Below are 56,389 nucleotides of genomic sequence, written 5' to 3' on the forward strand. Positions count from 1 at the left end.
CCCAAAGCCAAGCGGGATCCTGGCTCTGCGGGGATGTTCCCGATGTTGGATTTTCGCTGGAATTTGGGAGTGAAAGGCTCGGCGGGGATCCTTGGGAAGGGAGGGGGGGATGAGGAGAGAGAGCAATTCCCGCATTCCAGGGGACATCGTGGGGGGTTTGTCCCTTGCTGTGTCCCCTGAGGGTGGCCTTGGTGTCGCCTGGATTTTCCCAGGGGGGTTGGCGGTCGGGAGCAAAGGGAGGGTGCGGAATTTTGGCTCCTGTGTCGCTGTGACAGGGACAGGGACACCCTGAAGTCCCCTCAGTTGCACATTCCCCTCCTGGGATGAGCTCTGGGTCAGCCCCAGCATTCCCTCAGCCCCTGGAACAAAACTGGAATTCTTTGGGAATTGGTTTGAAGTGACCGGACCCGGCCAGGCTCGGAGCCGTAGGGGGACAATGATGTCCCCTGGTGTCACACTGATGTCCCCCGGTGTCACACTGATGTCCCCCGGTGTCACCTGCCTTGTCTCCGCTCCTGAGCACGGGTTTGCTTGGAGAATTTGGGCACCTGGGCAGCTCCCAGCACTGTTTGGGTGTGAGGGTGGTTTCTGGAAGGGGCTTGACCATCCCAAAATGAGTGGGCACGAAGGTGGCAGGGCCAGGGATGGGGACAGCAGCGTCCGTGTCACCATGGACGGTGACTCTGAGCCACCAAGCGTGCTGGAATCCCCCTGCCGGTGGCAGAGATCGGATCTGACTGATTTTTTTTCCCTCAGACCACTCCAGAACCCCCCAATTTCCCCATAATTCTACACCCAACTCTCATCCCCGCAGCACCACACGAGTTAAACCGCGCTGCTCAGCAGCTCCCCCAGCTCTCCCCACCCCTTCTCCCACCCCCGGCAGCTCGGCAGGGAATGGGTTAAGGCCGGGCAGGGCTCGCTGGGTGCCGGGCAGGGCTCGCTGGGTGCCGGGCAGGGCTCGCTGGGTGCCGGGGCAGGGCCAGTGCGGCACTGCAGCCTCCGGGAGGAGCATCCCGCTCTTCCGCTGCGCTAATGGCCCGCCCGGGGGGATCCGCAGCGCTCCGAGGGGCTCCCACCCTGCCGGCTGCGGCTCTCCCCGCTCCCCCTCCTCCCCTCGCCCCTTTTTTGTGCCAGCGCTTTCTCGGCCGATTTTCCACGCTCCGCTGATCGCCGCGACCCCAAAGCGCGAGCTTTTTGCTGCTTCATGAAGATTTATGGGACTGCAGTAATAAACTGTGTTTGAGAGGCTCCTGTGGATGATCAAAACCCCTCCGAGCCGCTGGCAAAGGGGGGGATCCCAGCCGGATCCCAGCTGGATCCCGCAGTCGGATCCTGCAGCAGATCCCGCAGCCAATTTTTCGGGATTTTTTTTGGGAGCTTTTCCCTGCCCTCACTCTCAGCAGCTCCCCAAGAGCTCCAGCGCCGTTCCTGAATATTTTCAGCTCCATCTGCGCCGCCGTTTTGCCGGGAAGGACACGATGGCCGTGCCCTGCTAGCAGCCCGGGGCTCCGGCCCCGGCACGGGTGACACCTCTGCTGCCAGGTGGGGACGATGGGTGGATGAATCGGCAAAGAGAACCGCGTTCCCTCAACCTCCCTCTGCTCGGAGAGGGGCTGGCCAGGATCTACCGAGGCATCCTGGCCGTGGTGGGAGCTCTGCGGCCACCCAAGGAGCCGCCAGCAGCCCCCGCAGAGCGGAGCGCTGCCCCCTCCGCGCCCCCCGCGCCCCTGCCCGGCCGCCGTGGGAGCCGCGCTGCGCCCGCGGGTAAGAGAGGGGACTGTCCCCAAATTGGGGACAGGGATGTCCCGCTGGGTTGGGCAGCTCGGGAAGGCTCCGGCCAGCGGGTTTGGCACCTCAGTGACCCACTTGGAAGCAGCTTTAGGGAAGCGCTTTCCAGGGATCTGCTGGGTGCCGCTGCGTTCCTGAACTGCCGGAGGAAAAAAAAAAAACAAAGAAAGAAAAAAGTTTGTGGGGGATTTGAGGTGGATTTATCGCCGGGAGGGAAGGATTGGCGCCCTTTCCTTCAGCCTGGCGGATCCCAAAGGGTTTTCCCCAAATCCCACACACCGCAGCTCTGGGTTGATCCTTGCTGGACCGGTACTGCCCGCTGCGGTGGCACCTCCGGAGGGCAGGGTGGCTAGCAGGAGGGATGGGGTGGCTAGCAGGACAGGGGTGGCCCACAGGAGAGCAGGGATGGCTCATAGGAGGACAGGGGTGGTTCACAGCAGGACAGGGTGGCTATCAGGAGGACAGGGGTGGCTCACAGAAGGGCAGGGGTGGCTCACAGGAGAGCGGAGGTGGCTATCAAGGGGGCAAGGTGGCTAGCAGGAGGGCAGGGATGGCTATCAGGAGGATGGGGTGGCTCACAGGAGGACAGGGGTGGCTCACAGACGGACAGGGGTGGCTCACAGGAGAGCAGAGGTGGCTATCAGGACAGGGGTGGCTAGCAGGAGGACAAGGATGGCTGACAGGAGGACAGAGGTAGTTCACAGCAGGGCAGGGGTGGCTCACAGGAAGACAAGGGTGGCTAGCAGGAGGTCAGGGGTGGCTCACAAGAGGAGAGGGGTGGCTATCAGGACAGGGATGGCCCACAGAAGGCCAGGGGTGGCTCACAGGAGAGCAGAGGTGGCTTCCAGGGGGGCAAGGTGGCTATTAGGAGGGCAGGGATGGCTATCAGGACAAGGGTGGCTCACCAGAGGACAGGGTGGCTAAAAGGACAGGGTGGCTGAAAGGACAGCGGAGGCTCTGGTGGCCTTGCCTCGCCTCGCAGGGATTCAGCATCACAACATTTGCGATGTTTTGGGGCCGCTCATCCTGCCGGGGATGGATGGAGCCGGCAGCGGATGCGGCACAGCCGGGGGTGGGGGCAGGCAAAGCCCCTGAGCGGATCCGGTTCCTCCCGGCCCTGCTCCAATTGTCCCCCGGAGCCGGCGCGTTCCGGTCCCGGTGACATTCCCGAGCGGGAGCTGCTGAGCACCGAGCGGGGGGGCGGGAAGGAGCCGCGAACGGGCACCGGGAGGGTCACGATGGCACCGGGAGGGTCACGGTGGCACTAGAGAGGGTCACGGTGGCACCGAGTGATGGTGGCACCGGGAGGGTCACGGTGTCACTGGGAAAGTCACGGTGTCACTGGGGAGGCCATAGTGGCACTGGGGAAGTCACAGTGGCACCAAGTGATGGTGGCACCGGCAGGGTCACAATGGCACTGAGAGGGTCACGGTGGCACTGGGGAGGTCATGGTGGCACTGGGGAGGTGACTGTCCCAGTGTCATTGCAACCCTCACAGTGCCACCATGACCCTCCTGGTGCCACCATCACTTCCCCAGTGCTGCCGTGACTCTCCTGGCTTCACTGTCACCTCCCTGGTGCCACCATTACCTCCCCAGTGCCACCGTGACTCTCCTGATATCACCATGACCCTCCTGGTGTCACCATGACCCTCCTGGTGCCACCGTGATCTACCTGGTGCCATGATGATGCTCCTGGTCCCTCTGTGACCTTCCCAGTGTCACCATGACCCTCCTGGTGCCACTCTGACCCTCCTGATGCCACCGTGACCTGCCAGTGCCACCATGACTGTCCCAGTGCCACCATGACTCTCCTGGTTCCACTGTCACCTCCCCAGTGCTACTGTGACCTTCCTGGTGCCACCGTGACTGTCTCAGTGCCACCACCACATCCCCAGTGTCACCGTGACCCTCCTGGTGTCACCATGACCCTCCTGGTGCCACTGTGACCCTGCCAGTGCCACCGTGACCCTCCTGGTTTCACTGTCACCTCCCCAGTGCCACTGTGATCTCCCTGGTGCTACTGTGACCCTCCCGGTGCCACCATGACCCTCCCAGTGCCACTATGATCTCTCTGGCGCCACCATGACCCTCCTGGTTTCACTGTCACCTCCCTGGTACCACCATGACCCTCCCGGTGTCACCATGATTCTCCTGGTCCTGCTGTGACCTTCCCAGTGCCACCATGACCCTGCCAGTGCCACCATGACCCTCCTGGTGTCACCATGACCCTCCTGGTGTCACCATGACCCTCCTGGTGTCACTGTCACCTCCCTGGTGCCACCGTGACCCTCCCGGTGCCACGGGGACCCGGCAGAGCGCGGCAGGGACAGAATTTCAGCTCCCTCCACGTTCCAATTCCGTTTTCTGGGAAAAGGAGGTGACACCCGGCCAAGGTCACACCCGGTGCCGGAACCGTGCGGGACTGGAGCTGCTCCCGTGGTTTTTTAGGAGGATTTGGAGGATTTTGGAGGATTTTTGGAAGGTTTGGGATGTCCCCGTGGCGTTGTCCCATGATGTCCCCTCTGGGTGAAGCCGCTTGTGCGACCTTGAGCGGAGCAATCGCTCCCGTGGCCCCCGCCGATAACGTTTGATATCAATTTGATATCAATTTCATATCAAACCCATCTTCTGGGCTGATAAATAATTGAGGGAAAAAGGAAAAAAAACCCCAAAATTATCCACGCTGTGATTTGTTTGGGGGGAAAAGCAGGAGGTGAATTATGGATCAAGGTTAAAAAGGGAGCAGGAAGGGGGGGGAAACCTGATGGAAAATTCATCAGCGGTGGCCAAGCCAGCCCCGTGGGCACGGGCCAGGCTGGCACCAGCCCGAGGATGGGCGACAGCGGCTGGCATGTCCCCAAAGTGGCTTTTTGGGGTGACACTCGGCGTCCTGGGGCTGGGCGAGGGTCGGGGGTTGCGGGATGGCCTCGAGCCGTGGCCACCGAGGCGGTGCCAGGAGCTCCAGGCATCCACGGGCTCTTCCAGATTCCCTGGAAATCAAATCCCGGAGTTATGAGCGCAAGGACAAGTCCCTGTCACCTCTTTGCCTGTCCCCGTGTCCCCTCCCCTGCCTGGCCGGGCTGGGATGGGGCAAAGAATCCCGGAGATTTCGGGTTTGGTGCCTCGGGGCTCGGCTGAGCTCCAGGAGGGGATTTGAATGGGACAAAACATCCCGGAGATCCCGGGTTCGGTGCCCGAGGGCACCGGGAAGGGGATGGGATAAGGGAAATTATCCCGGGTTTGGTGCCCCGGGGCTGGGCTGAGCTGCAGGAAGGGCTGGGATGAGGCAGAGAATTCCGGAGATTCCGGATTTGGTGCCTCGGGGCTCGGTTGAGCTCCTGGAGGGAATTTGAATGGGACAAAACATCCCGGAGATTTCGGATTTGGTGCCCGCGGGCACCGGGAGGGGGCTGAGATGGGGCAGAGAATCGCGGAGATTTCGAGTTTGGTGCCCGAGGGCACCGGGAAGGGGCTGGGATGAGGGAAATTATCCCGGGTTTGGTGCCCCGGGGCTGGGCTGAGCTCCAGGAAGGGCTGGGATGAGGCAGAGAATTCCGGAGATTCCGGGTTTTGGTGCCTCGGGGCTCGGCTGAGCTCCAGGAGGGAATTTGAATGGGACAAAACATCCTGGAAATCCCGGGTTCGATGCCCCAGGGCACTGGAAAGGGTTTGAGATGGGGTAGAGAATCGCGGAGATTTCGGGTTTGGTGCCCCAGGGCATTGGAAGGGGCTGGGATAAGGGAAATTATCCCGGGTTCGGTGCCCCGGGGCTGAGCTGAGCTCTAGGAAGAGCTGGAATAGCGCAGATCCCAGATTTGGTATCTCTGAGCTGATCTAAGCCCCTGGAAGGGGTTGGGATGAGGCAGAGAATCCCGGGAATCCCGAGTTTGGTGCTCGACGGCATTGGAAAGGGACTTGAACGAGGCCGAGCATCTCCGCGATGCCGGATTTGGTGCCTCGGGGCTCGGCTGAGCTCCAGGAGGGAATTTGGATGGGACAAAACATCCTGGAGATCCCGGGTTTGGTGCTCGAGGGCACCGGGAAGGGGCTGGGATGGGGCAGAGAATCCCGGGTTTGGTGCCCGAGGGCACCGGGAAGGGGCTGGGACGGGACAGAACATCCCCGGGGTGCCGGATTTGGTGCCCAAGAGCATCGGGAAGGGGCTGGGATGGGGCAGAACATCCCCGGGATCCCGGATTTGGTGCCCCGGGCTGGGCTGGCCCTGCGAGCAATGACAGCAGGATGGGGACTGAGCCCCTCCCTGGGGTCTCTGGGGGGCTGAACCCCTCCCTGGGGTCTCTGGGGGGACTGAGCCCCTCCCTGGGGTCTCTGACAGGACATGGGGACCTGTCCCCCTCCCCCAGCACAGAGCACTCACGACCCTCCCCCCACCCTGCCTGATTTCATTTTCTTTTCGCTCTGTCTGTGTCCGTGTCCCTCGTGCCCCCCGTGTGCCCGGTGTGTCCCCGGTGTGTCCCCGGTGTGTCCCCCGTGTCCCCCGTGTCCCCCGTGTCTCGTCCGTGCTGTTTTCAGTCACCCAGCGCTGTTTTGTTCCCGTTTCGCTCCGATCATCGCGGGTTCGGTGGGATCGCAGCTCCTGCACCCCCCGCTCCATCCCCGCTGTCCTCTCATGTCCCCCGGGAGAGGGGACAGCGCTGTCACCGCGGGGGGATGAACGCGGCAGCCACCCCATTCCTGTCACTCCACTGAGGGATGATCCCACTCCTGTCACCCCATTGAGGGGTGACCCCGCTCCTGTCACCTCACTGAGGGGTGACCCCGCTCCTGTCACTCCACTGAGGGATGATTCCGTTCCTGTCACCCCATCGAGGGGTGACCCCGCTCCTGTCACCTCACTGAGGGATGATCCCACTCCTGTCACCCCATCGAGGGGTGATCCCGCTCCTGTCACCCCATTCCTGTCACCCCACTGAGGGTGATCCCGCTCCTGTCACCCCATTCCTGTCACCCCACTGAGGGGTGATCCCGCTCCTGTCACCCCACTGAGGGATGATCCCACTCCCAGCAAGGCTCTGCCATCGCTCCTTACTGAAATCCCCAAATCCCAGCCCCAAACCCCAGCCCTCAACCTCTGCCCCATGGCCGGGGACCGTCCCCCATCTCTGTTCCAGGGCCGAGGACTGTCCCCATTTCTGCCCCATGTCCGGAAGCTGTCCCCAGTCCCCATTTCTGCGCCACGTCCGGGGACTGTCCCCTCTCTCTGTCCCACGTCCGGGGACCCTTCCCTGACCTCGCTACTCTCCCGCTGCCCGCGCAGATCCCGACAGGACGAGTCCTCATTTCTCCCCCACGCCCGGGACTGTCAGGGGACTGTCCCCTCTCTCTGTCCCATGTCCGGGGACTGTCCCCTCTCTGCCCCATGCCCAGGGACTGTCCCCTCTCTGCCCCACGTCCGGGGACTGTCAGGGGGCTGTCCCCTCTCTCTGCCCCACGTCCGGGCACTGTCGGGGGGCTGTCCCCTCTCTCTGCCACATGGTTGGGGACACTGCCCCACGTCCGGGGACCCTGCCCCACGTCCGGGCACTGTCAGGGGACTGTCCCCTCTCTGCCCCACGTCCGGGCACTGTCAGGGGACTGTCCCCTCTCTGCCCCACGTCCGGGGACTGTCAGGGGGCTGTCCCCTCTCTCTGCCACATGGCAGGGGACTCTGCCCCACGTCCGGGCACTGTCAGGGGACTGTCCCTTCCCTCTGCCCCATGGTTGGGGACCCTGCCCCACGTCCGGGCACTGTCAGGGGACTGTCCCCTCTCTGCCCCACGTCCGGGGACTGTCCCCTGACCTCTCTACTCTCCCGCTGCCCGCGCAGATCCCGACAGGACGAGCTCGCACATGATCTCCGCGGACGATGCCGAGTACCCGCGCGAGTACCGCACCCTGGGCAACGGCACCCGGCGCTTCTCCAACGTGGGGCTGGTGCACACCTCGGAGCGCCGGCACACCGTGATCGCCGCGCAGAGCCTGGAGGCGCTCACCGGCCTCCAGAAGACGGAGATGGAGCGCAAGAGGGACGCGTTCATGGATCACCTCAAGAGCAAATACCCGCAGCACGCCCTGGCGCTGCGCGGGCAGCAGGAGCGCCTGCGGGACCAGGTAAGGGGAGATTTTATGGATTGAGGGGGGTTGGGAGCGTGTCTGGATGGGTGGGGGTGGCTGGAGGAGAAAAGGGGTGAGGGGGTGTTGGATGTGCGGGAATTAGGGGGGTGGGTGCGGCAGAGCCGGGGGAGCGTCCTGCAGGGGTGAGGGAAATTATTCAGGGGTAAGAAAAATTACTCAGGGGTGAGGGAAATTATCCAGGGGTGAGGAAGAGAATCCTTCAGGGGTGAGAAAAATTACTCAGGGGTGAGGAAGAGAATCCTTCAGGGGTGAGGGAAATTATCCAGGGGTGAGGAAGAGAATCCTTCAGGGGTGAGGGAAATTATCCAGGGGTGAGGAAGAGAATCCTTCAGGGGTGAGGAAAATTATCCAGGGGTGAGGAAGAGAATCCTCAAGGGTGAGGAAAATTATCCAGGGGTGAGGAAGAGAATCCTTCAGGGGTGAGGAAAATTATCCAGGGGTGAGGAAAATTACCCAGGGATGAGGAAGAGAATCCTTCAGGGGTGAGAAAAATTACTCAGGGGTGAGGAAAATTACTCAGGGGTGAGGGAAATTACTCAAGAGTGAGGAAAATTATCCAGGGGTGAGGAAGAGAATCCTTCAGGGTTGAGGGAAATTATCCAGGGGTGAGGAAGAGAATTCTTCAAGAGTGAGGAAAATTATCCAGGGGTGAGGAAGAGAATCCTTCAAGGGTGAGGAAAATTATCCAGGGGTGAGGAAGAGAATTCTTCAAGGGTGAGGAAAATTATCCAGGGGTGAGGAAGAGAATCCTTCAGGGGTGAGGAAAATTATCCAGGGGTGAGGAAGAGAATCCTCAAGGGTGAGGAAAATTATCCAGGGGTGAGGAAGAGAATCCTTCAGGGGTGAGGAAAATTATCCAGGGGTGAGGAAAATTACCCAGGGATGAGGAAGAGAATCCTTCAGGGGTGAGAAAAATTACTCAGGGGTGAGGAAAATTACTCAGGGGTGAGGGAAATTACTCAAGAGTGAGGAAAATTATCCAGGGGTGAGGAAGAGAATCCTTCAGGGTTGAGGGAAATTATCCAGGGGTGAGGAAGAGAATTCTTCAAGAGTGAGGAAAATTATCCAGGGGTGAGGAAGAGAATCCTTCAAGGGTGAGGAAAATTATCCAGGGGTGAGGAAGAGAATTCTTCAAGGGTGAGGAAAATTATCCAGGGGTGAGGAAGAGAATCCTTCAGGGGTGAGGAAAATTACTCAGGGGTGAGGAAGAGAACTTTCCAGAGGTGAGGAAGGGAATTCTTCAGGTGTGAAGAAGAGAATCCAACACATTTGAGGAAGAGAATCTTCCAGATGTGAGGAAGAAAAAGTTCCTGGGGTGAGGGAGACAATTCTCCAGGTGTGAGGAAGGGAATTCTCCAGGTGTGAGGAAAAGCCCCAAAAATCCCCGGGGGACAAAGGTGACAATTCTCAGAACTGTGCTGGAAGGAAATCCGGCAGCATCGGAGTTGCTACCCCCACAAAAATGCCCCCAAACCCCCAAATTTTGGTGAGGGGACAATAATTGTTGGTGGCTTTGGAGGTGGAGCAGGGGCATTTTCAGGTTGCTTCCCGGTAAATAAATAGGATTTTTTTCCTGTATTATTACAGGGATTTAAATAATTTCCTTTTTTTCAAATGAGCAGCTGCTCTTACAAAAAAAAAATAATAAAAAAAAAAATCCAGCTCAGGTTGGCTCAGGTCTGCTAAGCTGCTGAGGATTTTTAGAGGTGAAGGAAAGATTATCTGGATTTGGGAATTATCTCCTTTATTCCCGAAAAATGGGAACCTGGAGGGTGTCTGGGAGTTTCTTGGCTCCAACCTGGATTTTTGGGTTTGGTTACAGCTCAGTCCTCACCCCAAAATCCTACAAAATCTCATTTTTTTTCCTTTTCCTCCCTGTTTTTTGATTCAGTTTTGCCTCAGGCAGTAAATAATAACAGGAATCCAGAAATCCTGGAAAATTCAACCTTTAAATGACTTTGGGATCCAGCTCTGCCTGGAATGTTTGAAACTCAATTTGATATTCCAGAGGAGCCTGGAAGGGATTTGAGAATCCCAGGTTTTGCTGTTTTAGTGGGATTTATTATTAAAAAAAAAAGGAAATCGGAGGGAGTTTGGAACACCAGGGGTGAAAAGGAACTTTCCATAAAAGTCAGCATCCCTTCCAGCCTGGGAAAAATCCGTTGGATTTTTGAGAATGGGAACGGGAAAAGGAGGGAAAAAAATGTCCAGGGGAAAATTGCAGGGATAATTCAAAATCCAGGTGGGAGGAGGCGTTAAATGGGAATGGAATGGGAATGGGAATGGGAATGGGAATGGGAATGGGAATGGGAATGGAGATGGGAATGGGGAATGGAATTGGGAACAGGAATAGGAACAGGAATGGGGAAATGGGGATGGCAATAAGAATGGGAATAAGAACGGGATAGGAATAGGAATAGGAATAGGAATAGGAATAGGAATAGGAATAGGAATAGGAATAGGAATAGGAATAGGAATAGGTAATGGGGAATGGGGAATGGGGAATGGGGAATGGGGAATGGGGAATGGGGAATGGGGAATGGGAACAGGAATGGGGTTAGGATTGGGATTGGGAATGGGAATAGGAATGGGGAATGAAAATGGGGAACGAAAATGGGGAATGGGAATGGGAATAGGAATAGGAATGGGACTGGGAACAGGAACAGGAACAGGATTGGGATTGGGAACAGGAATAGGAATGGGGTTAGGAATGGGATTGGGAACAGGAATGGGAATGGGAATGGGGAAATGGGATGGCAAGGAGAATGGGAATAGGAATAGGGAATGGGGATTGGAATGGGAAAGGGATTAGGAACGGGATTGGAAATGAGGAATGGGGAATGGAAATAGGATTGGGAACAGGAATAGGAACGGGAATGGGGTTAGGAATGGGATAGGGAACAGGAATGGGGAATGGGGAATGGGATTGGGAACAGGAATGGGAATGAGAACAGGAACAGGATTGGGAACAGGAATAGGAATAGGAATAGGAATAGGAATAGGAATAGGAATAGGAATAGGAATAGGAATAGGAATAGGAATAGGAATAGGAATAGGAATAGGAATAGGAATAGGAATAGGAATGGGATAGGAAATGGGAATGGGGAATGGGGAATGGGATTTGGAACAGGAATGGGAATGAGAACAGGAACAGGAATGGGAACAGGAACAGGAACAGGATTGGGATTGGGAACAGGAATAGGAATGGGAATGGGGTTAGAAATGGGATAGGGAACAGGAATGGGGAATGGGGAATGGGATTGGGAACAGGAATGGGAATGGGACTGGGAATAGGAATAGGGAATGGGAATAGGATTAGGAAGTGGACTGGAAATGAGGAATGGGGAATGGAAATGGGATTGGGAACAGGAACAGGAACGGGAACGGGAATGGGAATGGGAATGGGGTGGGAATGGGAATAATGGAAATGGAAATGGAAATGGAAATGGAAATGGAAATGGAAATGGAAATGGAAATGGAAATGGAAATGGGATGAGAGGCCACTGGAAATGTTTGCTGTAGGATTTGGGGGTAAATCCTGCTCTGGGAGGGGAAATTCCATCAGGAGATGATTTTTAAGCTGCTTTCCAACCCGAATTGTTCCGTGATTCCGTGAATTTTGTGACTCATGAGTGGTGATTTGGGAATGGGATTGGGATGGAGCCGCTCTCAGAGCCTGGTGCTGAGGACATGGAAATTTGGGAACTGTGGGGAAAATGAGGAATAGCTGGAAAAATATGGAATGGTTGGGGAAAAAAGGAAAATTGAGGGAAATAATTCCGTGGTTTAAGGAGTCACTCCACCCCCATCCCTGGTTTCAGATGGGCCAGGAAAGCGTGGATTAATGGATCCTAAATCCTAGGGAAAAAAAAGGGATTATGGACCCATTTCTCACCCATAACCAGGGAAAAGCTGCGTTGTGGTTTAACCCCTTCCTATCCCGGCCTTGCCTTGTGGGGTTGAGGCTCCCCCAAAAAAATGAAGTGTCCAAAATTTTGGGTTTTGTCCTGTTCTGCAGCAAGGAAATAAAAAATAAAAAGCAGGAAGAGGCTGGGGCTGAGTGCTCCGTGCCTGACAGCAGCAGATTTGATTTGCAGCTGCCTGGGATAAATCCGGCTCGGGAATAAATCAATGGCAGAGGGGGCGGGGCAGAACCCGGAGATACAGCGGGGACAGAGGGACGGAGGGACAGAGGGACAGAGGGGACACAGGTGACACCGAGCTCGGGTGGCACTGGGGTCACACAGAGGGGTTGGGGTTGTGCTGGTGGGGCTGGTGGAGGTGTGTGAATCCAGGTGTGATTCCAGCTGTGAATCCAGCTGTGTGCCCATTCCCTGCGGGTATCCACGTGTGTTTCCATGAGTGTACATCCTTGTGTTATCCAGGTGTGTATCCCTGTATTTCCCTGTCCACATCCCTGTATTTCCTCTATTTCCATATCTCTGTATTTCCTGTATTTCCATGCCCATATCCCTGTATTTCCTGTATTTCCATATCCTTGTATTTCCTTATCCCTGTATTTCCATATCCCTGTATTTCTTGTATTTCCTGTATATCCCGGTGTTATCCCGTTGTTATCCCAGTGTTATCCCTATATTCCGTGTATATCCCTGTACATCCTGGTGTTATCCCTGTATTTCCTCTATTCCCTGTACATCCCGGTGCTATCCCTGTATTCCCTGTCTATCCGTGTTATCCACGCCCATATCCCTGTACTTCCATGCCCATAACCATGCCCATATCCCTGTATTCCCTGTATTTCCTGTATATCCCTGTGTTATCCTGGTGTTATCCCTGTATTCCCTGTACATCCCGGTGTTATCCATGCCCATATCCCCGAATTCCCTATATTTCCTGTATTTCCTGTACATCCCGGTGCTATCCCTGTATTCCCTGTACATCCCAGTGTTATCCCGGTGTTATCCCGGTGTTATCCATGTCCATATCCCTGTATTTCCTGTATTCCCTGTGTTATTCCTCTATTCCCTGTACATCCCGATGTTATCCATGCCCATATCCCTGTATTCCCTGTATATCCCTGTACATCCCGGTGTTATCCATGCCCATATCCATGCCCATATCCCTGTATTCCCTGCATTCCCTGTACATCCCGCTGTTATTTCCCCATTTTTCCCCTCATTTCCTCCCCTCCCCCCCACAGGCCCCGCCCCCCGCGCTCTCAGCGCCCCCTACCGGCAGCACGAGGGGGCGGGGCGGACCCGCCGTTGCCATGGTGACGGCGCCGCGGGCGGGGCGGGCGGCGGGAGGTGGCAATCGGAGCCGAGCAGGGCCGAGCGGGGCCGAACCGACCCGAGCGGGGCCGAGCGGGGCCGAGCGCGGCCGAGCGGGGCCGAGCGGGGCCGAGCGGGGCCGAGCGCCGCTGCGGATCCCGACGCGCGACGCTCACCTGCCGCAGGTACCGGGCGGGAATGTGCGGGATGGCTCGGGATGGCTCGGGATGACTCGGGATAGCTCGGGATGGCTCAGGATGGCACGGGATAGCTCGGGATGGCACGGGATGGAGCGGGATGGAGCGGGGCTCGTCCCCCCGGGTGGTTCCGGAGCCGGTGTCCGCCCCCCGCTGCTGCGGTTGCCCCGCCGATCTCCCCTTCCCCAGCTGTCCCGGTGTCGCTCGTACCCAGCCCAGCATCCCCCACCCCAAAATTCCCACCCTGAGGTCCCCGGTCCCCTCTCCCACCCCCGTCAGCACCCGGAGGTTTCATTACCCCCACCCCAGACTGGGGACCCCCTCCAGTTTCCCCTTTCCTTCATCCCCCCCTTTCCTTTAGCCCCCCCTTTCTCCCCTTCCCCGGGGTCCCCCCCTGTCCCCAATGTCGCGGCTGGAGGGGGTGGCACTTTGTGGGTGCCATCGTCCCTGCGCTGCCCTCTGCTGCAGCAGCCGAGGGGGGGCTCACCTTGTCCCCACAGGGGGGTCGCGCAAAGCCCTGGCGGTGCCCGTGCCACCCCCTCCTGTCCCAGGGCAGCTCCGCGTTGTCACCCGGCAGGTGACACCGATCCTGTGCCCCCCCCACCACCCGGGCAGCGGAGAGGGGCAGATGGCGACCTGGGCACGCCGCGTCCCTGTGCCCTGCGGGTCACCTCCAGCTCACCTGGCCCTGTGTCCTTCCCGCGGGGGTGTCCCCAAACCGGTGACGAGCTGGGGTGCCACCCCCGGCTGGGCTGGGAGTGCCGGGCACGGGCGGGTTTGGGGGTACCTGGGGGTGTCTGGGGACGGTGAGACCGGCTGAGGGGACAGCGCGGTGGCACAGGGGACGCGCGGTCCCTCGGGGCTGTTCCCGGCGGTGTCATCTTGGTCTCGGGAGGTGCAGAGTGGCGGGAGGGAAGCGCTGAAATGGTGGAGCGTGGCTGCCGCGGGGAACGCGAGCGCTGTGTGCGTGTCCCTGGGACTGCAGCCGGGGCCGACCCGATCGATTCCCTCATTTCCCCCCCGCCGGCAGCGATTCCTGCCGCGTTCCAGCACACCCGGCTGGAAATGGTGGGGGTTGGAATTCCGGGAGTCACCCCACTTCTCCTCGCTTGGGGTTTTTTGGGGAAGCGTGTCTTGAAGTGGCCAAGTGGGTGAAAAGCAGGGTGGGGACAGCGGGGACAGCGCCGGGGAGGACAGGGATGAGTTCATGGATCCAGCAGGGATGAGTTCAGGATCCAGCAGGGATGAGCTCGTGGGGGTCCAGCAGGGATGAATTTGTGGGGGTCCAGCAGGGATGAGTTCGTGGGGATCCAGCAGGGATGAGTTCAGGATCCAGCAGGGATGAGCTCGTGGGGATCCAGCAGGGATGAGTTCAGGATCCAGCAGGGATGAGTTCATGGGGATCCAGCAGGGATGAGTTCATGGATCCAGCAGGGATGAGTTTGTGGGGATCCAGCAGGGATGAGTTCATGGATCCAGCAGGGATGAGTTCATGGATCCAGCAGGGATGAGTTCATGGGGATCCAGCAGGGATGAGTTCATGGATCCAGCAGGGATGAGTTCATGGATCCAGCAGGGATGAGTTCAGGATCCAGCAGGGATGAGTTCTGGGTCCAGCAGGGATGAGTTCAGGATCCAGCAGGGATGAGTTCATGGATCCAGCAGGGATGAGTTCATGGGGATCCAGCAGGGATGAGTTCATGGATCCAGCAGGGATGAGATCGTGGGGATCCAGCAGGGATGAGTTCATGGGGATCCAGCAGGGATGAGCTCGTGGGGATCCAGCAGGGATGAGTTCAGGATCCAGCAGGGATGAGTTTGTGGGGATCCAGCAGGGATGAGGGTGCCCAGCAGGGATGGGAGGTGGATGTTCTCCTTGGCACCAAGGGCTGTGGGCACTCCTGCTCTCCCTGGCACACACGGGCAAGGTGAATGTGTCCATCTGTCCATCCATCCATCCATCCATCCATCCATCCATCCATCCATCCATCCATCCCTCCTTTTATCCATTCATTCCTCCTTCCCTCCTTCCATCCGTCATCCATCATCCGTCCCTCTGTCTGTCCATCCCTCCCTGCCCTGAACTTTCCCTCTGTCCCAACCCAACTTTCCCTGCTGCCTCCCGTCACCGTGGCGAGCCAATCCCGGCCGTGGCGAGCGTGGCTTGCAGGGGAGGGGACACCAAAGCCCTGCAGCAGCCGGAGCGGCGGCTCCGCTGTCCCTGCGGCGAGGGAGGGGACAGAGGAAGGGCAGCCGGAGTCTTCCTCATCCCATCTCGGTCAGGAACGGGGGTTCACCATCCCCTCACAGTGCCAGAGCCTTCCTCATCCCATCTCGGTCAGGAACGGGGCTTCACCATCCCCCCATGGGGAGTCTTCTTCATCTCATCTTGGCCAAGAACAGGGGTTCACCATCCCCTCACAGTGCCGGAGTCTTCCTCATCCCATCTCGGTCAGGAAAGGGGATTCACCATCCCCTCACAGTGCCAGAGCCTTCCTCACCCCCATTTCCACCAGGAACAGGGGTTCACCATCCCCCCACGGTGCCAGAGTCTTCCTCACCCCCATCCCCTCACAGTGCCGGAGTCTTCCTCACCCCCATCCCCACCAGGAACGGGGGTTCACCCTCCCCCCCTGTACTGCACCCCCCCCCCACCCCAGGGGCTGCTGTGACCCCTCCCAGGGGACCCCCAACTCTTCCCCTTTGCTTTTCTCCCGGATTTATCCCCTTTGCCGGGTTTGGGGGTGCCGGCTGGATCCGGGTGGGGTCACCCCGGGGCTGAGCGGGGCGGGGAGCGCCTCTCGCCGCCGCTTTTCCACCTTGCCCGTCCCCATTGTGCTCGGTCCATCTCCGCCGTGCCGTTGCCATGGCCACCGTGCCATCCGATCTGGCCAACTCCTGCCAGCTCGCCCTGCCCTGGCCCAGCCTGAGGCACTGAGGGACACCTTGACCCCTCCCCGAGCGAGGTTTTGGGGCGCTGATCGCACCCATCAGAGACCCCCCCAATGCTCGTGAGCCGCAAAACGCTCCAAGGATGCTGAGCCCGACCTTGACCGGGGTTGCTGCAAAAAAAAAGGAGATTTTGGAGCCCCAGCATGGCCGCTCCTCATCAGAGCACGTCCTGCTGCATCCGTGGCTCCGAGCAGGCGCTGCGGATTCGCCTCGCACCGGGAGAGGAGGCTGGAGCCAGCGCCAGGCGTGCAAAGCCACCGCGGTGTCACCTGCCAGGCTCTGGTGGCACCAGCGCTGTAATTAGCGCTGATGAGTTTGGAGAGGAGGAGGAGGAGGCTGGAGGGGCCTGGAGGGGAAATTCGGAGGGTTGAGCCGCCGCGACAGGAGGATGTGGCATCTCTGATGTCACCTCGGTGCCTCTAAGGGTCCGAGAGAGGAGCAGCAAAAGCTCCGGGTGGGCTCTGGGAGCCTCCTGAGCAGCCCTGAGTGATCCCCAAACCTCCCGCACCCCACCCTGTCCCCGCTGTCCCCTCCCCTGGTGGCGTTCGAGAGGTTCCTGAGATAATTGCGAGACGTCAGGTGACAAAAATCTGCAAAAATCTCTGTCTGGTCACTGTTTGCATTCTTCTCCCTGTCTTGTCATGCTGTTATTTCCACTTTAATTCACTTTCACTGGCGCTGAAAAGCATTAAAAAAAAAAACACAACACCAAAACAACAAAAAAACTTTAATAAGGAGAAACAGATTAAATTCACTTCACTGCTATTTTTCAAGGAGAATTTTGTTTGTCAAGACGCGGTGCCCGCGGGTGGGGGGGACTCGATCGGAAGCTGGGAGTCCTGGAAATGAGTTAATTAAAAAGCCGATGAAGCCGCCTCTGTCCTCCCTCGGAGCGCAACGTGCCGGGGTGGTGGCGACAGGGACACGGTCGTGCCTCGTTAATCACCAACAGATTTGGGATTTAATTGCCAGCCAGGGGAAGTCCCCCTCGGTCAAGGCGCTGACTCACTTGGATTTCATTTCATTTACCTCCCGTCATCTCCTGGGACAGCCACAACCAACATTCCATTTTTTCCCCTTTTATTTCCTCCATTCCATTCCATTCCATTCCATTCCATTCCATTCCATTCCATTCCATTCCATTCCATTCCATTCCATTCCATTCCATTCCATTCCATTCCTTTTTCCTTTTTCCCTCCTTTCCCTTTTTCCCCTTTTTCCTTTTCCCTTTTCCCCTGTTCCCTTTTCCCTTTTTCCCTCCTTTCCCTTTTCCCCCTCCTTTCCCCCTTTTCCCTTTTTCCCTCCTTTCCCTTTTTCCTTTTCCCTCCTTTCCCTTTTTCCCTTTTCCCATTTTTCCCCTTTTCCCCTTTTTCCCCTTTTCCCTCATTTTCCCTTTTCCCCTTTTTCCCTTTTCCCCTTTTCCCTCATTTTCCCTTTTCCCCTTTTTCCCTTTTCCCCTTTTCTCCTTTTCCCCTTCCCCCCCTTTTCCCTTCCCCTCTTTTCCCTCCTTTCCCCTTTTTCCCTTTTCCCTTTCTCCCCCCTTTTCCCTTTTTCCTCTTTTCCCCTTTTCCCTCCTTTCCCCTTTTCCCCTTTTCCCTCCTTTCCCCTTTTCCCCTTTTCCTTTTCCCCTCCTTTCCCTTTTCCCCCTCCTTTCCCACTCATTCCCTTCATTCATTTCCCTCCACTTACTCCTCCCATTTATTTCCTTAATTCCATTTTTTCCCTTCATTTCCCCTCCAAACTTAACTCCCAAAACATTCCCGATTACATCACCCCATCCTCGCGTCCATTCCTTTCCCTGCCCTCACCCCCCGCATTTTGGGGACCCCCAGCAGCAGGGACACGAGTGTCACTGTCATTAAACCGGTGTCATTCCCCTCATCTCGCTGTGTTTTATGGCTCGGAACGAGGCTGTCGCTTCCCATCCTCTCCCGGTTCTTTATCTCCCTTGGATGTTTTTGAAGAGCCAGCGAAATGTTAATTCTGGAGCGGGGCCTCTCCCCTGCGCTCCCTCCTCGGGCAAATCCGGCTGGGAAGGGGCTACGAGGGACGGGGACACCGCGCTGGGGTTGTCCTCGCTGTGTCCCCAAATTTGGGGGGTGCTGAGAGGATGTGACAGTCCCTGGTCCACACCTGGAGGTGTTTTTGGGATATCCCAGCTTTGTTCCCCGAATTTTGGGGATGCTTTTGGGATGTGACAGGCCCTGATCCACACCTGGAGGTGTTTTTGGGATGTCCCTGCTGTGTCCCCAAATTCTGGGGGGTGCTGAGAGGATGTGACAGTGCCTGATCAATACCCAGGGGTGTTTTTGGCATGTCCCCGCTGTGTCCCCAAATTTTGGGGGGTCCTGCAGGGATGTGACAGTCCCTGATCCATCCCTGATCAATACCCGGGGGTGTTTCTGGGATGCCCCCAAATTTTGGGGGGTGCTGAGAGGATGTGACGGCTCCTGGTCCATCCCTGATCCACACCCGGAGGTGTTTTTGGGATGTACCCGAATTTTGGGGATGCTGCAAGGATGTGACAGTCCCTGATCCATCCCTGATCGATACCCAGGGGTGTTTTTGGGATGTCCCAGCTTTGTCCCCAAATTCTGGGGGTGCTGAGAGGATGTGGCTGTGCCTGATCCATCCCTGACCCACACCCGGGGGTGTTTTTGGGATGTCCCCAAATTTTGGGGGGTGCTGCGAGGACGTGACAGTCCCTGATCCATCCCTGACCCACACCCGGGGATGTTTTTGGGATGCCCCCGAATTTTTGGGGCTTCTTTTGGGATGTGGCAGTCCCTGATCCATCCCTGATCAATATCCAGGGGTGTTTTTGGGATGTCCCTGAATTTTGGGGCTGCTTTTGGGATGTGGCAGTCCCTGATCCATCCCTGATCAATACCTGGGGGTGTTTTTGGGATGTCCCAGCTTTGTCCCCGAATTTTGAGGGTGCTGAGAGGATGTGACAGTCCCTGATCCATCCCTGACCCACACCCGGGGGTGTTTTTGGGATGTCCCCGAATTTGGGGAGTGTTGCAGGGATGTGGCAGTCCCTGACCAATCCCTGATCCACACCCGGGGGTGTTTTTGGTATGTCCCCGAATTTTTGGGGCTTCTTTTGGGATGTGACAGTCCTTAATCCATCCCTGACCCACACCTGGAGGTGTTTTTGGGATGTCCCAGCTTTGTCCCCGAATTTTGGGGGCTGTTTTTGGGATGTCACAGTCCTTAATCCATCCCTGACCCACACCCGGAGGTGTTTTTGGGATGTCCCAGCTTTGTCCCCCAAATTTTGGGGCTTCTTTTGGGATGTGACAGTCCCTGATCCATCCCTGATCGATACCCGGGGGTGTTTTTGGGATGTCCCAGCTTTGTCCCCCAAATTTTGGGGGCTGCTTTCGGGATGTGACAGTCCCTGATCCATCCCCGATCCACACTCAGGGCTGTTTTTGGGATGTCACAGTCCCTGATCCATCCCCGATCCACACTCAGAGCTGCTTTTGGTGCTTTTGGGACGGCGCCGGCGGTGGCAGCAGTGCCAGCGGGGACAGATGGAGGTGACAAAAGAGCCGCGTGCTGCTGGCCACCACAACCAGCGCCAGATTGGCGACCCCGGGGTGGCTCCTGGCCACCGGCAGGGGACCAGCAGCGTGTCCCTGTCCCACAGGGCACTGGGAATTTTGGAATTTTGGGAAATAGGGACGTGTCCCTGGTGATGGTGGCCAGCCCCAGATCGCTGCTGGAAGGTTCTGGATCCGCGCCGGCGGTGGGGATGTGATTTATGGGCTCGGGAATGAGCTTGTCCAGTCATCCCAAAATAATAAATAAAATGGGAGCTGATAGGATCAGCAATATCGGAGCGGGGAAATTGTTGAGGTTGTTCAGGGGTGAAATGGAGAGAGGGGAAAGGGAGAAAGGGAAAGGAGGGAAAAAGGGAAAAGAGAAAAGAGGGGAAAGGGAGAAAGGGAAACAAGGGAAAGGGGGGGAAAGGGAAAGGAAGGGAAAAAGAAAAAGGGGGAAAGGGAAAAAGGGGAAAAAAGGGAAAAAAGGAAAAAAGGGGAAAAGGAAAAAAAAGGGAAAGGGGTAAAAGGGGAAGGAGGGAAAAAAGGAAAAAGGGAAAGGAGGGAAAGAAGGGGAAAAGGGGAAAAGGGGAAAAGTGGGAAAGGAAAAGGAGGCAAAACGGGGAAAAGGGAAAAAGAGAAAGGAGGGGGAAAGGAAAAAGGGGAAATGGAAAAATGGGGAAAGGGAGAGGAGGGGAAAGAGGAAAGCATCACTTGTCCAGCATCACTTGCCCACCTCCAGAATCACTTGCCCTGCACCCAGACCCACTTGCCCCATGTCCAGAATCACTTGCCCCGTGTCCAGAATCATTTGCCCACCTCCAGATCCCTTGGAATCCCCTCGGGAAGGGGCAGCCCCGGGGCTGGGAGCGCTGCCAGCTCCCGTCACCGCCGGTGCCACATTGCAGTGACAGCGGTGACAGCCCCTCACGGGGAGGGGGTGGCAAAATCCCGTGGAAAATGAAAATTGTTGTGACTTCCAGCGCCGGGACGGGCTGGTGACACTGGTGGCTGCTGTGCCACCCCCTTTTCCTGCATTTTTCACCCCAATTTCCGTCAATCCTCACCCCCCCAAAATTCCAGCAACCCTTTGGGAAGGGACAGGAACCAGAGCAGGTTTAAATCAAATTCTCAAAGGGAAAACAAAAGTAAAATCAAGAATCTTAATGGTATTTTTTTTGTTTCTTTGTTGTTGGTTTTTTTTTTTTGTTTTGACTTTTTTGGGGTTTTTTTGTGTGTGTTGTTTTATTTTTTTTTTTTTTCTGTCGTTAGCAACCCAACTACTGGAGCTTTAAGGTCAGTATTTCGGATTTTTCCTGCTTTCTCTTTGAAATGCATGTGCTTGGCCCCCTCTGGAGGTTTTGTGGTTTTTTTGGGATGAGGATTTTTGAGCTGAGGTGGTTTGGTCTGGGCTCAGCTGAAGGGAATTTTTGAATTTTTGGGTTTGGGGTGAGCTGTGAGTTGTTCTGTGTGTTCCCACCCCACAGCCAAATCCTGCTGCTCCTCCTCCCTTTCCGGGCTCCTCATTCCCCAAAATAATCCCAGATGATGAGGAAATGATGGGAGATAATGGGGAGAGGAGCGTGGGGGGCTCGGGATGGGAGAGGCTGTGCCAGGCCCTGGAAGGGGAGGAGGAGCAGAAGGATTTCCAGGAGTTTGTTCGGTGCTGGGAGGATTCTGGGACAGAGGGAAAAGGATTGGGATTCCCAAAGTGGAATTTGATAGTGGGAGATTCTTGATTCAGAGTGAACAGGAATGGGATTCCCAAACTGGAATTTGGTGTCAGATTTCTGATTCAGAGGGAAGAGGATTTGGATTCCCAGACTGGAATTTGATGCTGGGAGATTCTCGATTCAGAGTGGACAGGAATGGGATTCCCAAACTGGAATTTGGTGTTGGGAAATTCCTGAATCAGAGGGAAGAAGATTTGGATTCCCAAACTGGAATTTGGTACTGGGAGGTTTCTGAATCAGAGGGAAGAGGATTTGGATTCCCAAACTGGAATTTGGTTCAGATTCCTGAATCAGAGGGGAGAGGAATCCAATTCCCAAACTGGAATTTGGTTCAGATTTCTGGTTCAGAGGGAAGAACAATGGGATTCCCAAACTGGAATTTGGAGTTGGGAGATTTTAAGACCAGAATGAAGAGGATTGGGATTCCCAAACTAGAATGTGATGTTGGGAAATTCCTGATTCAGAGGGAAGAGGAATGGGATTCCCAACCCGGAATTTGGCTCAGATTCCTGATTCTGAGCGAACAGGAATGGGATTCCCAACCTAGAATTAGGTGTTGGGAGATTCCTGATTCAGAGGGAAGAGGATTTGAATTCCCAAAGTGGAATTTGGTGTCAAATTCCTGAATCAGAGAAAAGAGGATTTGGATTCCCAAACTGGAATTCGGTGCTGAGGGAATCCCCAGGCCAGAAAACAAAGTGTCCAGGAGGGGAAGGAATCTCATCCCCATCCCCCGCCTCTCCCTCCTCCTCCTCCTCCTGCTGGCAGCGCCTCAAGGTCGCTCGCCTCGCCGGGTGACCTTGGCGCGTTGTCCCCGGTGGGTTCACTCTTCCCGTGCTTAAACAAAAAACGAAAATAGCAATGCTCCTCCAAGGGGGCAAATTCCCTCAGGGAATTTCTGTGAGAGGTTTGTGGGGGCTCGCAGAATTTTTTTGGGGGACATCCAAGGGGGGAAATTCCCTCAGGGAATTTTTTTTCGAGGTTTGGGGGTCCCGCGGTGCTGATGCCGGGGGTGTGGCGGCTCCTGGTGGGATGAGACAGGAACGGGAAGATCCAAAAGCTCGGGATCCTTTGGAGCCGGGACTTTAAAGGAACATCAAAAACCAACCAAGAAAAAAGATCCAGGCGGGGCGAAAACTGCGGGGGATGAGGACACAAGGACAGGTTTGGTGTGTGAAATAAATCTCTGCAGCGGCTTCATCCACACCGGGAAATCCGGGAATGCAGGAAATTCAGGATATATAGCAATACAGGAAATTCAGGAATGCAGGAAATTCAGGAAATGCAGGAAATTCAGGAATACAGAAATACAGGAAACATAGGAAATTCAGGAATACAGGAATTCAGGAAATACGGGGATGCAGAAAACACAGGGAATACAGGAAATTCAGGAATACAGAAATACATGAACACAGGAATACAGGAAATTCAGGAAATTCAGGAAATTCAGGAAATTCAGGAATACAGGAGTACAGGAAATTCAGGAATACAGAAATACATGAACACAGGAACACGGGGAATACAGGGAATACAGGAAATTCAGGAAATTCAGGAATACAGGAGTACAGGAAATTCAGGAATACAGAAATACAGGAAACATAGGAAATTCAGGAATACAGGAATTCAGGAAATTCAGGAAACTCAGGGATACAGGGATACAGGAAATTCAGGAATACAGAATTACAGGAACATAGGAAATACAGAAACACAGGAAATTCAGGAATACAGAAATATATGAATACGGGGATACAGGAAATTCAGGCATACAGAAATACAGGAATACAGGAAATTCAGGAAATATAGGAATGCAGAAATACATGAACACAGGAATACAGGAATACAGAAATACATGAATACAGGAATACAGGAACACAGGGAATACAGGAAATACAGAAATACAGGAATACAGGAACACAGGGAATACAGGAAATACAGAAATACAGGAAATTCAGCAATTCAGGAAATTCAACCTGGCCGGGCCATGATCCATCCCAAGGAAACCTCGATCCGAGATCCGCGCTTTTAAATTTAAATTAAATTAAATTGAAATTTAATCTTAATTTTTTAAAAAACTAGATTTGCTTCTAGCTGGTAGCAGGAAAATCAAGGAGAGGGGACGAGCAGCCCCCGTGTCCCCTCTCTGGGTTTGGGGACACCTCACGCGGGTTTTGTCACCTGCAGAGGGGTCGGGATGGGGATGAGGGTCGGGAATAATCCCGGGCGAGTCCCGCTCACATCTGGATGCCGCGCACATCTGGATGCCGCCCCGCTTCCTTTGGTCGAGGGGTCCGGTTTAAAAAACCCCCTAATCCGATTTGAACGCTAATCCTGTTAACATTGAGATCGGGATTAATTCTGGGTTAATCGGGATAATCCTGACAAAACCGAGCTTTAGACGTGGGATGAGTTATTGCTGCCGGCAGCGAGAACGATTTTAATTTGGTGGCGAGACGGGGATGGGGAGAGAGGGGAGGGAGCTGGGGAGGAGCCGAGGGAGAGGCCACGACCCCTGGGATGGGGAAAACTCCTGGAAAATCCCTTTGGGATTTCTCATTTCTTCCATTTCTGCCCAAATTTCCTCCTGTTTTTCCCCTCAATTTATTCCCAACCGGGCATCTCCCGGCTCCTGCAGCTCCAGGGATGGTGAAATTCCTTCCTGCGTGGAATTCATGGATGAGCTGAGGGAAAACACAGAGCAGGGAGGGTTCGGTTTCATCCCAGCCAAGATCAGATGTCTGAGCAGGGAACGGGCGGCGCTGGGATGCTCTGGGATGGAACTGGAACCTGAGGGAGGCTCCAGGCTCGAGAGAAGATTTCTGGGTACGGAGGGTGATGGATTCCAGTTGGGAATGATGGGTTTTGGTCAGGGATGGTGGTTACTGGTCAGGGATTCTGGATTTTGGTCAGGGATGGTGTGTTCCACTTGGGAATGCTGGGTTTTGGGTCAGGGATGTTCTGTTCCAGTTGGGAATGCTGAATTTTGGTCAGGAATGCTGGATTTTGATCAGGGATGTTCTATTGCCATTGGGAATTCTGGTTTTGTGTCAGGGATGATGTGTTCCAGTTGGGAATGCTGGTTACCGGTCAAGGATGGTGTGTTCCAGTTGGGAATGCTGGTTTTGGGTCAGGAATGTTCTGTTCCATTTGGGAATGCTGGGTTTTGATCAGGGATGGTGTGTTCCAGTTGGGAATTATGGATTGTGGTCAGGAATGTTGGGTTCTGATCAGAAATGCTGTGTTTTGGTCAGTGATGTTCCATTCCAGCTGGGAATGCTGGGTTTTGGTCAGGGATGATGTATTCCAGTTGGGAATGCTGGTTACTGGTCAGGAATGGTGGTTTTTGTTCAGGAATGTTCTATTGCCATTGGGAATTCTGGGTTCTGGTCAGGGATGCTGGTTTTTGGTCAAGGATGGTGTGTTCTAGCTAAGAATGTTGGTTAATGGTTGAGGTAGCTGCATCCCAGCTGGGATTCCTCCATTCCCATTCCCATTCCCATCCCCATTCCCATTCCCATCTCCATTCCCATCCCCATTCCCATTCCCATTCCCATTCCATGAAGGGAGGGATCAATGAATGGCACAGACAGCCGGGAGTGGAGCTGGGCAGACTGGGGAGGGAAAACTGCTCAAAGAGATCCCATGGATCCCATCCCATGGATCCCATCCCATGGATCCCATCCCATTGATCCCATGGATCCCATCCCATGATCCCATCCCATGGATCCCATCCCACTGATCCCATGGATCCCATTGAATCCCATGGATCCCATCCCATCCCATTTCCCCATTTCCCCATTTCCCCATTTCCCCATTTCCCCACCCATGGATTCCCCACATCCCACCCCAAGGGCTCAGCACCAGATGGGTTCTAGGCCAGGATTAAGCACTGAGCTGGGATTAGTGGGGATTAATCCCGATCCCAGTGTCCAGGCAGGGCTCTGGCTCCATCCTGCTGTGCCAGCTGTGCCAGCTGTTCCAGGATTTCAGGGCTCCTTCCCTTTATCCCAATGTGTGGAGGAGCTGCAGAGGGGATGGCACTGCCAGGACCCACCAGGGCCCACCAGGACCTGCCAGGACCTGCCAGAACCTGACAGGACCTGCCAGAACCTGACAGGACCTTCCAGGACTTTCCAGAACCTGACAGGACCCGAAAGGACCTGCCAGGACCTATCAGGACCTGCCAGGACCTTGCAGGACCTTCCAGGCCCCACCAGGACCTGCCAGGACCTGCTGTGACCTGCCAGGACCTACCAGAGCTCTCCACAGCCCCCTCAGTGCCCATGGGGTGTGATTTTGGGGTTTCTGGGGGTTCCTGGAGGGCACAGCCCCCACCCCGGCTCTGTTTTGGGGTTTGACCATCCTGGATTTGTTTTGGGGTTTGTCCAATGGGCAGGACCCATTTCTAATTTGGAATGGGATCAGGCAGAACCTGGGTTTTTTATGGGATGGGATCAGGCAGGACCCGTTTATTCCTTAGGATTGGGTCGGGCAGGACCCGTTTTTAATTTGGGATGAGCTCGACCAGGACCCGTTTTTAATTTGGGATGGGCTCAGGCTGGACCCGTTTTTTGGGGGATGGGCTCGACCAGGACCCATTTTCCTTTGGGATGGGGTTGGGCAGGACCCGGTTTTAATTTGGGATGGGCACAGGCAGGACCTGTTTTTAATTTGGGATGGAATCGAGCAGGACCCGGGGTTTTTTTGGGATGGGATCAGGCAGGACCCGTTTATTCCTTAGGATGGAATCGGACAGGACCCGTTTTTCTTTGAGTTGGGCTCAACCAGGACCTGTTTTTAAATTGGAATGGGATCAGACAGGAGCCGTTTTTTTTAGGATTGGGTCGGGCAGGACCCATTTTCCTATGGGATGGGGTCGGACAGGACCCGTTTTGCTTTGAGTTGGGCTCAACCAGGACCCATTTTTAATTTGGGATGGGCTCAGGCTGGACCTGTTTGTAATTTGGGATGGGGTCGGGCAGGACCCGTTTATTCCTTAGGATGGAATTGGACAGGACCTGTTTTTCTTTGAGTTGGACTCAACCAGGACCAGTTTTTAATTTGGGATGGGATCAGACAGGACCCGTTTTTTTTAGGTTTGGGTCGGACACGACCCGTTTTTGTTCTGTGCCCATTTGAGAGGTCCTTTGCCCATATTTAAGGATCCTGTGCCCATCTGGGGGGTTCTGTGCCCATCTGGGGAGTTCTGTGCCCGTATTTAGGGGTTCTGTGCCCATATTTTGGGGGTTCTGTCCCCGTCTGGGTTCAGTTCCGTGCCCACAGCGCTGCCCTGTTTTAGGGAAGGGGGGGCTGGGGTGGCTCTGCCCCAGTTCTGGTGACATTTCTGAGGTTGGGGACAGCTCATTGTGAGAGCATCGGGGCAGAACGGTCCCTCCCGGGCTAAAATCCCATTAACTGCCATCCTGCCCGCGGGGTTTGGGGTTTTTACTTTGTGGTTTTTTGTGGTTTGAGCGATTGCGTGAATTATCCACAGCGGGTGAGCGTCGGTACCGGGGGGGGTGTGGGGCAGGGACAGGGGGGCTGGGATCACCCCAAAATCCACCTTGTGCACGCCAAATATTACCTTGTGCACCTCAAAATCCTCCTTGTGTCCCCCAAAATTCACCTCGTGCACCCCAAAATCACCTTGTGCACCTCAAAATCCTGCTTCTGCACCCCCAAATCCACCTCGTGCACCCCAAAATCCGCCTTGTGTCCCCCAAAATCCACCTCGTGCACCCCAAAATCCTCCTTATGCACCCCAAAATCGATCTCGCTCACCCCAAAATCCTCCTTGTCCACCTCAAAATCCACCTCGTGCACCCCAAAATCACCTTGTGCACCTCAAAATCCTCCTTATGCACCCCAAAATCGATCTTGCTCACCCCAAAATCCTCCTTGTCCACCTCAAAATCCACCTCGTGCACCCCAAAATCACAGTGTGTACCTCAAAATCGAACTCGTGCACCCCAAAATCGATCTCGTTCACCCCAAAATCCTCCTCTTGCCCTCCCAAATCCGCCTTGAACACCCCAAAATCCTCCTGTGCACCCCAAAATCACCTTGTGCACCTCAAAATCCCCCTTCTGCACCCCCAAATACACCTTGTGTCCCCCAAAATCACCTTGTGCCCATCGAATCCACAACGTGCACCCCAAAATTTACCTCGTGCAACCCAAAATCCATCTTGTGAATCTCAAAATCCACCCTGTGCCCCCCGAAACCCAGCCTGTGCACCCCAAAACCGCCTTGAGCACCCCAAAACCACCTTGTACGCCTCAAAATCCTCCTTCTGCACCCCAAAATCCACCCTGTGCACCCCAAATCCGACCTCGTGCACCCCAAAATCCATCTTGTGCCCCCCAAAATCCATCTTGTGCCCCCCAAAACCCTCCATAAACGTTCGGGTCCCCCCTCCCTCTCCGGGTCCGGGGCTCTGCCAGGGCTCTTTGTGCTCCCACCACAACAACCACCCCAGCCGTCAATTTTCCAGCAATTAACATTTCAGCATTAATTAAACCTTCCAATTAACGTCTCATTGAAACGGCGATGACGGCTGTTATCATTTCATATTGATTTCTTTCTTTTTTCTTTTTTTTTTCCTTTTCTTTTTGGTTTAAAATGGAGCTGTTGTTCCTTTTCCGCACCCAGGGAGTTTTTTTTTGTTCCCTCTGCTGCGTTTGCCAGCCTTGAATGAGGGGTGGAAAATCCAGGCTGGGATTTTTGGGGTGCACGAGGTGGATTTTGGGGTGCACGAGGTGGATTTTGGGGTGCACGAGGTGGATTTTGAGGTGCACAAAGTGGATTTTGGGGTGCACAGGGTAGATTTGATGGGCACGAGGTGGTTTTGGGGTGCACGAAGTGAATTTGGGGGTGTACAGTGTGGATTTTGGGGGTCACAAGATAGATTTGGGGGTGCACAAAGTGGATTTGATGGGCACAAGGTGATTTTTGGCTGCACAGGGAGGATTTTGGGGGGCACAAGGTGGATTTTGAGGTGCACGAGGTGGTTTTGGGGGTCATGAGGTGGATTTTGGGGTGCACAAAGTAGACTTTGGGGTGCACAGGGTGGATTTGATGGGCACAAGGTGATTTTTGGATGCACAGGGAGGATTTTGGGGGGCACAAGGTGGATTTTGAGGGGCACAGGGTGGATTTTGAGGTGCACGAGGTGGTTTTGGGGGTCATGAGGTGGATTTTTGGATGCACAAGCAGGATTTTGGGGTGCTCAAGGAGGATTTTGAGGGGCACAAACAGGATTTTGGGGGGCACGAGGAGGATTTTGGGAGTCACAAGATGGATTTTGGGGTGCACAGGGTGGATTTTGGGATGCACGAGGTGGATTTTTTGGGGTGCTGGAACATCCATCCCTGTCCCCATCCCTGTCCCCATCCCTGTCCCTGTCCCCTCACTGTCCTGTCCCGCTCCAGGCCCGCAGCTCTCGGCACTCCCAGGGCTCCCAGCCGGGTCTGGCGGACCAAGCCAAGCTTTCCTTCGCCTCGGCCGAGTCCCTGGAGACGATGTCGGAGGCGGAGCTGCCCTTGGGCTTCAGCAGGATGAACCGGTTCCGCCAGAGCCTGCCCCTGGCGCGCTCGGCCAGCCAGAGCAAGCTGCGCTCCCCAGGTACCCCCTGCCCCAAAATCCGCCCCCAAAAAAACCCACAGGAACCCCCTGCCCCAAAATCCCCCCCCAAAAATATCCCCAGGTACCCCCTGCCCCAAAATCCCCCCCCAAAAAAAACCCCAGGTACCCCCTGCCCCAAAATCCCCCCCAAAAAATCCCCAGGTACTCCCAAACCCCAAAATCCCCTCAAAAAAAATCCCCAGGTACCCCCTGCCCCAAACCCCTAGGGATGGGGAACCCCCCAAAAAAACCCAAAAAAGACCCCTGCAACCCCAAAAACCCCGGGAGGAGCCACAGGGGGATGAGAGGTCTGCAGCAGGGAGAGGTTGGGTGGTCACAGATTCCCCAAATCTTTTTTTTGGGATGCCCCAGAACTTTCCATCATCACCAGGGTGAATTTGGGTGTCCAGACATCCCCCAAATCTTCCTTTTGGGATACACCAGAGCCTTCCACCATTACCAGAGCAATGTTGGGTGACCCAAGACCCTCCAAATCTTTTTTTTGGGTGCCCAAAATCCTTCCACCATCACCAGGGTGAACTTGGGTGTCCAGACATTCCCCAAATCTTTTTTTTTGGGATACCCCAGAACCTTCCGCCATCATCAGGGCAATGTTGGGTGACCCAAGATCCCCCAAATCTTTTTTTTTTGAGATGCTCCAGAACCTGCCATCATCACCAGGGTGAACTTGGGTTTCCAGACATCCCCCAAATCTTTCTTTTTTGGGTGCCCGCAACTCAACCACCTTCAACATGGTGAAGTTGGGCGTCCAGAGCTCCCCCAAATTTCTTTGTTTTGGGATACACCAGAACCTTCCACCATCACCAGGTTGAATTTGGGTGTCCAGACATCCCCTAAATCTTTTTTTTGGGGGCGCCCAAAACCTTCTACCAACAGCAGGGCAAGATTTGGTGGCCAGACATTCCCCAACTCCATTTTTTGGGATACACCAGAACCTTCCACCATCACTGGGACAAAGTTGGGTGGCCCAAGATCCTCCAAATCTTCTTTTTTTGGGTGCCCCCAACTCATCCACCTTCACCAGGACAAATCTGGGTGCTCAGACACCCCTCAAATCTTCTTTTGTGGGATACCCCAGAACCTTCCACCATCATCAGATTGAAGTTGGGTGTCCAAACATCCCCTAATTCTTTTTTTTTTGGGGTGCCCAAAACCTCCTACCAACAGCAGGGCATGATTTGGTGGCCAGACATTCCCCAACTCCATTTTTTGGAATACTCCAGAACCTTCCACCATCACCAGGGTGAACTTGGGTGTCCAGACATCCCACAACCCCTTTTTTTGGGACACCCCAGAAACTTCCAACATCATCAGGGCAAATCTGGGTGTCCAGACATCCCCCAACTCCTTTTTTTGGGTGCCCCAGAACCTTCCACCATCACCAGGGTGAGATTGGGCAGCCAGAGCTCTCCAACCCCATTGTTTTTTGGGATACCCCAGAACCTTCCACCATCATCAGGGCAATGTTGGGTGACCCAAGATCTACCGAATCTTTTCCTTTTGGGTGCCCAAAATCCTTCCACCATCACCAGGGTGAACTTGGGTGTCCAGACATCCCCCAGATCTTCTTTTTCGGGATACCCCAAAGATTTCTACCATCACCAGGGTGATGTTGGGTGACCCAAGATCCCTCAAATCTTTTTTTTTGGGATACCCCAGAACCTTCCACCATCATCAGGGTGATGTTGGGTGACCCAAGATCTACCGAATCTTTTTTTTGGGTGCCCCAAATCCTTCCACCATCACCAGGGTGAGATTGGGCAGCCAGAGCTCTCCAACCCCGTTGTTTTTTGGGATACCCCAGAACCTTCCACCATCATCAGGGCAATGTTGCGTGACCCAAGATGCCCCAGATCTTTTGTTTTGAGATGTTCCAGAACCTTCCACCATCACCAGGGTGAACTTGGGTGTCCAGACATCTCCCAAATCTTTTTTTTTTGAGTACCCCCAACTCAACCACCTTCAGCATGGTGAAGTTGGGTGTCCAGAGCTCCCCCAAATTTCTTTGTTTTGGGATACCCCAAAGATTTCTACCATCACCAGGGTGATGTTGGGTGACCCAAGACCCTCCAAATCTTTTTTTTGGGTGCCCAAAATCCTTCCACCATCACCAGGGTGAGATTGGGCAGCCAGAACTCTCCAACCCCATTGTTTTTTGGGATACCCCAGAACCTTCCACCATCACCAGGGTGAATCTGGGTATCCAAACCTACCCCAATTTTATTTTTTTTTGGGGTGCCCTGCCCCATGTGTGACCGCTCCCCGTGCTCCCAGGGGTGCTGTTCCTGCAGTTTGGGGACGAGACGAGGCGGGTGCACATCACGCACGAGATCAGCAGCCTGGACACCCTGCACGCCCTCATCGTGCACATGTTCCCGCAGAAGCTCACCATGGGCATGCTCAAGTCGCCCAACACCGCCATCCTCATCAAGGACGAGGCCAGGAACGTTTTCTACGAGCTGGAGGATGTCAGGTGAGCAGGGAGGGGATGTGGGAGTGTGGGGGGTGAAAGGGAAAATTGGTTTGTTTGGTTTTTTTTAAATTGGGTTTTTCAGAAAAAAATTAGGGGTTTTTTTAATTGATGTTTGTGAAAGAAATGGAGGTTTTAAAATAAAATAAATTGGGTTTTTAAAAAAATAAATTGGGATTTTAAAATAAAAAATTGGGGGTTTTTAAATTATTTTTTTTTAAATGGGTTTTTACAAAAATACATTGAGATTTTTTTAAAAATTGGTTTTTAAAAAAAAATTTGGGGTTTTTTAAAATAAAACTGGGTTTTTTAAAAAATTGGGGGTTTTTAAAAAACAAATTGGGGTTTTCACAAAAAATTGGTGGGTTTTTTTTTAATAGGGTGTTTTTAAAAATAAATTGGGTATTTATAATAAAAAACTGGGTTTAAAAAATGGGGTTTTTAAAAAAATTTGGTTTTTAAATCCAGGAGTCTGTGGGGTCAAGGGAAAAACTGTTTGTGTTTTTTTTTTTTAAGTGGGATTTTAAATCCAGAAATCTATGGGATGAAGGGATAAAATAGGTTTTTTTTTTTTAATATATATTGGGGGTTTTTTTATTATTGGGTTTTTAAATCCAGGAATCTGTGGGATGAAGGAAAAATGGAGTTTTTAAAAAAATTTTTTTTTAACATTATTGGATTTTTAAATGCAGGAATCTGTTGGATGAAGGGAAAAATTGGGGGTTTGCTAAATTTTTTTTATATTTTTAATTTTGAGTTTTTAAATACAGGAATGTGTGGGCTGCAAGGAAATTTGGGGTTTTGTTTTTGTGCTCGCAGGGACATCCAGGACCGGAGCATCATTAAAATTTACCGCAAGGAGCCGCTCTACGGAGCGTTCCCGACATCGCACATCGGCAACGGCGAGCTCCGAGTGAGGGCTGGGGACACTCCGGGGGTTGGGGACAGTCCCGGGGGTTGGGGACAGTGCTGGGAGGTTTATTATGAATTTATTTATTTATTTGTTTGTTTATTTATTATTTATTTATTATTTATTATATATAATTATAGATTATTTATATATTATATTTTATATAAACAACATATTATATTATTTATATGTCACTTCTATTATTTATTCTTATTTCTTATTTGTGTATGATTTCTTTATTATATTTTTAATATTTATTTATTTATTTAGTTTATTTTTATTTACTCATTATTTATTTATATATAATATAAAATTATGCATTTTATATATATTGTATATTATGCTATTTAAATATTATATACTAGTTCTATTATTTATTATTATCTATTATTTATATATTATTTACTTATTATATTTATTTCTATTTTTAGTATTATTATTAAATTATTATTTTATTTTCTTTTGTTTTGTTTTGCTTTATTTTATTTTATTGTATTCTATTTTGGTTTATTAAATTACTATTTTATTTTATTTTATTTTATTTTATTTTATTTTATTGTATTGTATTTTATTGTATTTTATTGTATTGTATTTTATTTTATTGTATTTTATTTTGTTTTATTTTGCTTTATTTTGCTTTATTTTGCTTTATTTTTATTATTTCTTTACTCACACCATCCAATAAAACCAAACCCCACTCCCCTTCCCCACACCCCCCAACCCCACCCTTCCTCCCCACCCCTCCACCCCTTCCCCATCCCTCCAACATCCCACAAACACTTTTAACCCTTCCCCACCCGCAGCGTGACATCGTCTACACCTCCCGCGAATCGTCCCCCACTCGCCGCCTCAACAACATCTCCCCGGCCTCGCACCTCGCCTCGTCCTCGCCGCCTCCCGCGCTCCAATCCTCGTCGCCGTCGCGTTCCCGCCTGTCCTACAGCGCCGCTCGCCCTCCCTCGTACGCCGGCAGCCCCGTGCACCACGAGCGCCTCTCCAGCTTGCCCCCCGCGCCCGGCGTGTCGCCCAGCCCCAGCGCCATCCTGGAACGCCGCGACGTCAAACCCGACGAGGACCTGGCGGGCAAGAACGTGGTGTTGGTGAAGAACGAAGGGCTCTACGCCGATCCCTACGGGATGGTGCACGAGGGGAGGCTCAGCATCACCTCCACGCAGTCGTTGGCGGGTGTGGGAGACCCTTTTGGCTACTCAGGGGGGCTCTACAAGAGGGGCTCAGTGAGGTCGCTCAGCACTTACTCGGCGGCCGCGCTGCAGACGGAGTTGGAGGATTCTTTGTACAAAGCCAACGCGCCCATCTACAGCGACACGTACGGGCCGGGTTTGGGTTTCCGGATGGCGCCGTCGTCGCCCCAAAAGATGGTGGAGGCCGGGCAGAGCCCTCACAGCCCTTACTCGGGACCGCCCAGCCGCTCGTCGCCCGTCCGGCAGTCCTTCCGCAAGGATTCCTGCTCGTCGGTGTTCATGGAGAGCCCTGTGGGCAAAACGCGCAACCCCAGCGCGTCCGGCCCACCAGAGATGTTCCCCCCGCCCGGAGAGCGGCCGCTGTCGGGGTTTGGGTCGGCCGGTCCGGCCAAGGACACGGAGACCAGGTGAGAGGAGGAGGAGGAGGAGAGGGATGAAGGAGGAGAAGGAGAAAGAGGGGAAGGATGAAAGAGGAGGAAGAGGAGAGGGATGAAGGAGAAAATGAGAGGGATGAAGGAGGAGGAAGAAGAGAAGGAGGAAGAGGGGAAGGATGAAAGAGGAGAGAGAGGGATGAAGGAGGAGGAAGAGTAGAGGGGGAGGAGAAAAGGAGAACAATGAAGGAGAAAAGGGATGAAGGAGGAGGAAGGGGGAGGAGGAAGAGGAGGAAGAGGAGAGGGATGAAGGAGGAGAAAGAGGAGGAAAGGAGAGGAGGAAGAGGAGAGCAGGAGGAGAAAGGAGAAAGAGGCGAGGGAGGAAGGTGAAGGAGAAGGAGGAGAAGGAGAAGGAGAAGGAGAAGGAGAAGGAGAAGGAGAAGGAGAAGGAGAAGGAGAAGGAGAAGGAGAAGGAGAAGGAGAAGGAGAAGGAGAAGGAGAAGGAGAAGGAGAAGGAGAAGGAGAAGGAGAAGGAGAAGGAGAAGGAGAAGGAGAAGGAGAAGGAGAAGGAGAAGGAGAGGATGAGGAGAGGATGAGGAGGAGGAGAGGAAGGCGCTGTCCCATCCCCACCGCGGGATTGAGGGCACAGAGAGGGAACGCGGGTGACAGCTGTGTCCCCAACACCGGGGGTGGCCCGGCTGGGGTGGGGGGTGCCCGTGGTGACAAACCCTGCCGGTGACACGTCCCCTGTCCCTTTCCCGCGCAGGGAGCGGATGGAGGCCATGGAGAAGCAAATCGCCAGCCTGACCGGGTTGGTGCAGAGCGCGCTGCTCCGCGGCTCCGAGGCTGAGACCCCCAGGTGAGCCCCCGGGGACATTCCACAACCTGGGATGACTCTGCAGGGACATTCAATAATCTGGGATGGCCCTTCAGGGACATTTCACAACCCCATAACCCCAAAGAGCCTCTAAAGGAGAAAAAATTTGGATCAACCACTCTTAGGGATGGTGGGACACCCATCCCTGTCCTGTCCCATCCCTGTCCCTCTGTCCCCACCCCTATCCCCATCCCTGTCCCTCTGTCCCCATCCCTGTCCCCAATCCCTGTCCCTCCATCCCTGTCCCTCCATCCCTGTCCCTCCATCCCTGTCCCCAATTCCTGTCCCCAATCCCTGTCCCCATCCCTGTCCCTCTGTCCCCACCCCTGTCCCCATCCCTGTCCCCCCACACTCAGCCCCCTCCTCTCTTTATTTTCAGTGAAAAAACCGAAGCAACCAACGGCGGGACCCCTCCGTCAGCGTGTGAGTGACCCCCTCTGTCCCAGACAGAATTCATTTTAAAAAATTGGATATTTATAGATTTATATTTATTTATATTTATTTATTTTTATTTTATTTTATATATTTTTCTTTTTCTTTTTCTATTTTTATAGAATTATTTTGGGAATTTGGGGAATTTGGGGAATTTTAGAAATTTTAGGAACTTTGAGAACTTTGGGAACTTTGGAAACTTTGTGAACTTTGGGAACATTTGGAATTTTGGGGAATTTCGAAGGACGGAGCTGAGAAAGGACAGCAAGGAGCACCCAAAGGTGCCCGGGCTGGGTGTGGGTGCCACCCCCGCTCGCCCTCTCTTCCAGCCACGAGCCGCAGTGGCCTGGGGACCCCGGTGCCGGTGCCACCCCCGCCCTCGGCCACCAACACCCCCGCGGGACAAACCACGGCCGTGTCACGGCTGCAGCTGCAGCTGCACCTGCACGAGCTGCAGCAGAACGCCAGCGAGCTCCGCAGCCAGCTGCAGCAGCTCCGGAAAATGCAGGTGGGGACACCGGGATTGGGGACACCGGGACTGGGGACACCGGAATTGGGGACACCGGGACTGGGGACACTGGGATTGGGGACTCGATGGGAACCCCGGGATTGGGGACACTGGGATTGGGGACACCAGGATTGGGGACACCGGGATTGGGGACATCGGGATTGGGGACCCAGGGACTGGGGACACCGGGACTGGGGACACCGGGACTGGGGACTCGATGGGAACCCTGGGATTGGGGACATTGGGATTGGGGACCCCGGGATTTGGGACACTGGGATTGGGGACACCGGGATTGGGGACCCCAAATCTGGGGAATTTCCTGAGATGGAGCGTGGGGATTGTTCCCAAATCTGAGCTCAGGGATCCTTCCCAAAACTGATCTTGGGGATCCTTCCTGAACCTGATCTCAGGATCCTTCCCAAATCTGAGCTCAGGGATCCTTCCCAAATCTGAGTTTAGGGATCTTTCCCAAATCTGAGCTCAGGGATACTTCCCAAATCTGAGTTTAGGGATCCTTCCTGAAGCTGAGCTTGGGGATCTCTCCTGAAACCAAACTCAGGGATCCTTCCCAAATCCAAGCTCGCAGATCCTTCCTGAATTTGAGCTCAAGGATCCTTCCTGAATCCTAAACCAGGGCTTCTTCCTGAATCCAAACTCAGGGATCCCTCTTGAAACTGAGCTCCGGGATTCTTCTTGAATCCAAGCTCAGGGATCCTTCCCAAATCCGAGCTCAGGGATCTTTCCTGAATTTGAGCTCAAGGATCCTTCCTGAATCCAAGCTCAGGGTTCCCTCCTGAATCCAAGCTCAGGGATTCTTCCCAAATCCGAGCTCAGGGATCTTTCCTGAATTTGAGCTCAAGGATCCCTCTTGAATCCAAGCTCAGGGATCCTTCCCAAATCTAATCTTAGGGATTCTTCTTAAATCCTAACTCAGGGATCCCTCCTGAATCTGAGCTCAGGGATCCCTACAAATCCAATCTCAGGGATCCTTCCCAAATCCTAAATCAGGGATCCTTCCTGAATCCAAGCTCAGGGATCCCTCCTGAATCTGAGCTCAGGGATCCCTACAAATCCAATCTCAGGGATCCTTCCCAAATCCTAAATCAGGGATCCTTCCTGAATCCAAACTCAGGGATCCTTCTTGAATCCAAGCTTGGGGAGCCTTCCTGAATCCAAGCTCAGGGATCCCTCCTGAATCTGAACTCAAGGATCCTTCCTGAATCCTAAATCAGGGATCCCTCCTGAATCTGAGCTCAAGGATCCTTCCTGAATCCAAGCTCAAGGATCCTTCCTGAATCTGAGCTCAGGGATCCCTCCTGAATCCAAACTCAGAGATCCCTCCCAAATCCAGGCTCAGGAATCCTTCCCAACTCTAAGCTTAGGGATCCCGCCTGAATCCAAGCTCAAGGATCCTTCCTGAATCCTAAATCAGGGATCCCTCCTGAATCCAAACTCAAGGATCCTTCCTGAATCATGGATCCCTCCCGAATCCAAGCTCAAGGATCCTTCCTGAATCCTAAATCAGGGATCCCTCCCAAACCCAACCCCAGGGATCCCTCCCAGTGCCCATCTCAGGTCTGATCCTTTCTCAGGACCTGTTTCCCATCTTTGGGGGTGTCACTCCCAGTCTGACCCCCTCTTCCTCCTCTTCCTCCTCCTCCTCCTCGGCCCGCAGCTGCAGAACCAGGAGGCGGTGAAGACGCTGCTGCGGCGCACGGAGACGGAGCTGAGCGTGCGGGTGACGGACACGGTGCGCAAACACGAGGATCCTCTGCAGCGCCAGCGCACCTTGGTGGAGGAGGAGCGGCTGCGATACCTCAACGAGGAGGAGCTCATCAGCCAGCAGCTCAGGTGAGCGGGGAACGGCGCGGCCGCGGGGCTGGGGCACAGCAACTGCGGGACGGGGCATAAAAACTGCGGGGACTGTCATTAGGGACGCAGAGAATCGGGACAGGGCATAAAAACTGTGGGACACGGCATAAAAACTGCGGGACGGGGCACAGGAACTGCAGGACAGGGCACAGAGAATCGGGACAGGACACAGAGAATCGGGACAGGGCACAGAGAATCGGGACAGGACACAGAGAATCGGGACAGGGCACAGAGAATCGGGACAGGGCATAAAAACTGCGGGACAGGACACAGAGAATCGGGACACGGCATAAAAACTGCGGGACAGGGCACAGGAACTGCGGACAGGGCATAAAAACTGCGGGACAGGGCACAGGGAATAGGGACAGGGCACAGGGGATCGGGACAGGGTACAGGAACTGTGGACGGGGCATAAAAACTGCGGGACGGGGCACAGAGAATCGGGACAGAGCATAAAATCTGTGGAGACTGTCATTGGGGACACAGAGAATCGGGACAGGGCACAGGAACTGCGGACAGGGCACAGAGGATCGGGACAGGGCACAGGAACTGCGGACAAGGTAAAAAAACTGCGGGACAGGGCACAGGGAATAGGGACAGGGCACAGGAACTGCGGGCAGGGTGTAAAAACTGCGGGACAGGGCACAGGGAATCGGGACAGTGACCCCCAGTTACCCCCAGTTACCCCCAGTGTCCCCAGTGTCCTCAGTGACCCCCCAGTGACCCCCAGTGTCCCCCCAGTGACCTGGAGAAGTGTGTGGAGAAGTTCCAGAAGGATGTGGCGCACGGGCAGCGCCTGGTGCCGGTGCAGGAGCTGGAGGACAAGGCCGTGGTGCTGAAGCAGCTCGGGGAGACCCTGACAGAGCTCAAGGGTGAGGAGGGGGCTGGGGGGGCTCCAGGAATTCCTGGATTTGGGGTTTTGGACCTGAGGGGGCTCCAGGAATTCCTGGATTTTTGTACCTGGGATATTCCAGGATTTCCCAGATTTGTGTTTGTACCTGGGATGTTCCAGGATTTCCTGGATTTCTGTTTGCACCTGGAATTCTCCAGATTTTCCTTGCCCCTGGGTTTAGATATTGGCATCTGGGATGTTCCAGGTTGTTCTGGATTTGTGTTTGCACCTGGAATTCTGCAGGTTTTTCTTGCCCATGGATTTGAGTATTGGCACCTGGGATACTCCAGGATTTCCTTGTCCCTGGATTTGGATATTTGCACCTGGGATGTTCCAGGTTGTTCTGGATTTGTGTTTGTACCTGGGATTCTCCAGGATTTCCTGGATTTGTGTGTTTGCACTTGGAATTCTCCAGATTTTCTTTGCCCCTGGATTTAGATATTGGCACCTGGGATGTTCCAGGTTGTTCTGGATTTGTGTTTCAACCTGGGATGCTCCAGGATTTCCTGGAATTCTGTTTCCACTTGGGATGTTCCAGGTTGTTCTAGATTTGTGTTTGCACCTGGGATTCTCCAGGATTTTCTTGTACCTAGATTTGGTTATTTGCGCCTGGGATGTTCCAAGATTTCCTGGATTTCTGTTTGTACCTGGAATGTCCCAGGATTTCCTTGTCCCTGGATTTGGGTATTGGCACCTGGGATACTCCAGGTTGTTCTGGATTTGTGTTTCAACCTGGGATGCTCCAGAATTTCCTGGATTTGTGTTTGCAAGATGTGACACAGGTGGCACACAGGTGACACAGGTGACACAGGTGACCCAGGTGCCACCCCTGTCCCCAGCCCAGTTCCCCGGCCTGCAGAGCAAGATGCGCGTGGTGCTGCGGGTGGAGGTGGAGGCCGTGAAGTTCCTCAAGGAGGAGCCGGCGCGCCTGGACGGGCTCCTGAAGCGCTGCCGGAGCGTCACGGACAGCCTGGCGCAGGCGCGCAGGTCAGCCCGAGCCCCCGGGCACGGTGTCCCTTTGTGTCCCCACCCCCGCTGTCCCTTTGTGTCCCCAGGGAGCCCCGAACCCGCCAAGGCACGACCAAGGCTTGGTGTCCCTTTCTGTCCCCAGGGCACCCTGTCCCTTTGTGTCCCCACCCCGGTGTCCCTTTGTGTCCCCAGGGAGCCCCGAACCACCCAGGGCACGGCCAAGCCCCGGTGTCCCCTCGTGTCCCCACCCCCGGTGTCCCTTTGTGTCCCCAGGGAGTCCCGAAACCCCCAGGGCACGGCTTTTCCGATTTTCCAGCACTGCCCCAAAATCCGAAGGGTTTGGAGGAATCCCATTTCCTGCAGCACCCCAAAATCCAAAGGATCTGATGGAGGGATCCCATTTCCTGCACTGTCCCAGAATCCAGAAGGGGAAGGATTTGGGAGGATCCCATTTCCTGCTCTGCCCCAAAATCCAAAGGGTTTGGAGGAATCCGATTTTTCTCTGTCCCAAAATCCAAAGAGTTTGGGAGGATCCCATTTCCTCTCCCACCCCAAAATCCAAAGGGTTTGGAGGAATCCCATTTCCTGCAGCTCCCCAAAATCCAAAGGGTTTGAAGGGATCCGATTTTTCTCCTCTGTCCCAAAATCCAAAGGATTTGGGAGGATCCCATTTCCTGCAGTGCCCCAAAATCCAAAGGATTTGGGGGGATCCCATTTCCTCCCCACCCCAAAATCCAAAGAGTTTGGGGGGATCCGATTTTCCTGCACTGCCCTAAATCCGTGTAGGGGAAGGATTTGGGGAGGACCCGCTTTTCCAGCACCAAACCCACCCCTTCCCCATCCCCCAGAACACCTCACCCTGCAGGATTTGGGATTTTTGACCCCTCCCAGCCCCCTCAATGCCCCCTCCTCAATCCCAGGCAAGTGGACGAGGGCGTGTGGAGCTCGCCCAGCAGCCTCAGCCAGTCTCCCAAGAAGGTGGCCCCGGAGACGGATTTCAGCAAAGGGCTGGAGCTGGAGATGCCCACCAGCCCCCCCGTGAGCCTGCACCACCTCTCGGGCACCCCCGAACCCCTGGGGGTGCCCGGTTTTGGGCACAGCCCCCCTCAACCCCAAAGCCACCCCGGCAAGAGCAATAACCCGAGCCGAGCCCCCGAGATGGTCCCGGCCAAAACCCAAACGGGGCCCGAGACCCCCAGCAAGAAAAGCGCGGACAAAGCAGTGTCCGTGGAGGTGAGGGGGGGAGTTCGGGGTTTTTGGGGTTCCTCTGGAGGGGTTGGAGGGGTGGAGATGGGAGTGGGACCCTGCTGGGGGTCGGGGGAGGGTGGGGGGTGTGGGGGAATTTGGGGATGGGGTAAAAAATTCCACTCCGAGTCTTCCCAGAATGTTTGGAGAGCGCCTCTGCTGTGTGACACGGTGATGAAATTTGGGGATGGGGCAAAAAATTCCACTCCAGCTGATCCTAAAGGGTTTGGGGAGCTCCTCTAGTGTGTGGGGAGAGTGGTGAAATTTGGGGATGGGGGGAAAAATGTCCCCCAGATCTTTCCAGAGAGTTTGGGGAGCACCTCTGCTGCATGATGGGGGTGGTGGAATTTGGGGATGGGGTAAAAATTCCACCCCAGCTGGTCCTAGAGGGTTTGGGGAGCTCCTCGATTGTGTGAGGGGGTGGTGGAATTTGGGGATGGGGGAAAAATTCCACCCCAGTTCCTCCCAGAGAATTTGAGGAGCGACTCTAGTGTGTGACAGGGTGATGAAATTTGGGGATGGGATAAAAAATTCCACCCCAGTTCCTCCCAGAGGGTTTGGGGAGCTCCTCGATTGTGTGAAGGGGGGTGGTGGAATTTGGAGATGGGAGTAAAAGTGTCCTCCAGATCTTCCCAGTGGGTTTGGGGGCGTCCCAGGGCTCTTTAGGGGTGTCCCGGGTCTCTCTGGGGTTGTCCCGCGTCTCTTTGGGGTTGTCCCGGAGCTCTTTTGGGGTGTCCTGGGTCTCTTTGGTGTTGTCCTGGTGTTTTTTAGAGTTGTCGCGGTGCTCTGGGGGTGTCCCGGGTCTCTTTGGGATGTCCTGGGTCTCTCTGGGGTATCCCAGGTCTCTTTGTGGGTGTCCCGGGTATTTTTAGGGTTGTCCCGGGACTCTCTGGAGTTGTCCCGGTGCTCCAGGGCTCACGTCCTGGTGTTCTCTGGGGTGTCCCGGTGTTCTCGGGGGGTGTCCCGGGTCTCTTTGAGATGTCCTGGGTCCCTTTAGGGTTGTCCCGGGACTCTCTGAGGGCGTCCCGGTGCTTTTGGGGTGTCCCGGTGCTTTGTGGGGTTGTCCCGGTGCTCCGGGGCTCACGTCCCGGGTCTCTTTGGGATGTCCCGGTGTTCTCTGAGATTATGACGGGTCTCTCTGGGGTTGTCCCGGTGCTCCGGGGCTCACCTCCCGGTGCTTTTGGGGTGTCTCGCTGCTCTGGGGGTGTCCCGGTGCTTTGTGGGGTTGTCCCGGTGCTCCGGGGCTCACATCCCGGGTCTCCCTGGGGGTATCCCGGCGCTCCGGGGGTGTCCCGGGTCTCTTTGAGATGTCCCGGGTCTCTTTAGGGTTGTCCCGGGACTCTCTGAGGGTGTCCCGGTGCTTTGTGAGGTTGTCCCGGTGCTCTCTGGGGGTGTCCCGGTGCTCTGGGGGTGTCCCGGTACTCCGGGGTTGTCCCGGGTCTCTCTGGAGTTGTCCCGGTGCTCCGGGGCTCACCTCCCGGTGCTTTGTGGGGGTGTCCCGGTGCTCTCTGGGGTTGTCCCGATGCTCTGGAGTTGTCCCGGTGCTCCGGGGCTCACGTCCCGGGTCTCTCTGGAGTTGTCCCGGTGCTCCGGGGCTCACCTCCCGGGCTCTCGGAGTTGTCCCGGTGCTCCGGGGCTCACCTCCCGTTCCCGCAGGCAGCGGAGCGGGACTGGGAGGAGAAGCGGGCGGCGCTCACCCAGTACAGCGCCAAGGACATCAACCGCCTGCTGGAGGAGACCCAGGCCGAGCTCATGAAAGCCATCCCCGACCTGGAATTCGCCGCCAAGCACAAACCCAGCCCGGGCAGCTCCAGCGCCGCCTCCACCCCCGAGCACAAACCCTCCAAGGCACAGCACGCCCCCAAATCGGGGGGCAAAGGGGACCCCAATGGGCGCAGGGGCTCAGGTACGGCGCGGGGAGGGCGGGGCTCACCTGCCCAGGTGAGGGCGGTGCCCTGACCGCCCCCTCTGTGCCCAGACGAGCTGACGGTGCCGCGGTACCGGACCGAGAAGCCGTCCAAGTCCCCGCCGCCTCCCCCGCCCCGCCGCAGCTTCCCCTCGGCGCACGGGCTGACCACGACCCGCAGCGGCGAGGTCATTGTCACCAGCAAGAAGGAGCCCGGCTTTATGAAGGTAGGGAGGGGGGGTGGGGTGGGCAGCGCGATCCCGGTGTCCCCCGGTGTCCCTCGCTGTCCCCGTTGCTCACGGCCGCTGTCCCCCCGCTGTCCCCCCGCTGTCCCCCGCTGTCCCCGTTGCTCACGGCCGCTGTTCCCCCGCAGAAGGCGGAGTCGGAGGAGCTGGAGCCACAGAAGCCGCCGGTGAAGCTGCGGCGGGCGGTGTCCGAGGTGGCCCGGGCGGTGTCCGAGGTGACCCGGCCCGCGTCCACCCCGCCCGTCATCGCCTCGGCCGTCAGGGACGAGGACGACGAGGAGCGGATCATGGCAGAGCTGGAGGTGAGCGGGGAGGGGCGCGGGGGCACCGGAGGGGACAGAACCCGGAGGGGACAGGGTGGCAGCACCCTGCCCTGGAGGTGACAGCACCCCGAGGGGACAGCACACAAAGGGGACAGCACCCCAACCTGGAGGGGACAGCACTCTAAAGGTGACAGCACCCAGAGGTGACACCACCCCACCCTTCCACTCGGGGATCAGCACAGGGGGGTTGGGGTGTGACATCTGTGACAGCTGCTGCTGCACATCTGGGTGTCCCTATACACGTCTGGGTGTCCCTATACACATCTGGGTGCTCCCTCTGCACCCCTGGGTGCTGCTGCACATCTGGGTGTCCCTATACACATCTGGGTGTCCCTATACACATCTAGGTGTCCCTATACACACCTGGGTGTCCCTATACACACCTGGGTGCTCCCTCTGCACCCCTGGGTGCTGCTGCACATCTGGGTGTCCCTATACACACCTGGGTGCTCTCTTGGCATACCTGAGTGTTCCTGATGCACCCCTGGGTGTTCCTGCTGCACATCTGGGTGCTCCCTCTACACAGACTCACCTGGCTCTGAGCACTGCTCAGGTGCTCCAGTGGGGAGGAGGTGGCTTTAACCTGGATGGTTTAGCCTGGGTTGTTTAACCTGGGTTGTTTAACCTGGATGGTTTTACCTGGATGGTTTAACCTGGATGGTTTAACCTGGGTGGTTTTACCTGGTGGTTTTACATGGGTTGTTTAACCTGGATGGTTTAACCTGGGTGGTTTTACCCAGGTTGTTTAACCTGGGTCGTTTAACCTGGGTGATTTAACCTGGGTTATTTAACCTGGATGGTTTAGCCTGGGTGGTTTAACCTGGCTGGTTTAACCTATATGGTTTAACCCGGGTTGTTTAGCCTGGGTGGTCTAACCCAGGAGGGAGAACTGGACATGGTGCAGGTGTGGGACAGGTGATGGTGCAGGGGACAGGTGATGGCACAGATGGGACTGGCTATGGTGGAGGTGACACCAGTGATGCTGCAGGTGTGGCACAGGTGACGATGCTGCAGGCAGGAGAACTGGACCAGTGATGCTGCCAGACTGGACCAGCGACACTGCTGGCCAGAGGACGAGTGACCCTGCAGATTTGGGATCCCAGTGACTGTCCTGGCCAGGTGACTGATGGCACTGCTAACCAGGTGACCAGTGACCATCCTGACCAGGTGACCAGTGACCCTGCCGACCAGGTGACCAGTGACTCTCGTGACCAGGTGACCAGTGACTGTTCTGGCCGGGTGACTGATGGCACTGCTGGCCAGGTGACCAGTGCCTGTCCTGGCCAGGTGACCAGTGACCCTGCTGACCAGGTGACCAGTGACTCTCCTGGCCAGGTGACCAGTGACCCTGCTGGCCAGGTGACCAGTGCCTGTCCTGGCCAGGTGACCAGCGACCCTGCTGACCAGGTGACCAGTGACTCTCCTGGCCAGGTGACCAGTGACTCTCGTGGCCAGGTGACCCTGCCATCAGCCCAGGGGCCGTGGCCACCAGCACCCAACCCCCACCAGCCCTGCTGCGAGCCCTGCTCAGCCCGTGACCACCCCGAGCCCCTCTGCAAGCCCGGGCCACCCCCCCCTCCCTCCAACTGGCCGTGTTTGACTCCCCAGGTGTTTCAGCGGAGCTCTGCCTCCCCTTCCCTCCCCACGCCCCGCTGTGACCCCCTCGAGGCCGTGTCCCCGGGCCACTCCGGCTGGTGGCCCAGCGGAGCCGCGGTGCTAGCCCAAGGATGGAAGGTAACAGCTCCACGGGGCTGCGCTCTCACCGCCTTCCTCCTCCGCCTCTTCTCAGCTCACTTCTGCCTCTCTGCTCTCTGGTTTAACCCACTGGTGATCGGCTCCTCTCCTCACTGCCTCGCTCACTCCAGCACTAACCCGCGGCCGTGGCTACCGGGAGGCTCCCGGGCCGGGCCAGCAGCGCACCGGGCACGGCGAGCACCGCGCGGGGGTCCGGGGGGCGAGGGGAGAGTGGGGAATCCCACCCTGAGTGCGGGGAAAGGGAGGGGATGGAGCGGAGCTCGGGGTTTGGGTCTGCCGGGATCGGGTCCGGCCACATCGCGGCTCTGCTGAGCTCCGTGCTGGGCTCGGGGGGAGGGAGGGTGGAGAGAGGGTGGAGAGAGGGTGGAGAGAGGGTGGAGAGAGGGTGGAGAGTGGAGAGAGGGTGAGATGGAGCAGGGAATACCCAGAGTGGAGCAGGGAATGCCCAGAGTGGGGAGAGCCAGAGGAAAATGCGTGGAGAGAGGCTGGGATGGAGCAGGGAATGCCCAGAATGGAGCAGGGAATGCCCAGAGTGGAGCAGGGAATGCCCAGGATGGAGCAGGGAATGCCCAGGATGGAACAGGGAATGCCAGGATGGAACAGGGAATGCCTGGATGGAGCAGGGAATGCCCAGAGTGGAGCAGGGAATGCCTGGATGGAGCAGGGAATGTCAGGATAGAGCAGGGTATGCCAGGATGGAGCAGGGAATGCCAGGATGGAACAAGGAATGCCCAGGATGGAGTAGGGAATGCCAGGATGGAACAAGGAATGCCCAGGGTAGAACAGGGAATGCCAGGGTAGGACAGGGAATGTCAGGGTAGAACAGGGAATGTCAGGATGGAACAGGGAATGCCCAGGATGGAGCAGGGAATGCCCAGGAAGGAGTAGGGAATGTCAGGATGGAGCAGGGAATGCCTGGATGGAGCAGGGAATGTCAGGATGGAACAGGGAATGCCCAGGGTGGAACAGGGAATGCCAGGATAGAACAGGGAATGCCCAGGATGGAACAGGGAATGCCAGGATGGAACAGGGAATGTCAGGGTAGCACAGGGAATGTCAGGATGGAACAGGGAATGCCAGGATGGAGCAGAAAATCCCAGGAATGTCCCTCGGGACGGGGACAGGGAAGTGGGGCAGGAAGAGCAGCATTTTGGGGTGGTTTTTGGGCTGGGGTGGCTCAGCCCCCACTGGAGCTCTGCACTCACACCAGCGCCCCCAGTTCGGACCAGCACGGAGAAATCCCAGCTGGATTTCTGCTGGTGGTGGTGGGATTTCCGAAGGCGTTTGGAAAAGAACAACGTGGGATTTGCTTTGAAGTTTTTTGTTGCCCCAATGGGATGTCAGGGCTGGACAAGAGGGAACTGAGCACCCCTGTCCATGATCAAAATCCCAGTGGGATGTAGGGCTGGACAGGAGGGAATTGAACACCCCTGTCCAGTCCCTGTCCGTGCTCTGGATTCCTGTGGGATGGAGGAGGGAGCTGAGCCCCCCTGTCCAGTCCTTGTCCATGCTCCTGTGGGATGCATCTCCCTCCCTTCCCTTCCCTGAATCCCGACGGGATTTATGGGATCAGCAAGAGGGGTTCCATGAATCCCGATGGGATTTATGGGATGGGCAGGAGGGATCCGAGCCCCTCTCCCTTCCCAAACTCCCCCTGGAACTCGGCCATGCCCGGCAGCACCGGCATGGGGGGTGACCCCAATATTTTGTGGCGCCCCGCGGTGCCTTCCCAGACAAACCCCGCTACCTCCTGCCCCTGTAACCTGTCTGAATTCTCTACCCAGGAGCCGCTGGCAGCCCCGGCCAGCCGGGCCTTCTCCCTGCCCCAGATCGTGCTCACCGAGTGGGTGTCGGAGCCGCCGTCCCCCGAAGCCGAGCCGGAGCTGTGGGTGGCACCGGGCAGCGCAGCAGCGGGAGGGCAGCTGCCACCCGAGGGGACAAGGAGAGGCCGTGGGGCGGCTCCTGGCAGCTCCCCAAAATCCCCTCCAGCCCCGCAGCCTCCCGGCAGCGCATCCCGGGCGTTCCCTTTGGCAGCCCCGCCTTTCCCCAGGGATAAAACGGGGGGACAAGGAGGGGACGCGGCTCTGGACGGGTCGGGAGGCAGCGACAAGATTTGTCCCCAAATTTCCGTGGCCTCGCAGCCTCCTCGGAGCTGCGGGGAAGGAGCCGGAGCTGCGGAGGCCGCGCTCCCCTCCGAGCGTGCCGGGATCATCCCCCAAATTCCCGACACCCCAAGAGGAGCCAGGCTCGCTCCTGGACGCTTTTCTGGGGCTCCCAAAGCTGCGTGGAGGGAGCAGAGCTCGGAAACACCGGGCCGAGAGCCCCGAGAGCCCCCGGGCTGCCCGGTGCCACATCCCGGGACTGCCGCGGGCACGGAGCCAGCCCCGAGGGCACCGGGACATTCCCTGGAGCAGATCCCGGCATGGGATGGAGGAGCTGCCGGAACGCGGGGGGAGGTGACAGAAGGGATCTGCAAAGGCCACTCGTCCCCTGGGCACGTCACGGCTCCGGGGAAAAAAGAGATTTATGAGGACACGTACCAGAGACTGGACAGCCTGGAGGAAACCATCCGCGAGCTGGAAATGACCATCAGCGAGATCAGCAGCCACCCCGCCGTGGAATTCGTGCTCTCCAAGGATCCGGGATCCGAGGAGATCGGGGAAAGCCTGGGGGACCTCGGGCACGGTGACACCGCGCTGGACCTGAGCCAGAGCAAGGATGGAGCTCCCAAAAGTCCGGTTCCGAGCAGGACCAAGCCAGCGCTGCTCCCCAAGCCGCAGCTGCCCCCCAGAACTCAGCAGGTTCATTTTCTCTTCTCCCCGCGCGCCCTGCTCTGCCCTGGATTCACTCTGATGTCTCTTCCTCTGCCTGCTCCCTCTCTGTGACTCCTCCTCCGGGCAGAGCCGAGCTGGAGAACGAAAATTCCTCTTCTCCCTGACAGCTGCAGGGCTTTGGGAAGGGCAGGAGTGAGCGAGGCAGGAGCTGGCAGTGAGAAGGGAGACGGTGCTGGCTGGTGCTGGCTGATCCCGTCCTGGAATTAGACCCGGCATGAGGGGGATTCTTCCAGGTTTTTTGGAGCACCAGGTCCAGGATGGGCACCCCAGGAGCATCCCAAAGGGTCCACGAACATCCCACGGGATCCAGGACCGTCTCAAAGGGTCCAAGAGAACCCCACGGGGTCCAGGAACATCCCACGGGATCCACGAGCATCCCAAGGGATCCAAGAGCATCCCAAGGGATCCAAGAGCATCCCACGGGGTCCAAAAACGTTCCACGGGGTCCACGAGCATCCCACGGGGTCCAAAAACGTTCCACGGGGTCCACGAGCATCCCACAGGGTCCAGGACCATCTCAAAGGGTCCAAGAGAACCCCACAGTGTCCAGGAGCATCCCAAAGGCTCCACGAGCATCGCACGGGGTGCAAGAAAATCCCGCAGGGTCCAGGAACATCCCAAAGGGTCCAAGAGCATCCCCACGGGGTCCAGGAAAATCCCACGGGATTCACGAGCATCCCAAAGGGTTCAGGAGCATCCCACGGGGTCCAGGAGCATCCCAAAGGGTCCAAGAGAACCCCACGGGGTCCAGGAGCACCCCAAAGGGTCCACGAGCATCCCAAGGGATCCAGGAGCATCCCAAAGGGTCCAAGAGAACCCCATGGGGTCCAAGAACACCCCACGGGGTCCAGGAGAATCCCAGAGGATCCAGGAGCATCCCACAGGGTCCACGAGCACCCCATGGGTTCGGCCAGACCTGGCTGCCCAAGCACCTCTCTCAATTTCACCATTTTTCATTCAAACCCTCTCCTAACGAGCGGCAGGCAGAGCCTGGCAGATGTTCCTCCTAATTAAACCACAGCACGAGCTCCCCGAAGCCATCCCAAATTGCTTTCTGCTGGAATCCAGCTGAAAATCTGGGGGAAAAAAAAAACAGGGAAGGGAGGAAAAAATGCCCTGAGCTCTGCTGCGACGTCAACCCGCTCCTTTATTAACAACCAGCACTGGGGAATAAATCTGATTTTCCATTTGGAGCCCTTCTCTCCCTCCTCGGGGGGCTCTCGCTGGTTGCAATTTTTTCCCGCTGTTTTTTGTTGGGTTTTTTTTACGGGATGGATTTATGTTTGGGGCTGGGGCAAAGCCAGGCTTAGGGTTAAGAGGATGGGTCAGTCCTAAAGCTGAGCGGGGCTGCTGTCACCTCCCGAGGATTCCCAGTGCAGGATTTGGACTCTGATGATCCCTGCGGTTCCCTTCCAGCTGGTTTTCCATGATTTTATGATTTCCTCGCGCTGTGGGGTGCGGGAATCCCCCCGTGTCCCATCTGTGGGGACCCCAAGAGTTCACCTGAGCCAACCTGGGGACAGGACAGGCAGGGGACACGCGGGGCGTGTGGCACTGCCCTCACCGCTGCTCGGGCGGTTCTCTGTATCCACATCTGTGCACATCTGTAAATAAACTCCTCTGTATTCCCACTGCCGCCGTTCCCACCTGGAATCTGCTTCTGCCGCCGCCTCTTTCCCTCTCTCTTGGCCCCGCGGGCTGTTCCTGTCCCGCCCTCGGTGTCCCGGTGTCCCGGTGTCTGCCCCAAATCCCCTCTCGGGTGGCTCCCGGTAAGTCCCGACCCTCTTCAGAGCTCACGGGGACCCGGTGACCTCGACCTCACTTTAAGCTGGTGGCACCCAGCGAGGGGACACCAACAGCGCAATTTTAACCCTTTCCTGGTGGATTTTGTGCCCTGCAGAGCGGAGGAGTGTCCATCCCGGCGATGAAGGTGGTGAACCCGGCGTCGCGGCTGAAGCAGAGCCAGCAGGGCAGCCCCGACAAGGGCAAGCACATCAAGCAGCGCATGGAGTACATGCGGATCCAGGGCCAGCAGCAGGTACTGCACCCCTAGATGCAGCCCCGGGGCTGCCCGCAGCCCTGGCAACGCCCTCGGGCATGGCCTGAGTCGGGGACGGGCACAGCGTGGTGATTTGGGGATTTTTTGGGATTTTTTTGGGGATTTTGGGGGATTTTTTGGGGATTTTGGGGGATTTTTTGGGGATTTTTTGGGGATTTTTGGGGGGGAATTTTTGGGGATTTATTGGGATTTTTGGGGGCTTTTTGGGGGGATTTTTTGGGGATTGTTTTGGATTTTTGGGGATTTTTGGGGATTTTTTGGGGGATTTTTTGGGCTGTTTTGGGGGATTTTTGGGGGATTTTTTTGGGGGTGTTTTTTGGTATTTTGGGGGATTTTTTTTTTTTTTTTCTTGGCGTATTCTTGGCATGTTCTTGCTTCTGGCGGGGTTGGGGACAAAGGGACGCGCCTGTTGCGGGGCAGGCAGGGCTTTTGTCACCCTCTGGTGGTTGGGGACAAGAACACAGTTTGGTCCCTGTCCCCCAGCGCTCGGTGTCACCGCTGTCCTGACGGGGTGGCTGAGCCCCGGGCGAGGGGACAGTGCCACCTCGGCCAAGGTGACAGAGCCGCAGGAACTCTGGGGATGGCGATTCCCTCCCGGCAAATTTTGGGGTCCACAGAAGCAGCCTGTGGGTGTCCCAGGCGGGGGGGTGACACTTTTTGGGGACGAGGTGAGCGGGCAGCTGGAAGAGAAACATTTGTGGGCGTTTTTGGAGCATTTTGGGGAGTTTTGGGGCGTTTTTGAGGTGTTTTGGGGGGCGTTTTTGAGGCGTTTTTGGAGCATTTTGGGGCGTTTTTGGAGCGTTTTTGCGGCATTTTGGGGAGTTTTGGGGCGTTTTTGGGCATTTTTGAGGCGTCTTAGGGCATTTTGGGGCGTTTTTGTGCGTTTTTGGGCGTTTTTGGGGTGCTTTGGGGTGTTTTGGGGCGTTTTGGGTATTTTTGGGGCATTTTGGGGCGTTTTTGGGCGTTTTTGGGGCGTTTTGGGGAGTTTTGGGGCGTTTGGGGCATTTTTGGGGCATTTTGGGGCGTTTTTGGGGTGTTTTGGAGCATCCCAGGGGCAGCTCCTGCTCCCCCCGCTGTGTCCCTGCTGTCACCCCGGTGCTGGCCGTGCACTGGGACCACAAGCCAGCGGGTGGTGACCACTCGGGTCCCCTCCCTGCTGACCCCTCCTCTCCTCGCTGGGCACCACGAGCGGGTTCGCCGTGACCCCCTCCTGTCTCGATCCCTTTTTGCACCCCCAAAACCCCACAATAAACCCGATTCTGCTCATTCTCGTGGATCCCTCAGCCCCGCGGGACAAACCCAGCCGGGTTTCGGGGGGGATTTCACGGAATTTGGGCAAATGTGGAATGAGCAAAACGGGAAGGGACAAACCTTCCCGCCAGCGGAAAAATCTCCCGAGGTTTTTCCATCCCTGAACTTGGGGTGTCCCTGACTGTCCCCTCTGGGATCAGGGACAGGGGGGGACTTCCCTCTGCATCCCCCAGGGACCAAAGCATGTCCTGACCCCGTGAGGCCACCAAGCCGTGTCCCCTGGAGGCCACACAGCAGCAGGGGACACCTCCCTGGTGTGACACCTCCCGTGTCACTTTTGTCCCCTCTCAGGATGTGGCAGTGTCCCCTCCCCACCCCCCTGCATTCCCAGTGGGATTTTCGGAATCATCCCACCCCCCCTCTAGGCACGGTGGGGACAAAGGGACAGGGTGGGCACCGTCCCCCCTCGGGTGCCACCGCTCTAACGCTGCCCTTCTTGTCCCCCCTGTGCCTCCCCCGTGTCCCCTGTGTGTGTCCGTGTGTCCGTCCGTCCGTGCTGTCCTCTCGGGGGTGTCCCCTGCCCGTGCAGTGACACGTGGGACCCGCTCTTGTCGCGCTCTCTGTGCCCTTTTTGCAGCTGCTTGACCTCAGGCCTCACCCCGTGCTGCTTCTCAACCAACTCCCCTCTGGCTCTCGGTTGTTTTGGGTCTTTTTTTCTGTCCTCGTTTTGTTGTTATTTCCTCCTTTTTCTTTAATTTTTTTTTCCTTTCTTTTGTCTTTTTTTTAAAAGCTTAATTTTGTCGTTTATTTTTCTTTTTTCTAATTTTTTTTCCCTTTCTTTTGTCTTTTTTTTTTTTTGAGTTTTATTTTGATTTTTTTGTTGGTTTTTTTTTTTGACTTTCCACCCCTTTCTCCTCCTCCTCGTCCTCCTTGAATCTTGCTTTTCTTTCCAGGCCACTAGAGCACCTAAAGAGGCCAGCGAGGCCTCCCCCGCGGTCTCGGAAAAAGCCGCAGCTGGCAGAACCTCCATCCCCGTATTGACTTCCTTTGGGGCCAGGAACTCCTCCATCTCATTCTGAGGCTCCTCCTCCTCTTCCTCGGCCTCCTCTTCCTCCCTGCGACTTTGGCTCCTGGAGGGAATCCGCCACCTGTGTCCCCTCCTCTTTTCTGTCTGATCCATGTTTTGAATTTTTATTTATTTTTTTTTTTAATTTTTATTTTTTTGTCGCCAAAAAAAGAAGCTTCTGTGTCTCTTGCCACGGCCCCGACCTCTGTGTGCCCTCCCGCTCCGCCACGGCCAACCAGCCACTTTCTGTTTTTCTCTCTCTCTTTTTTTCCTCTTTTTCTCCTTTTTTTTGGATCGCTGTTGGTTTGGTCCCCCCCTCCTCTCCCTTTTTCCCCCCCAACCCCTTCCCCACTGTTTTTTTTTTTTTTTTTGGTTGTTGTTGTTTTTATTTTCTTTTTTAAAATTTTATTTAAGAGCTCTCAGAGCTTCCCCCCAGCAGCCTCCAGCCGGGAGCAGCTTCCAGCTCCAACCTCGCGGAAAATCGGGAAGCGGCGACAGCCCGAGACCCCCCCGGAGCGACCCCCGGAGCGACCCCCGGAGCGACCCCCGAGCTCCCCGCGGGAGGAGAGGACGGCTCGGGCCAGGGCTCGCCCCGGTGGCCCCGAGGGCTCGGGGACATCGCGGGGTTCTGTCACGGCCGGGGGTCCCCGGGAGTGCCGGAGGGGGTGCAGGGTGTGAATTTGGGGAGGGGGTTCCGGTTCCGGTTCGGTTCCCTCGGTTTGGGGGCGAGCGGGAGCCCCGGGGGTGCCCGTGGGGGTGTGGGTGAGTGGGGAGTGGGCACCTGACTGCAGCGTGGGGGAGACAGGTGTGCCCAGGTGTGACCAGGTGTGCCCAGGTGTGCTCCAGGTGTGGCCAAGTGCACCTCAGGTGTGCTCCAGGTGTGCTCCAGGTGTGACCAAGTGCACCCCAGGTGTGCCCAGGTGTACTACAGGTGTGCCCAGGTACACCCCAGGTGTGCCCAGGTGTGCTCTAGGTGTGCACAGGTACATTCCAGGTGTACCCAGGTGTGTCCAGGTACATTCTAGGTGTGCCCAGGTGTGCCCAGGTACACCCCAGGTGTGCACAGGTGTGCCCAGGTACATCCCAGGTGTGCACAGGTACCTCCTAGGTGTGCCCAGGTGTTCTCCAGGAGTGCTCCAGGTGTGCCTGGATGTGCCCAGGTACATCCCAGGTGTGCCCAGGTACATCCCAGGAGGGCCCAGATGTGCTCCAGGTGTGCCCAGGTACAATCTAGGTATGCCCAGGTGTACTTACCTGTGCCCAGGTGTGTCCAGGTGTACCCGGGTGTGCCCAGGTCCTCCTCAGGTGTGCCAGGTTCACCCAGCTGTGGCCAGGTGTGCTCCACGTGTACTCTGTGTGTACCCAGCTGTGCCCAGGTGTCTCCAGCTGTGGCCAGGTGTGCTCCAGTTGTGCCCAACTGTGCCCAGCTGTACCCGAATGTATCCCAGGTGCACCCAGGTGTGCTCCAGCTGTGCCCAGGTGTGCATGTGCATCACGAGATCCAACCCGTTCCGTTCTCTGTCTCGTCCTTGGGTTGATTCTTTTCTTTTATTTTATTTTATTTTTTATTTCAATTCCTTTTTCCTTCCTTTCCCCCCTCCTCCGATTTTTATTTAATTTTTTAGTTCGATTTTTTTCTTTTTTGTACCTCGATCGTTTTTGTACAGAAGAAACGAGAGCCTTTTTTTGAATAACAAAGAGAAAAAAAAAAGAAACAAAAGAAAAAAAAGAACAAAAAACAAAAAAAGACCAAAAAAAAGTAAGAGAGATTAAAAAAAAAAAATTAAAAAAAAATTCATGATGCAATTTCTTTGGATTGCAAAAAAAGCAACTCTTTACATTTAAGTGAAGTGTCTTAACATTTTATATTGTTTTAAAAAATATATTTACATATTATATATATATATAATATACGTAATATAAATCTATATAGAAATATTTAAAGAGGGGAAAAAAAAATTTAAAAAACTTTAAAAAAAAAAGGAAAAAAGAAGAGAAATAAAATAAATAAATCACGTCCGGTAGAATTTGAAATCCCTGCTCTGGGCTTCGCGCTGTCCCCGCCTTCTTTGTTGTCCCCACCCTGTCCCCAGGTCCTGGTGGCCTTGGGGACACTGCGCCCTCCCCCAGTGCCAGCAGTCACCGGTGGCGTTTTTAATTCATTTTTAATGAGTGCTGTTGTTATTAATTGTTATTAATTATTAATTAATTATTCAGAGTTGTTCACGGTTTCGTTTCTCGGTACCAAAGTGAGTTCTGGGGGTGGCACCTGGCGCTGTCCCCTCCCCCGGCCCGCGGTGGCGCTTGTGGCACTTTGTGGCACTTTGTGTCATCTTGTGTCACCCTTGTGTCACCTTGTGTCACCTTGTGTCACTTTGTGTCACCCTTGTGGCACCTTGTGGCACTTTGTGATGCTTCGTGTCACCTTGTGTCACTTGTATCACTTGTGTCACCCTTGTGGCGCCTTGTGTCACTTGTGTCACACGAGGGGGGCTGCGGTGACAACGGGTGTGGAGGTGACAATGCCACCCCCGTGGGGACACTCCCAAAAATGTCATGGGGGGGTGACAATTGCCACTCCCACGGGGACATCCATGTGGAGGGGTGACAAGTGCCACCCTCTTTGGGGACACAAACATGAGAGGGTGACAATTGCCATCTTCCATGGTGACAGCCATAAAAATGTCATGGGGAGGTGACAATTGCCACCCTCTGTGGGGACACCCAGGTGAAGGGGTGACAAAATTACATAGGGAGGTGACAATGGCACCCTCCATGGGGACACCCTCATGGGCGTGACAATTGTCATTCTCCTTGGGGGCACTCACATGAGAGAGATGACAATGTCACCCTCCATGGGGACACCCCCAAAAATGACATGGAGGGTGACAATGCCACCCTTTTGGGGACAGCCCCAAAAATGTCATGGGAGGGGGTTTGTCCTTAGTGCAACCCCGGTGTCCCCACCCTGGTGTCCCCATCTCCATGTCCCCACCTCGATGTCCCCATCCTGGTGTCCCCAAGCTGTCCCCACCTTGATGTCCCCATCCCAATGTCCCCATCTCAATGTCCCCATCCCAATGTCCCCACCACCATGTCCCCAACCCCATTGTCCCCATCCCGATGTCCCCACCTCGATGTCCCCACCTCAATGTCCCCAACCCTGGTGTCCCCATCCCAATGTCTCCATCCCTGTGTCCCCATCTCCATGTCCCCACCTTCATGTCCCCATCTCAGTGTCCCCAAGCTGTCCCCACTCTGATGTCCCCATCCCAGTGTCCCCACCTCAACGTCCCCACCTCAATGTCCCCATCTCAACGTCCCCAAGCTATCCCCACCTCCATGTCCCCACCTCGATGTCCCCGCTCCAGTGTCCCCAAGCTGTCCCCACATTTTAGGGACGCTCCATCCCTTGTCCCACCCCCCCGTTTGTCCCCAGGCTCGGTGTCACTCATGGGAGGTGACAGCGACGAGTGAGGAGGTGACAGCGCCAGGCGAGGGGGATGGCAGGTGCCACCCTGTCCCCAACGCCCCCCTAATGTCCCCTTGTCCCCGCTGGTGTCCCCGTGAGCGTGACGTCCCCGCGTGCGTGTGTCCGTCCCCTGAAGCAAAAAAATAAAAATTAAATAAAAATCAAAACAACTCAGTTCTGCTTCAGAACAATGACAAAAAAAATTTAAAAAACCAAAACAATTCAGTTCTGGTTCAGAACAACAACAAAAAGTAAAAATGAAAATGAAAATAGAAATAAAAATAATAAAAAAAAGAGGAAAATGTGTAAAAAGCACCAAAAAAACCCAAATCCTGCATTGTGCATGTGTCAGAGCTGCATGCGCTCCCCGCTTTACTCGTCTGGATGTTGTTTTAAAATGAAAAAAAACTAAAATAGAAAATTTAAAAAAAAAGCTACGACTCTGAAAAGGATAAAAAATGAAAGAACTGAGAAGAAAAAGGGAAAAAAACACCAAAAAA

General features: G+C 55.4%; 1 protein-coding gene across 1 annotated transcript; it reads left to right on the top strand.

The window, feature by feature from the left end:
• Positions 1-954: 954 nt before the first annotated feature.
• On the top strand, positions 955-52,785 carry SRCIN1 (SRC kinase signaling inhibitor 1). The gene is made up of 21 exons (XM_042779930.1): positions 955-1,767; positions 7,621-7,904; positions 21,129-21,152; positions 29,017-29,209; positions 31,505-31,703; positions 32,520-32,613; positions 33,414-34,219; positions 34,950-35,042; positions 35,440-35,483; positions 35,822-36,000; positions 37,676-37,851; positions 38,614-38,744; positions 39,604-39,751; positions 40,654-40,966; positions 42,635-42,884; positions 42,957-43,111; positions 43,258-43,431; positions 45,061-45,186; positions 46,995-48,008; positions 49,942-50,079; positions 52,305-52,785. Exons 1-21 carry the CDS (start codon positions 1,563-1,565, stop codon positions 52,428-52,430), a joined length of 4,872 nt encoding a protein of 1,623 aa, XP_042635864.1. The 5' UTR covers positions 955-1,562; the 3' UTR covers positions 52,431-52,785.
• Positions 52,786-56,389: the final 3,604 nt, after the last annotated feature.

This window comes from Catharus ustulatus, chromosome 23, assembly GCF_009819885.2.
Source record: "Catharus ustulatus isolate bCatUst1 chromosome 23, bCatUst1.pri.v2, whole genome shotgun sequence".
Classification (NCBI taxonomy): domain Eukaryota; kingdom Metazoa; phylum Chordata; class Aves; order Passeriformes; family Turdidae; genus Catharus; species Catharus ustulatus.

Excerpts from the sequence above, each read along its gene's own strand:
- SRCIN1 (XM_042779930.1), top strand. The coding sequence starts at position 1,563 with ATGAATCGGCAAAGAGAACCGCGTTCCCTCAACCTCCCTCTGCTCGGA. Across the intron at positions 35,043-35,439 it reads TCCGAGGCTGAGACCCCCAG|TGAAAAAACCGAAGCAACCA; the intron begins GTGAGCCCCCGG and ends CTTTATTTTCAG. Across the intron at positions 45,187-46,994 it reads TGCTAGCCCAAGGATGGAAG|CCGCTGGCAGCCCCGGCCAG; the intron begins GTAACAGCTCCA and ends TCTACCCAGGAG.